This window comes from Nerophis ophidion, linkage group LG17, assembly GCF_033978795.1.
Source record: "Nerophis ophidion isolate RoL-2023_Sa linkage group LG17, RoL_Noph_v1.0, whole genome shotgun sequence".
Lineage (NCBI taxonomy): Eukaryota > Metazoa > Chordata > Actinopteri > Syngnathiformes > Syngnathidae > Nerophis > Nerophis ophidion.
The window spans coordinates 12,472,974-12,545,062 of NC_084627.1; the positions used below are offsets into that span (position 1 = coordinate 12,472,974).

A 72,089-nucleotide genomic window follows, 5' to 3' on the forward strand; every position below is an offset into this window, starting at 1 on the left:
GTAGTCACTGGTGACGTTGGACCAATCAAACAGAGCCAGGTGGTCACATGACCGTGATACGTAAAACCCGACTTAAACAAGTTGACAAACTTATTGGGGTGTTACCATTTAGTGGTCAATTGTACAGAATATGTACTGTACAATCTACTAATACAAGTTCCAATCAATCAATCAATCAAAAGTGTAAAGGAAAAAAGACACTTTATTTCAACCTCAAAAGCCTAAAGACTGATCGCACAGTTCCTGTCTTCACAATAAAAGCGCCGCTCCATCGCGCCTGCGCTAAAATAAAAGTCTCCGAAATCCAGCACTAACAAGCGAGCAAGCTACGGAGTTTGCCGCCAATATATTTCTTGTAGTGTATAAAAACGAATATGGAAGCTGGACAAATAAGATGCCAAAAGCCAAACGACTTTCATGTGGTATTAGACAGAAAAGAGGAACTTTTTTTCTCTTCCATTTTAAAACGTGGACGTCTGATTCCAATCAATGCAAGTCATCAGAATCAGGTAATACACCAACTTATATTCTTGTCTTCATGAACGATAGGAATCTATATGTTAAACATGCATGTATATTCATTAACACACCTTCAACATGTGAACAAAAACGGCAAAATAAATAAATATAAACTATATACTGTATAAATAAATGTATGTGTATATATATATGATATGTGTGTGTATAAATGATTTGTGTGTGTATGTATATATGAGGTAGATAACCCCGACTTGGTCATTTACTAACTAATTGATAAACGTAGAAAAACTTATTGGGGTGTTACCATTTAGTGGTCAATTGTACGGAATATGTACTGAACTGTGCAATCTACTAATAAAAGTTTCAATCAATCAATCAATAAATCAAATCAATGAATGCCTACTGAGGCTAAGGTGCTGTTAAGTTATTGTGGCTCAATGTGGCATTTTTTTTATTTTATTTTAATGTACTATTATTTAGGGCTTCACGGTGGCAGAGGGGTTAGTGCGTCTGCCTCACAATACGAAGGTCCTGCAGTCCTGGGTTCAAATCCAGGCTCGGGATCTTTCTGTGTGGAGTTTGCATGTTCTCCCCGTGACTGCGTGGGTTCCCTCCGGGTACTCCGGCTTCCTCCCACTTCCAAAAACATGCACCTGGGGATAGGTTGATTGGCAACACTAAATTGGCCCTAGTGTGTGAATGTGAGTGTGAATGTTGTCTGTCTATCTGTGTTGGCCCTGCGATGAGGTGGCGACTTGTCCAGGGTGTACCCCGCCTTCCGCCCGTTGTAGCTGAGATAGGCGCCAGCGCCCCCCGCGACCCCGAAAGGGAATAAGCGGTAGAAAATGGATGGATGGATGGATGTACTATTATTTAATATATATTATTGTTTTAGTTGCTTAAGATATATCCCTGGCTCTGAATTTGCTCATTTCTATTTTTATGTTTTTGTGCATTATTTGTTGCCGTAATCAGGTTACTCATCAGTTACTCAGTACTTGAGTAGTTTTTTCACAACATACTTTTTTACTTTTACTCGAGTAAATATTTGGGTGACTACTCCTTACTTTTACTTGAGTAATACATCTCTAAAGTAACTGTACTCTTACTTGAGTACAATTTCTGGCTACTCTACCCACCTCTGTATATTACTCATTGTTAAAATCAGCCCTTTGAGGGCAAATAAGTGCGATGTGGCCCTCAATGAAAACCAGTTGACACCCCTGGTCTACGGCAACACTAGTTTGTTCAATCCAACACTGATATGGAAACAGGAGTTCAGGACATTCGGAGCAAACAAAGCCATGCCTAACTTTAAGATTGTGTGCTGGTGCAGCGCGGACTCACCAGTGGAGGCGGAGAGCGTGGAGGAACGCCGACAAACCTTCCATGACCAGCAGGATGGACACGGTGAGTAGCGCAAAGACGCCAAACACGGGCACTAAACACACCACCCCGACTCTCGTGGTGACCTTGAAGCCGAGGCGCATCACCATGTCCCACAGCACCTCGGACAGCTCTGGACGGGATAAATCCACCAAATCCATGACAAATATCACAATTTTGCGCCTCGACGGATTAGGGCGGCACTTACGCGCGTGCGCCAAGCTGAGAGCCCAGAGTCGCAGGTACGACGCCGTGTTGGATATACAGCCCAGGCAGTACTCGATGGTGTGGATGGCCTGGTGCAGGAGCACGTCGGCAAAGTCAAACTGGACAACAAATACAACATTTTTTGTCAATTGAAACTCAGCATTGTTCTCTTTTAAGGTCAGAAATTGTAGTATGACACCCTTGTTCTACAGTATCTCCTCTGACCTTCTTCCCCGTTAATATTTTCACGGACAAATCAATTGAACGTCCTTGGCTAGCGTTATTTGCTTCCGTATGGTGCAGACTCGCGGTACTATACCTCTACTGCTTCTCCATTTCTTTCTTTAATTCTATGAATGTCAATCACTGTCCTGGACACTCACTTCCTTTTCTTCCAATAGTTGTAAAAACAAAGTGACGTGGAAATCTAGCTGGAAGCTAATGCTAATAAAACAAGGTGACTCGGTAAAAAATCTGGGTATTATTTTCGACCCAACTCTCTCCTTTGAGGCACACATTAAAAGCGTTACTAAAACGGCCTTCTTTCATCTCCGTAATATCGCTAAAATTCGCTCCATTTTGTCCACTAAAGACGCCGAGATCATTATCCATGCGTTTGTTACGTCTCGTCTCGATTACTGTAACGTATTATTTTCGGGTCTCCCCATGTCTAGCATTAAAAGATTACAGTTGGTACAAAATGCGGCTGCTAGACTTTTGACAAGAACAAGAAAGTTTGATCACATTACGCCTGTACTGGCTCACCTGCACTGGCTTCCTGTGCACTTAAGATGTGACTTTAAGGTTTTACTACTTACGTATAAAATACTACACGGTCTAGCTCCATCCTATCTTGCCGATTGTATTGTACCATATCAATCATCAATCAATCAATGTTTATTTATATAGCCCCAAATCACAAATGTCTCAAAGGACTGCACAAATCATTACGACTACAACATCCTCGGAAGAACCCACAAAAGGGCAAGGAAAACTCACACCCAGTGGGCAGGGAGAATTCACATCCAGTGGGACGCCAGTGACAATGCTGACTATGAGAAACCTTGGAGAGGACCTCAGATGTGGGCACCCCCCCGCCCCCTCTAGGGGACCGAAAGCAATGGATGTCGAGCGGGTCTAACATGATACTGTGGAAGCTCAATCCATAGTGGCTCCAACACAGCTGCGAGAGTTCAGTTCAAGCGGATCCAAGACAGCAGCGAGAGTCCCGTCCACAGGAAACCATCTCAAGCGGAGGCGGATCAGCAGCGTAGAGATGTCCCCAACCGATACAGGCGAGCGGTCCATCCTGGGTCTCGACTCTGGACAGCCAGTACTTCATCCATGGTCATCGGACCGGACCCCCTCCACAAGGGAGGGGGGACATAGGAGAAATAAAAGAAGCGGCAGATCAACTGGTCTAAAAAGGAGGTCTATTTAAAGGCAAGAGTATACAGATGAGTTTTAAGGTGAGACTTAAATGCTTCTACTGAGGTGGCATCTCGAACTGTTACCGGGAGGGCATTCCAGAGTACTGGAGCCCGAACGGAAAACGCTCTATAGCCCGCAGACTTTTTTTGGGCTCTGGGAATCACTAATAAGCCGGAGTCTTTTGAACGCAGATTTCTTGCCGGGACATAAGGTACAATACAATCAGCAAGATAGGATGGAGCTAGACCGTGTAGTATTTTATACGTAAGTAGTAAAACCTTAAAGTCACATCTTAAGTGCACAGGAAGCCAGTGCAGGTGAGCCAGTACAGGCGTAATGTGATCAAACTTTCTTGTTCTTGTCAAAAGTCTAGCAGCCGCATTTTGTACCAACTGTAATCTTTTAATGCTAGACATGGGGAGACCCGAAAATAATACGTTACAGTAATCGAGACGAGACGTAACAAACGCATGGATAATGATCTCGGTGTCTTTAGTGGACAAAATGGAGCGAATTTTAGCGATATTACGGAGATTTATATAGCGCTTTTCTCAAGAGACTCAAAGCGCTTTACATTGTGAAACCCAATATCGAAGTTACATTATTATTATTTTTTCTAAGCCAGTGTGGGTGGCACTGGGAGCAAGCGGGTAAAGTGCCTTGCCCAAGGACACAACGGCAGTAACTCGGATGGCGGAAGCGGGGATCGAACCTGCAACCCTGAAATTGCTGGCAGGGCCGCTCTACCAACTGAACTATACCGTGTTAATTCCACGACTATATAGATCGGTATCGATTGATATCGGAATCGGTAATTAAGAGTTGGACAATATCGGAATATCGGCAAAAAAGCCATTATCGGACATCTCTATTAAAAATGTTTTTTAACAAAAGTGCAAATGAATATACAGCGGCACCACTTTAGTCACGCTGCTGCTCACTGCTCCCCTCACCTCCCAGGGGGGGAACAAGGGGATGGGTCGAATGCAGAGGACAAATTTCACCACACGTTGTGTGTGTGTGTGTGTGTGTCCAATCCACTTTATTTATATAGCACATTTAAACAACAATAACGTTTCAAAAGTGCTGCACAGCCATGTTAAAAACAATATTAAAAAAAAAAAAAAAACAATATTATGCTCCACCAATGATTGAATAAAAACAAAAAATAAATAGATATAAAACCAATAAAAACAATATAAATACAAATATGATTAAAAACCATTTTAAAGGGTAAAATCAATTATCCATCCATCCATCCATTTTCTACCACTTATTCCCTTTCGGGGTCGCTGGCGCCTATCTCAGCTACAATCGGGCGGAAGGCGGGGTACACCCTGGACAAGTCGCCACCTCATCGCAGGGCCAACACAGATAGACAGACAACATTCACACTCACATTCACACACTAGGGACCATTTAGTGTTGCCAATCAACCTATCCCCAGGTGCATGTCTTTGGAAGTGGGAGGAAGCCGGAGTACCCGGAGGGAACCCACGCAGTCACGGGGAGAACATGCAAACTCCACACAGAAAGATCCCGAGCCTGGATTTGAACCCAGGACTGCAGGACCTTCGTATTGTGAGGCAGACGCACTAACCCCTCTGCCACCGTGAAGCCCTATTATACATCTAATTACAATTATTAAACTACATCTCTAATAAATAAACACATTCCTTGATTATTGTGTTAGAAATCAATTAAAACAGTAAAATCGAAATAAAAGTGTATAAAAAACACAGAGGACAACAGAGGACCACACAACTCACGTAGTGTTAAAAGCCAAAGAATAAAAGAGGGTCTTAAGACGAGACTTAAAACACTCCACTGTGGAAGCAGTTTGAACATGGAGGAGCAGAGTCTTCCAGACCTTAGGGCCGACCACAGAGAAGGCCCTGTCTCCCCTGGTCTTAAGTCTGGTCTTGGGCACCACGTGCTGGAGCTGGCTCTCGGACCTCAGAGCGCACGCAGGGATGTAAATTTGGATGAGGTCCGAGATATATTGAGGTGCCAGTCCATGTAAAGATTTAAAAACAAACAGCAATGTTTTAAAATCAATTCTAAAATGAACAGGGAGCCAGTGCAAACCCTGAAGAATTGGGGTTATATGCTGGCGTTTCCTGGCCCCTGTTAAAAGTCCTGCTGCCGCGTTCTGGACTAACTGCAACCGGGAGAGAGCTTTTTGGCTAATGCCAGCATAAAGTGCATTGCAGTAGTCCAGGCCACTTGAAATAAAAGCATGCACGACTTCTTCAAAAAGGTTAAAAGATAAAAACGGTTTAACCTTTACTAAAAGACGAAGGTGATAAAAACACGATTTTAAAACACCATTGACTTGTCTAGTTTAAAATCGCTGTCTATAGTGACGCCAAGGTGTGTGACAATCATTGGGAGTTTAACTTTATGTAAACCACAAGAAAGTCTTTTACATTTAAAAAAAAAGTTAAAAGTTAAAGTACCAATGATAGTCAAACACACACACTAGGTGTGGCAAAATTATTCTCTGCATTCAACCCATCACCCTTGATCACCCCCTGGGAGGTGAGGGGAGCAGTGAGCAGCAGCGACGACTGCGCCCAGGAATCATTATTGGTGATTTAACCCCCAATTCCAACCTTTGATTCTGAGTGCCAAGCAGGGAGGAAATGGCTCCCATTTCTATAGTCGGCCGGGGTTTGAACTCACGACCTACCCATCTCAGGGCGGACACTCTAACCCAGGGGTCGTGAACTTTTTTGGCTGAGAGAGCCATGAAAGCCAAATATTTCACAATGTATTTCCGTAAGAGCCATATAACATTTTTCAACACTGAATACAACTAAATGTGTGCAATTTTAAGTATGACCAACATTTGTAGAGTACAATAAGTCTCTTATTCTTTTTAACAACATTGTTATTATAAAAGTTAACCTATAATAAATATAATACTTCTTACCATTAATGCAACATCTTGAACAGGTGCGGTAGAAAACGGATGGTTGGATTAAAATGCATGAGAATGTTTTATAATTTGAACGTTATTTGTGATACTGTGATTACCAGCGGAATTATTCATTACTTATCGTGTTAAGCAATGCCAGCTAAGATTTATCTGAATCTGGCTCTAGAGCCATAGGTTCCCTACCCCTGGTTTAAGCATTGGACACCTTTTTACCTGCACCCTGCCTCCCGCTGTTTCCCACATCCTCAAAGCAATTCTCTACTGACTGCCACTTACTGATATGGAAGAGTATTACACGGTTACTCGGCATAGCTCGGTTGGTAGAGTGGCCGTGCTAGCAACCTGAGGGTTCCAGGTTCGAGTCCCGCTTCCGCCATCCTAGTCACTGCCGTTGTGTCCTTGGGCAAGACACTTTACACACCTGCCCCCAGTGCCGCCCACACTGGTTTGAATGTAACTTAGATATTGGGTGTCACTTTTTAAAGGGCTTTGAGTCACTAGAGAAAAGCGCTATATAAATATAATTATCTGAGAGCCATATGTAGTCATCAAAAGAGCCACATCTGTCTCTAGAGCCATAGGTTCCCTACCCCTGGTTTAAGCATTAGACACCTTTTTACCTGCACCCTGCCTCCCGCTGTTTCCCCCATCTTCAAAGCAATTAGCTACTGACTGCCACCTACTGATATGGAAGAGTATTACACGGTTACTCGGCATAGCTCGGTTGGTAGAGTGGCCGTGCTAGCAACCTGAGGGTTGCAGGTTCGAGTCCCGCTTCCGCCATCCTAGTCACTGCCGTTGTGTCCTTGGGCAAGACACTTTACACACCTGCCCCCAGTGCCGCCCACACTGGTTTGAATGTAACTTAGATATTGGGTGTCACTTTTTAAAGCGCTTTGAGTCACTAGAGAAAAGCGCTATATAAATATAATTATCTTAGAGCCATATGTAGTCATCAAAAGAGCCACATCTGGCTCTAGAGCCATAGGTTCCCTACCCCTGGTTTAAGCATTAGACACCTTTTTACCTGCACCTTGCCTCCCGCTGTTTCCCACATCTTCAAAGCAATGAGCTACTGACTGCCACCTACTGATATGGAAGAGTATTACACGGTTACTCGGCACAGCTCGGTTGGTAGAGTGGCCGTGCTAGCAACCTGAGGGTTCCAGGTTCGAGTCCCGCTTCCGCCATCCTAGTCACTGCCGTTGTGTCCTTGGGCAAGACACTTTACCCACCTGCCCCCAGTGCCGCCCACACTGCTTTAAATGTAACTTAGATATTGGGTGTCACTTTTTAAAGCGCTTTGAGTCACTAGAGAAAAGCGCTATATAAATATAATTATCTGAGAGCCATATGTAGTCATCAAAAGAGCCACATCTGTCTCTAGAGCCATAGGTTCCCTACCCCTGGTTTAAGCATTAGACACCTTTTTACCTGCACCCTGCCTCCCGCTGTTCCCCACATCCTCAAAGCAATTACCTACTGACTGCCACCTACTGATATGGAAGAGTATTACACGGTTACTCGGCACAGCTCGGTTGGTAGAGTGGCCGTCCTAGCAACCTGAGGGTTCCAGGTTCGAGTCCCGCTTCCGCCATCCTAGTCACTGCCGTTGTGTCCTTGGGCAAGACACTTTACCCACCTGCTCCCAGTGCCACCCACACTGGTTTAAATGTAACTTAGATATTGGGTTTCACTATGTAAAGCGCTTTGAGTCACTAGAGAAAAGCGCTATATAAATATAATTATCTGAGAGCCATATGTAGTCATCAAAAGAGCCATAAGTTCCCTACCACTAGGCCACTGAGTAAGTAAAGACCCCTTTCATGCACCCTATAATGAATACACCTGCTCATCATCAGTGTGCCTTATAATCCAGTCCAGAAAATACGGTACATTCCAATACAAACATTTTGTGGTGAAATAGGTCACCGCTGTTTCTCTGACCGTCTGAGCTTCCCTGCGCGTCGTCTCATCAAGCCCCTCCTCCTCGTCGTCCTCGTAGGCCGGCGCCGCTGAGCCGTCATCCTCGCTGGCGCGCCTGACTCTCTCGTAGCCCTGCAAGACCCACAATCACTGCTCTGTGGAACTCGGCACGGCGGGGCCGCAGCAACCGTACTTACTCTGCGTCTGCGCAGGCCTTTGCCTCCACGGTGCATCCAGTACAAGAAAAGAGGCTTGCCTAAGAGCAGGACGGGAGCGGACAGCAGCGCGATCACCAGTAGGAACATTTGGAGACCCGTCTGTGAAGGAAATACAGCAAAAAGAGCACTGAAATAAAATAGCATGTGCTTCACTTTCATCTGTTTATTTGTGGCGGCACGCCATGATTGTTACATTGTAGAGATATACAATCAATCAATCAATCAATCAATGTTTACTTATATAGCCCTAAATCACTAGTGTCTCAAAGGGCTGCACAAACCACCACGACATCCTCGGTAGGCCCACATAAGGGCAAGGAAAACTCACACCCAGTGGGACATCGGTGACAATAATGACTATGAGAACCTTGGAGAGGAGGAAAGCAATGGATGTCGAGCGGGTCTAACATGATACTGTGAAAGTTCAATCCACAATGGATCCAACACAGTCGCGAGAGTCCAGTCCAAAGCGGATCCAACACAGCAGCGAGAGTCCCGTTCACAGCGGAGCCAGCAGGAAACCATCCCAAGCGGAGGCGGATCAGCAGCGCAGAGATGTCCCCATCCGATACACAGGCGAGCAGTACATGGCCACCGGATCGGACCGGACCCCCTCCACAAGGGAGAGTGGGACATAGAAGAAAAAGAAAAGAAACGGCAGATCAACTGGTCTTAAAAGGGAGTCTATTTAAAGGCTAGAGTATACAAATGAGTTTTAAGGTGAGACTTAAATGCTTCTACTGATACAATAAAATCATGGGAATGTAGACTAAAAAGTCAGAATGCCATCCATCCATGTAGTCTACCGGGGCCACCAGGAGAGCACACATCATCATAAAGGACAGTACACCCCCCCCCAGCACAGTCTCAGCAGCCTCCTACAGACGATACAGGAGCCTGAAATCCAGGACTACAAGACTGACAAACAGTTTCTACCCACATGCCATCAGGCGTGTGAATGCTAACTTGTGAATGCTAGCTCTCCAGCCCCCCGTTTTTACTTTTGTCTTTTTGAACAAAAGACAGCTACCTTGACCACCCTCGAACTGTGAACCATCACTGTAGACACTTTTCACCTTTGATCACATCAATCAATCAATCAATGTTTATTTATATAGACCCGAATCACAAATGTCTCAAAGGACTGCACAAATCATTACGACTACAACATCCTCGGAAGAACCCACAAAAGGGCAAGGAAAACTCACACCCAGTGGGACGCCAGTGACAATGCTGACTATGAGAAACCTTGGAGAGGACCTCAGATGTGGGCAACCCCCCCCTCTCTAGGGGACCGAAAGCAATGGATGTCGAGCGGGTCTAACATGATACTGTGAAAGTTCAATCCATAGTGGCTCCAACACAGCCGCGAGAGTTCAGTTCAAGCGGATCCAAGACAGCAGCGAGAGTCCCGTCCACAGGAAACCATCTTAAGCGGATCAGCAGCGTAGAGACGTCCCCAACCGATACAGGCGAGCGGTCCATCCTGGGTCCTGACGAGCGGTCCATCCTGGGTTTCGACTCTGGACAGCCAGTACTTCATCCATGGTCATCGGACCGGACCCCCTCCACAAGGGAGGGGGGGACATAGGAGAAAGAAAAGAAGCGGCAGATCAACTGGTCTAAAAAGGAGGTCTATTTAAAGGCTAGAGTATACAGATGAGTTTTAAGGTGAGACTTAAATGCTTCTACTGAGGTGGCATCTCGAACTGTTACCGGGAGGGCATTCCAGAGTACTGGAGCCCGAACGGAAAACGCTCTATAGCCCGCAGACTTTTTTTGGGCTTTGGGAATCACTAATAAGCCGGAGTCTTTTGAACGCAGATTTCTTGCCGGGACATACGGTACAATACAATCAGCAAGATAGGCTGGAGCTAGACCGTGTAGTATTTTATACGTAAGTAGTAAAACCTTAAAGTCACATCTTAAGTGCACAGGAAGCCAGTGCAGGTGAGCCAGTACAGGCGTAATGTGATCAAACTTTCTTGTTCTTGTCAAAAGTCTAGCAGCCGCATTTTGTACCAACTGTAATCTTTTAATGCTAGACATGGGGAGACCCGAAAATAATACGTTACAGTAATCGAGACGAGACGTAACAAACGCATGGATAATGATCTCGGCGTCTTTAGTGGACAAAATGGAGCGAATTTTAGCGATATTACGGAGATGAAAGACACTTCAACTGCTGCTGCGACCCCGAGGTCACCTCCATATTTATTCTGTTGCTTGTCAATCAGAATGTGCAATAATGTTATGTTACTTACTGTGCCTTGTATATACATTCTTATTTTTTTATTTTATTTAATTTTTAGCTAAGTACCGTGTGACTTGTTAAAGGGTGGACTAACAAAATAACATTTTCTTTGTACTACACACTTTCTGTTTAAAAGCCGACTGAAACCTAGTACCAACTCCGTCACGTCCGTTGTGTCCTGAGCAAGACACTTCACCCTTGCTCCTGATGGATGCTGGTTGCTGCCTTGCATGGCAGCTCCCTCCATCAAGTGTGTGAATGTGTGTGTGAATGGGTAAATGTGGAAGTAGTGTCAAAGCGCTATACAAGTACAACCCATTTATTTATTTATTTAAATGAAATCTTCTTATTTAAACGGGGATAGCAGGTCCATTCTATGTGTCATACTTGATCATTTCGCAATACTTCCATATTTTTGTTGAAAGGATTTAGTAGAGAACATCCACGATAAAGTTCGCAACTGTCGGTGTTAAGAGAAAAGCCTAGCCTGTACCGGAAGTCGCAGACGATGACGTCGCAAGTTTGGGGGCTCCTCACATATTCCATCCATCCATCTTCTTCCGCTTATCCGAGGTCGGGTCGCGGGGGCAACAACCTAAGCAGGGAAACCCAGACTTCCCTTTCCCCAGCCACTTCGTCCAGCTCTTCCCGGGGGATCCCGAGGCGTTCCCAGGCCAGCCGGGAGACATAGTCTTCCCAACGTGTCCTGGGTCTTCCCCGTGGCCTCCTACCGGTTGGACGTGCCCTAAACACCTCCCTAGGGAGGCGTTCGGGTGGCATCCGGACCAGATGCCCGAACCACCTCATCTGGCTCCTCTCCATGTGAAGGAGCAGCGGCTTTACTTTGAGTTCCTCCCGGATGTGTACCTATGATGAAAATTACAGACCTCTGTCATCATTTTAAATGGGAGAACTTGCACAATCGGTGGCTGACTAAAATACTTTTTTGCCCCACTGTATTATTACTACTGACTTTGCCACAGATGGGAGTGTCTAGCCTCAATCAATCAATCAATCAATGTTTATTTATATAGCCCCAAATCACAAATGTCTCAAAGGACTGCACAAATCATTACGACTACAACATCCTCGGAAGAACCCACAAAAGGGGCAAGGAAAACTCACACCCAGTGGGCAGGGAGAATTCACATCCAGTGGGACGCCAGTGACAATGCTGACTATGAGAAACCTTGGAGAGGACCTCAGATGTGGGCAACCCCCCCCTCTCTAGGGGCCTCAGGTGCTCTGCAGCTAAGATGTGTCCATGGACCACGTTCTCCACAAAGGTGAAATCCACCAGGTTGGTGCCATCGCTAGAGAACATATAACATGAAACAAAACATAGGACAAATCTTCCATCCATCATCTTCCGCTTATCCGAGGTCGGGTCGCGGGGGCAACAGCCTAAGCAGGGAAGCCCAGACTTCCCTCTCCCCAGCCACTTCGTCTAGCTCTTCCCGGGGGATCCCGAGGCGTTCCCAGGCCAGCCGGGAGACATAGTCTTCCCAACGTGTCCTGGGTCTTCCCCGTGGCCTCCTACCGGTTGGACGTGCCCTAAACACCTCCCTAGGGAGGCGTTCGGGTGGCATCCTGACCAGATGCCCGAACCACCTCATCTGGCTCCTCTCAATGTGGAGGAGCAGCGGCTTTACTTTGAGTTCCTCCCGGATGTGTACCTATGATGAAAATTACAGACCTCTGTCATCATTTTAAATGGGAGAACTTGCACAATCGGTGGCTGACTAAAATACTTTTTTGCCCCACTGTATTATTACTACTGACTTTGCCACAGATGGGAGAGTCTGGCCTCAATCAATCAATCAATCAATGTTTATTTATATAGCCCCAAATCACAAATGTCTCAAAGGACTGCACAAATCATTACGACTACAACATCCTCGGAAGAACCCACAAAAGGGCAAGGAAAACTCACACCCAGTGGGCAGGGAGAATTCACATCCAGTGGGACGCCAGTGACAATGCTGACTATGAGAAACCTTGGAGAGGACCTCAGATGTGGGCAACCCCCCCCTCTCTAGGGGCCTCAGGTGCTCTGCAGCTAAGATGTGTCCATGGACCACGTTCTCCACAAAGGTGAAATCCACCAGGTTGGTGCCATCGCTAGAGAACATATAACATGAAACAAAACATAAGACAAATCTTCCATCCATCTTCTTCTGCTTGTCCGAGGTCGGGTCGCGGGGGCAGCAGCCTAAGCAGGGAAGCCCAGACTTCCCTCTCCCCAGCCACTTCGTCCAGCTCTTCCCGGGGGATCCCGAGGCGTTCCCAGGCCAGCCGGGAGACATAGTCTTCCCAACGTGTCCTGGGTCTTCCCTGTGGCCTCCTACCGGTTAGACGTGCCCTAAACACCTCCCTAGGGAGGCTTTCGGGTGGCATCCTGACCAGATGCCCGAACCACCTCATCTGGCTCCTCTTGATGTGGAGGAGCAGCGGCTTTACTTTGAGTTCCTCCCGGATGGCAGAGCTTCTCACCCTATCTCTAAGGGAGAGACCTGGAAACTCATTTGGGCCGCTTGTACCCGTGATCTTATCCTTTCGGTCATGACCCAAAGCTCATGACCATAGGTGAGGATGGGAACGTAGATCGACCGGTAAATTGAGAGCTTTGCCTTAACATATTCACATTGATTTTAATGGGGGCCTCCAACAAAAAGTGCTATTCGGACCCGAGAAAACGACAATTTCCCCATTAATTTGAGCGAGGATGAAAGATTCGTGTTTGAGGATATTGATAGCGACGGACTAGAAAGAAAAAAAAAAAACGCGATAGCATTGGGATGTATTGCGAGGTTTTTAAACACATTTACTAGGATAATTCTGGGAAATCCCTTATCTTTCTATTGTGTTGCTAGTGTTTTAGTGAGTTAAATAGTACCTGATAGTCGGAGGTGTGTGTCCACGGGTGTGTTGACACCAATGTCTCAGGGAAGTTGACGGCAGCTTCATGGACGACACAAGCGACTTTTTAACCACAATTTTCTCACCGAAACCTGCTGGTTGACATGTGGTCTGGATCCATGTCGGCTTGACCGCTCTGATCCATAGTAAATATTCACCTCCGGGAATTTTAAACAAGGAATCACCGTGTGTTTGTGTGGCTAAAGGCTAAAGCTTCCCAACTCCATCTTTCTACTGTGACTTCTGCAATATTAATTGAACAAATTGCAAAATATTCAGCAACACAGATGTCCAAAATACTGTGTAATTATGCCGTTAAAGCAGACGGCTTTTAGCTGTGTGTGTGTGCGTAGCGCTCATACTTCCTAAAAACGCGTGACGTCTTGCGTACGTGTCATCATTACGCAACGTTTTCAAGACAATACTCCCGGGAAATTTAAAATTGTAATTTAGTAAACTAAAAAGGCCGTATTGGCATGTGTTGCAATGTTAATATTTCATCATTGATATATAAACTATCAGACTGCGTGGTCGCTAGTAGTGGCTTTCAGTAGGCCTTTAACTGTGCATATAACAATAAACAATCTTGAATCTTAAACCCATCCATCTATTTTCTACTGCTTGTCCCTTTTGGGGTCGCTGGAGCCTATCTCAGCTGCTTTCGGGCGGAAGGCGGTGTACACCCTGGACAAGTCACCACCTCATCACAGCGAAAAGTCAGAATATAACAAAAAAAAAAACTACTAATGTTTTTATTAGAGATGTCCGATAATATCAGACTGCTGATATTATCGGCCGATAAATGCTTTAAAATGTAACATCAGAAATTATCGGTATCGGTTTCAAAAAGTAAAATGTATGACTTTAAATAGACTCCCTTTTTAGACCAGTTGATCTGCCGTTTCTTTTCTTTTTCTCCTATGTCCCACTCTCCCTTGTGGAGGGGGTCCGGTCCGATCCGGTGGCCATGTACTGCTTGCCTGTGTATCGGCTGGGGACATCTCTGTGCTGCTGATCCGCCTCCGCTTGGGATGCTTTCCTGCTGGCTCCGCTGTGAACGGGACTCTCGCTGCTGTGTTGGATCCGCTTTGGACTGGACTCTCGCGACTGTGTTGGATCCATTATGGATTGAACTTTCACAGTATCATGTTAGACCCGCTCGACATCCATTGCTTTCCTCCTCTCCAAGGTTCTCATAGTCATTATTGTCACCGACGTCCCACTGGGTGTGAGTTTTCCTTGCCCTTATGTGGGCCTACCGAGGATGTCGTAGTGGTTTGTGCAGCCCTTTGAGACACTAGTGATTTAGGGCTATATAAGTAAACATTGATTGATTGATTGATTGACTTCTTAAAACGGCGCTGTATGGAGTGGTACACGGACGTAGGGAGAAGTACAGAGCAGTTGCGTCTCCCAGTCATACTTGCCAACCCTCCCCGTTTTCCTGGAAGACTCCCGAATTTCAGTGCCCCTCCCGAAAATCTACCGGGGCAACCATTCTCCCGAATTTCCACCCAGACAACAATATTGGGGGCTTGCCTTTAAGGCACTGCATTTGCCTACCGGCCCAATCACATATCTATCTCAAACAGGCGGCCTGCGAGACGTTATTCTGCGGCCCCCACTTTAATATGAAAGTTTAATGTTAGTGTGGCCCACGAGTTTTATATGAATGGCGCTTGACAGCGTTGTGTGTGGAGCTGAAGGAATCTACCAATCACGGTGTGGTAACATTGACGTCACTTGCGTGATGCAAGCAGAGAAACGTTTTGCTGCTTTTTCCTCCATTCTTTGCTCTCTCTCTCATTGTGTGTGTGTGTGTGTGTGTGTGTGTGTCTCTCTCCTTCCCTCCCCCGGCGCCGCTGTAACAGTCCGGGCCGGGGAGACGAGGGCCCGGTAGCTTCCGAAGCACTCCGCCAAAGGACCGAGCGACAATACAAAACTGTGGTGCACTGGACCCCAGCGCTGATACTCCGACAGAGAGTCGCTGGGCGAATCGGACGTGTGACACATTAGTCGTGATGTTAGCCCGTTCGGGGCTAATTGTGCTATCGTAACTGTAAACTCTATAGCGTGCTCATAAGCACATTCTAGCAGCCGACATGGCGACACACAACCTTCACCGGGGCTACCGCGCATGATCGTCACTACGGTTGCATGCTGGGTAGTGTAGTTCTTATATTCCCTAGCTCATAACATCACAGATAGTATGTGTATACATTGTTGCTGATTGGAGAAGTCGAATTGTTATTGTTATTACCAATGACTAATTTATTTACTTAATTCTCATTTTGTTCATTTATATTTTGATTTTTGATTTTAAATAGAAACATTTAAAAATACTTTTTTAAGAAACCTTTTCTTGCGGCCCAGCCTCACCCAGACTCTGCATCCAGTGGACCCCAGGGAAATTGAGTTTGAGACACCTGATCAACAGCTTTTCACACACACACAAGTGAATGCAAGGCATACTTGGTCAACAGCCATACAGGTCACACTGAGGGTGGCCGTATAAACAACTTTAACACTGTTACAAATATGCACCACACTGTCAACCCACACCAAACAAGAATGACAAACACTTTTCAGGAGAACATCTGTACCGTAACACAACATAACAAATACTCAGAACCCCTTGCAGTACTAACTCTTCCGGGACACTACAATATATACCCCCCGCTGCCCCTCCCACCACCTCAACCTCCTCATGCTTTCTCAGGGAGAACATGTCCCAAATTCCAAGCTGCTGTTCTGAGGCATGTTTAAAAAAAATAATGCACTTTGTGACTTCAATAATAAATATGGCAGTGCCATGTTGGCATTTTTTTCCATAACTTGAGTTGATTTATTTTGGAAAACCTTGTTACATTGTTTAATGCATCCACTTTATATATCGGTATCGGTAATTGGGAGTTGTACAATATCGGAAAAAAAGCCATTATCGGACATCTCTATTAAATACCCCTTTTTGCTACCTCGTTCATCTGCATCCCTAAAACCACAACAGTCGTTTGACAACGCATAACAAATCCAACTGAGCTATTCCGCACGCTAACAGCCAAGGACTTAAACAAAGATAAAAAGACAGCACGCGGACGAAGCAGAAACAAGGAAATCACAAGGCCCTCAGCACATTCCGTCACGTATTGTGCGTACTGGGCCTGCTTTGCATAATATACGTGACCGCTCCTTTTAGAGGCGGCATAAGTCACGTTGACTGTGGTACTCCTGAATAAATAGAGGGACGCGGGAGCTCTACCTAAGAGCGTAGAGCGAGACTGTGACTAAGTGTGCAGCTCCATGCGTTCTCCTCATGAGCTAAATTGAACTCTGTCTCTGCATGATTCCTTGCTTCTTGTCTGTTTAATAAATGTCATCAGTGTTGGGACCTGACAATCCCTGATGAGAAAAAGGCTATAGAAGGTTAATAACCAGGCTGGCAATACCTGTCCCGGGTACAGGGGAGTGATGTCCTTGCCCTGCATGACGAACATGTTAATGAAGTGGATGAGGATGCTTGGAACGCTGCTGGAGTCGCGCACGCTGAAGGCCAGCCACTTGTAGAGGATCATGAAGACCAGGTAGCCAAAGAGACAGAGCAGGAAGAGCAGCTCGGGCAGAAAGAGCAGATAAACATCATATTTCTGTCGGAAGTGTCTGGGAGGGCAAACCAGAGGGCACGGATTAGCTAAGCAATTTGCAAAAATCCATCGATAAAGTTCTTCGCCGCATTCCCTCACAAGTGATTGAAAACGCTCAGAACCACGCCGAAGGTCATGTGGATGACGCCAACGACCACCGACATCTTCATCTTGTACGAGTTGAGGAAGGACAGCCGGTTGACCGCCATGCTCCAAATCTGCGGCAAAAACAAGAAAAAAACACTGAGAGTAATGCAAGACGCGGTTTGGACGGCGCCGCCTTTGACGGTTTTACTCACAGGATCGATGCCAAACGGGTACGGGCCCACAAACACGCCGCTCACGTTGGGGTCTAAGGTTAGCAACGCATTTGTTCGAAGCGTTTTGTTCCTAGGAAGGGACAACACAAGTTACGCCAATTTGATAACTTGCTGTGCTTAAGGGATAAACAACTTACACTGCAAAAAGTCAGTGTTCAAAAACAAGAAAAAGAAAAAAAAAATTAGGGGTATTTTATTTGAACTAGCGTATTTTCCACCGGGTCAAACTCGTCACGTCATGAGTGACACTTTACCTGTCATCATTTTCAAAATGGAAGAGGAGGCTGATTTCAATAATTTGAAATCGCGTAAAGGGAAGAAGATTAAGAGCTATTCAGTAGGATTTAAGGTCCAAGCCAGGGGTCGGGAACCTTTTTGGCTGAGAGAGCCAAGAAGCCAAATATTTTCAAATATATTTCCATAAGAGCCACATAATATTTTTTTTACACTGATCACAACTAATCACGTGCATTTTTAAGTAAAACCAACATTTGTAGAGTATAATAATTCTTATTCTCTGTAATAACATTTTTATTCTGAAGCTAACTGTGGAGGGGGGTGTGGCCTGCGGGCCTGCAGCGAAGCGGGGAGTGCCAGGACCGGCCTTGAAATCAGCGACAGGTGCGTAGATGGCCCACCTGGGCCTTGTTATCTAATCACCTGTCGCTATGTTATAAGCAGCAGCCAGGAGGAGAGACGGGGCTGGGGCTGGAGCCAGAGTGCGATCGAGAACGAAAGAGAAAAACACAATTGCTGGAAAGCAACTGAGAGACTTATTGAAAAATAAAACAATATTGTAACCCTGAAACAGGCTCTCATGTCGGTGCTTGGTGGTCTGAAGAACCCCCAGGAGGGCAAGCCCCACACTAATCAATAATAGATAAATAACTTTTTACCAACTTCTTGAACAGGTGCGGTAGAAAACGGATGGATGGATTAAAATGCACAAGAATATTTTTAACACTGTGATTACAAGTGGAATTATTTATTACTTAGCGTGTTAAGCAGTCTCAGCTCGGATTTATCTGAGAGCCAGATGCAGTCATCGAAAGAGTCACAGGTTCCCTACCTCTGGTCCAAGCTATCGAATATGCTAAAAAGAACAGTAAGCAGCTATATTTTATTAATATACCGTAGCTGCGTGTGTCAAATATGAGTCATTAAATGACTCCCGCCTCCTGGTGGTAGAGGGCGCTAGTGATCCTTCTTGCGACTACTCGGCTGCAGAAGAAGTGACAACAAGCAGCAAGAGTTAATTTTTTCCTCTCGCTTGCACTTTTAACATGGAGGATTACATATCTAAAATAAAACAGTTTTCTAAACTGGACTTTCATTCGAAGCAGGAGGTAATATAGGAAGATCTCCATCGAGACAGAGAGACTTTTAAAACTGAATAAAGATAAGGAAGACTTCTATAAACAAGTTATCGATGCTTTTGATCAGAAGGAGCTGCGCATGGACTTCACTTATAAGTAAAGGTAAGACCATACTAACGTTTTTTTTTATTAAATGTGCTTTTTATGATGGTATCCTTACATCACACTCAAATTTATAAACGCAGGCCTAAATTTACCGCATGCCTTTGGTAAACGCTGGAGTGAGAAGAGGTTTTAAATTAATTAGCCCCCCGGCGGCAATTCAAGGAAATTCAGTAAGCAAAATGATCTGCCGAAAGAATAAGAAAATTGGGCTTGTCAAGACTTTCCAAAACAAGTAAAATTCACTAACCTCAATTAACCCAAAATAGCTTAAAATAAGTATATTCTCACTAATAACAAATGCACTTTTCTTGGTAGAAAAAAAAAAGACTTTTTTTTGCTCAATGTGTAGAAAAATATTCTCAAATTAAGTAAATGTTGGTGCCATTATCTTGACATAATGATATGCGCTCGGCGTCATGATTTTTTTTTCATGCTTGAAATAAGAAATTATTACTTTGAAAAAGTAGTTTTATACTTGTGAGTGTTGATGACACAGCTTTGCAACAGTTGATATTCTAGTTTCAAGCATGTTTTACTCAATATAGGTCATCAAATCTCAGCAACAAGCTGTAATATCTTACTGAGACCATTTAGGACCAACACTCTTAAAACAAGTACAACTGCTTAGTGAGAAGAATGATCTTTTCAGACAGAAAATAAGCAAATATCACTCCTATTTGAGATATTTCATCTTACTTAGATTTCAGTTTTTGCAGTTTTATAGAATAATATTACTTTTTACACTGCAAAAACTGAAATATAAGATGAAATGTCTCGAATAAGGGTGATATTTTATATTTGATTTCAATACAGTACAGCACACATTAATAACATTTCTGTTAATATTTCAATTTTAGCCAGAGAGCTAATTTAGGTTAAAAATACATAAATCCCAGACAAATGTAGCTTACCACCAGGAACGATTTGTTCTCACTTGTCTGTGAAGCGCTTTAAGTGTTTAAGTAAAGCACAATATACAGTACAGGCCAAAAGTTTATCATCAATCAATCAATGTTTACTTATATAGCCCTAAATCACTAGTGTCTCAAAGGGCTGCACAAACCACCACGACATCCTCGGTAGGCCCACATAAGGGCAAGGAAAACTCACACCCAGTGGGACGTCGGTGACAATGATGACTATGAGAACCTTGGAGAGGAGGAAAGCAATGGATGTCGAGCGGGTCTAACATGATACTGTGAAAGTTCAATCCACAATGGATCCAACACAGTCGCGAGAGTCCAGTCCAAAGAGGATCCAAGACACAGCAGCGAGAGTCCCGTTCACAGCGGAGCCAGCAGGAAACCATCCCAAGCGGAGGCGGACCAGCAGCGCAGAGATGTCCCCAGCCGATACACAGGCGAGCAGTACATGGCCACCGGATCGGACCGGACCCCCTCCACACGGGAGAGTGGGACATAGAAGAAAAAGAAAAGAAACGGCAGATCAACTGGTCTAAAAAGGGAGTCTATTTAAAGGCTAGAGTATACAGATGAGTTTTAAGGTGAGACTTAAATGCTTCTACTGAGGTGGCATCTCGAACTGTTACCGGGAGGGCATTCCAGAGTACTGGAGCCCGAACGGAAAACGCTCTATAGCCCGCAGACTTTTTTTGGGCTTTGGGAATCACTAACAAGCCGGAGTCCTTTGAACGCAGATTTCTTGCCGGGACATATGGTACAATACAATCGGCAAGATAGGATGGAGCTAGACCGTGTAGTATTTTATACGTAAGTAGTAAAACCTTAAAGTCACATCTTAAGTGCACAGGAAGCCAGTGCAGGTGAGCCAGTACAGGCGTAATGTGATCAAACTTTCTTGTTCTTGTCAAAAGTCTAGCAGCCGCATTTTGTACCAACTGTAATCTTTTAATGCTAGACATGGGGAGACCCGAAAATAATACGTTACAGTAATCGAGGCGAGACGTAACAAACGCATGGATAATGATCTCAGCGTCTTTAGTTTAGACACACCTTCCCCTCATTCAATGCGTTTTCTTTATTTTCATGACTATTTACATTGCAGATTGTCACTGAAGGCATCAAAACTATGAATGGACACACGTGGAGTTTTGTACTTAACTGAACTTTATATTTTAGTTTCCTTCAAAATAGCCACCCTTTGTTCAGATTACTGCTTTGCACACTCTTGGCTAGGGATGCACCGATTAATCGGTAACCGAATATATTTGGCCGAAAAAAAGCCACATTGGGCCTTCGGTGGAATGAGTTAAAAACAAGGCCGAATAGTGGCGTGTGACGCAATTTTTTGACGCGGTGACGTTGGGATATGTTGTGTACCTGTATAAGTGTATGAGGTTACAAGCACACACTTAATTGAGATTTACTTGAGCCTTCTGTTTACATTATTAGCATATCTACTGTGGCTAAGCAGACTTTTGCCAAAAGGACAATAAGTCATTTGTTGTGGGTTTATCCACTTTAATGCACTTTATTTTTTTTTTTGGAATGCATTTTTTGTTTGAAGGCCTAATATAAATGAAAAACTTCGTGCTTTTTTTGAAAAGCAAAGGCTACTGGATTATTTAAAAAAATGTCAATATTCAATAAAAAATTACTTTATTTGAAAAACATGTCTAAATATTTATTCTAGGCTATTTATGCAATATATAGCTTATATTAGTGAATTGTGAAGTGAATTATATTTATATAGCGCTTTTCTCTAGTGTCTCAAAGCGCTTTACATAGTGAAACCCAATATCTAAGTTACATTTAAACCAGTGTGGGTGGCACTGGGAGCAGGTGGGTAAAGTGTCTTGCCCAAGGACACAACGGCATTGACTAGGATGGCGAATAATAATAAACCGTAATATATTACTTATATTGCTTCACGGTGGCAGAGGGGTTAGTGCGTCTGCCTCACAATACGAAGGTCCTGCAGTCCTGGGTTCAAATCCAGGCTCGGGATCTTTCTGTGTGGAGTTTGCATGTTCTCCCCGTGAATGCGTGGGTTCCCTCCGGGTACTCCGGCTTCCTCCCACCTCCAAAGACATGCACCTGGGGATAGGTTGATTGGCAACACTAAATTGGCCCTAGTGTGTGAATGTGAGTGTGAATGTTGTCTGTCTATCTGTGTTGGCCCTGTGATGAAGTGGCGATTTGTCCAGGGTGTACCCCGCCTTCCGCCCAATTGTAGCTGAGATAGGCGCCAGCGCCCCCCCGCGACCCCGAAAGGGAATAAGCGGTAGGAAATGGATGGATGGATGGATATATATGCAATATTAAAAAAAATTTGAAAAACTGCATTCATTATTCGGTATTCGGCCAAGCGTTTAAATTTTATCCGGTTTCGGCTTCGGCCACAAATTTTCATTTCGGTGCATCCCTACTCTTGGCATTCTGTCGATGAGCTTCAAGCACACCTGTGAAGTGAAAACCATTTCAGGCGACTACCTCTTGAAGCTCATCGAGAGAACGCCAAGAGTGTGCGAAAAAGTAATCAGCGCAAAGGGTGGCTATTTTGAAGGAACTAGAATATAAAACACGTTTTCAGTTATTTCACCTTTTTTGTTAAGTACATAAGTGACAATCTACAATGTAAATAGTCATGAAAATAAAGAAAACTCCTTGAACGAGAAGGTGTGTCTTTTTTTACTTTTCTGCACACTCTTGGCATTCTCTCGATGAGCGTCAAGAGGTAGTCACCTGAAGGGGTTTTAGCTCGGTTGGTGGAGCGGCCGTGCCAGAAACTTGAGGGTTGCAGGTTCGATTCCCGCTTCCGCCATACTAGTCACTGCCGTTGTGTCCTTGGGCAAGACACTTTACCCACCTGCTCCCAGTGCCACCCACACTGGTTTAAATGTAACTTTGATATTGGGTTTCACTATGTAAAGCGCTTTGAGTCACTAGAGAAAAAGCGCTATATAAATATAATTCACTTCACTTCACAGGTGTAATAGTTTTGATGCCTTCAGTGACAACCTATAAGGTAAATAGTCATGAAAATAAAGAAAACGCATTGAAACGAGGTGTGTCATAACTTTTGGCCTGTACTGTACAGTACTGTGAATGAAAAAACATATAATAAATTAAAAAAACAAAAGCTGTAAACAAAAAAAAACATGCATAGTAAATGAAAAAAACAATCCTCTAAATGCAAAAAACAGTGTAAACGAAAAAAATATATAATGAACGAAAACACTAGAGCAGTGGTCCCCAACCTTTTTGTAGCTGCGGACCGGTCAACGCTTGATAATTTGTCCCGCGGCCCGGCGGGGGGATTATTTTTTTATTTTTTTATTTAATTTATTTATTTTTTGTCATGAAAAAGGGAGTTTTTTGGGGTTGGTGCACTAATTGGAAGTGTGTCTTGTCTTTTTTTATGTTGAATTATTTAAAAAAAAAATTAAAAATACAAATAATAATACAAAATTATTCTGAGGACCGGTCAACGCTTGATAATTTGTCCCGCGGCCCGGCGGGGGGATTATTTTTTATTTTTTAAATTTATTTATTCATTTTTTGTCATGAAAAAGGGAGTTTTTTGGGGTTGGTGCACTAATTGGAAGTGTGTCTTGTCTTTTTTTATGTTGAATTATTTAAAAAAATAAATAAAAATACAAATAATAATACAAAATTATTCTGCGGACCGGTCAACGCTTGATAATTTGTCCCGCGGCCCGGCGGGGGGATTATTTTTTCTTTTTTTAATTAATTTATTCATTTTTTGTCATGAAAAAGGGAGTTTTTTGGGGTTGGTGCACTAATTGGAAGTGTGTCTTGTCTTTTTTTATGTTGAATTATTTAAAAAAAAATTAAAAAATACAAATAATAATACAAAATTATTCTGCGGACCGGTCAACGCTTGATCATTTGTCCCGCGGCCCGGCGGGGGGATTATTTTTTCTTTTTTTAATTAATTTATTCATTTTTTGTCATGAAAAAGGGAGTTTTTTGGGGTTGGTGCACTAATTGGAAGTGTGTCCTGTCTTTTTTTATGTTGAATTATTTAAAAAAAAAAAAAAAATACAAATAATAATACAAAATTATTCTGCGGACCGGTCAACGCTTGATAATTTGTCCCGCGGCCCGGCGGGGGGATTATTTTTTCTTTTTTTAATTAATTTATTCATTTTTTGTCATGAAAAAGGGAGTTTTTTGGGGTTGGTGCACTAAATGGAAGTGTGTTTTGTCTTTTTTTATGTTGAATTATTTAAAAAAAATTAAATAAATACAAATAATAATAAAAAAATTATTCTGCGGCCCGGTACCAATCGAGCCGCGGCCCGGTGGTTGGGGACCCCTGCACTAGAGTGTCCGTCCTGAGCCCTGTAGGTCCAGTCATGTCAAAGACTATAAAAATGGGACCCAGGTGTAAACTTTTGGCCTGTACTGTATATAGCGATTTACTAAACACAAAGCGCTTCACAGAGAAGTGAGAACAAATCCTTCATGGTGGTAAGCTACATTTGTCTGGGACTGGGGTAGGGAACCTATGGCTCTCGAGCCAGATGTGGCTCTTTTGATGACTGCATCTGGCTCTCAGATAAATCTTAGCTGACATTGCTTAACACGATAAGTAATGAATAATTCCGCTGGTAATCCCAGTTTTGATTGACTGATTGATACTCTTATTAGTAGATTGCACAGTACAGTACATATTCTGTACAATTGACCACTAAATGGTAACACCCGAATGAATACGTTTTTCAACTTGTTTAAGTCGGGGTCCACGTAAATCAATTCATGGTACGTGTTAAAAACAACGTTGAAAATATAAAACATTCTCATGCATTTTAATCCGTCCATTCGTTTTCTACCCCACCAGTTCAAGAAGTCGCATTAAGAAGTATTTTATTTATTATTGCTTAGCTTCAGAATAATAATGTTATTAAAAAGAATAAGAGACTTATTATACTCCAAAAATGTTGGTCTTACTTAAAAATGCACACATTTAGTTGTATTCAGTGTTAAAAAAAATATTATATGGCTCCCACAGAAATACATTTTAAAATATTTGGCTTTCATGGCTCTCTCCGCCAAAAAGGTTCCGGACCCCTGGTCTGGGAGCTATGTATTTTTTTTTAACCTAAATTAGCTCTCTGGCTAACATTGAAATATCAACAGAAATGTTATTAGTTTATGATCTACTATGGACAGAATTTCTAGGCGCAGTCAAGGCGTTGAGGGGTTCCGGTTTGGTGACCGCAGGATTAGGTCTCTGCTTTTTGCAGATGATGTGGTCCTGATGGCTTCATCTGACCGGGATCTTCCGATCTCGCTGGATCGGTTCCTAGCAGAGTGTGAAGCGACCGGAATGAGAATCAGCACCTCCAAGTCCGAGTCCATGGTTCTCGCCCGGAAAAGGGTGGAGTGCCATCTCCGGGTTGGGGAGGAGACCCTGCCCCAAGTGGAGGAGTTCAAGTACCTAGGAGTCTTGTTCACGAGTGGGGGAAGAGTGGATCGTGAGGTCGACAGGCGGATCGGTGCGGCGTCTTCAGTAATGCGGACGTTGTACCGATCCGTTGTAGTGAAGAAAGAGCTGAGCCGGAAGGCAAAGCTCTCAAGGCGTCTTCAGTAATGCGGACGTTGTACCGATCCGTTGTGGTGAAGAAGGAGCTGAGCCGGAAGGCAAAGCTCTCAATTTACCGGTCGATCTACGTTCCCATCCTCACCTATGGTCATGAGCTCTGGGTCATGACCGAAAGGATAAGATCACGGGTACAAGCGGCCGAAATGAGTTTCCAGGTCTCTCCCTTAGAGATAGGGTGAGAAGCTCTGCCATCCGGGAGGAACTCAAAGTAAAGCCGCTGCTCCTCCACATGGAGAGGAGCCAGATGAGGTGGTTCGGGCATCTGGTCCGGATGCCACCCGAACGCCTCCCTAGGGAGGTGTTTAGGGCACGTCCGACCGGTAGGAGGCCACGGGGAAGACCCAGGACACGTTGGGAAGACTATGTCTCCCGGCTGGCCTGGGAACGCCTCGGGATCCCCCGGGAAGAGCTAGACGAAGTGGCTGGGGAGAGGGAAGTCTGGGTTTCCCTGCTTAGGCTGTTGCCCCCGCGGCCCGACCTCGGATAAGCGGAAGATGATGGATGATGGATGGATGGGCGACTTCTTCAAAAAGGTTAAAAGATAAAAACGGTTTAACCTTTACTAAAAGACGAAGGTGATAAAAACACGATTTTAAAACGCCCCCGCGACCCGACCTCGGATAAGCGGAAGATGATGGATGGATGGATGTTTTATTAAAATCAAATATTAAATATTTTCGAAAAATAACATTTTATTTACTGTTATAAAAATATATTTTGAATGGAACTACAACATTTTTAAAGATTTTTCCTCTGCGATCAATAATGTTGAATAAAAATTAACATTCTGATGTGGGATCGGAACAAAGGATGTCATTGAGGCTTATGCAGCCCTTTGAGACACTTGTGATTTAGGGCTATAGAAATAAACATTGATTGATTGATTGATTGTTTGATTGAACATACAATACCAAAATTATAAGGCGCGTGTGTATTTAAATAGAGAAGTGAGGCCTTAATGTAGGGATTATAGGTGCAGTTTCACAGTACAATGCAGTGGTCCTGCAAGAAGTACTGCCATGTGTGCACGGGAGTGCAGAGAAGACAAGTAAACTAGTGATCAAAAACTGCAAAACCTTGTGAAGTTCCCACTTTTTACACGTACGTCCACTGCTGACTGGTGAACATGGCCTTGACGCTCCAGCCCGAGCCGAAAATGTTGAGCGACTTGGAGAAGCAGTCGTTGTAAATGAGGCCCGTGTAGATGGAGAAGAGCCCCATCGTGAGGATGATGTAACGCCCGCTGAAGAAGGTGGCCCATATCTGCGGAGAGACGCGTCATGTCTGTTAAAAAGGTGCCATATGTCATAATGTGGCCAGAAATGGTACTGCAATCACGGTCAAAGTCCCTCCCACTCTCCCTGATTGAGGCTGCCAGCTGGATGGACTGAACTACACCAAGGAACTTCAAACTTCCACTGCCTCTTACTAGGGGTTGAGGTGCTGGGACCATAGTAGCTGAATAGACAAGCCTTTTGTCAATAACAAATCTCTAACCAACACATTGTACACAGAAATGAGGCTGATTCTGATTTTCAGGAAGAAGTATGTCATGCCTTTGTACAATATCACAACTAATGGCAATCATATGGTTATTGTCATCCATCCATCTTCTTCCGCTTATCCGAGGTCGGGTTGCGGGGGCAACAGCCTAAGCAGGGAAACCCAGACTTCCCTCTCCCCAGCCACTTCATCTAGCTCTTCCCGGGGGATCCCGAGGCGTTCCCAGGCCAGCCGGGAGACATAGTCTTCCCAACGTGTCCTGGGTCTTCCCCGTGGCCTCCTACCGGTTGGACGTGCCCTAAACACCTCCCTAGGGAGGCGTTCGGGTGGCATCCTGACCAGATGCCCGAACCACCTCATCTGGCTCCTCTCGATGTGAAGGAGCAGCGGCTTTACTTTGAGTTCCTCCCGGATGGCAGAGCTTCTCACCCTATCTCTAAGGGAGAGACCCAAACTCATTTGGGCCGCTTGTACCCGTGATCTTATCCTTTCGGTCATGACCCAAAGCTCATGACCATAGGTGAGGATGGGAACGTAGATCGACCGGTAAATTGAGAGCTTTGCCTTCCGGCTCAGCTCCTTCTTCACCACAACAGATCGGTACAACGTCCGCATTACTGAAGACGCCGCACCGATCCGCCTGTCGATCTCACGATCCACTCTTCCCTCACTCGTGAACAAGACTCCTAGGTACTTGAACTCCTCCACTTGGGGCAGGTTCTCCTCCCCAACCCGGAGATGGCATTCCACCCTTTTCCGGGCAAGAACAATGGACTCGGACTTGGAGGTGCTGATTCTCATTCCGGTCGCTTCACACTCGGCTGCGAACCGATCCAGTGAGAGCTGAAGATCCTGGCCAGATGAAGCCATCAGGACCACATCATCTGCAAAAAGCAGAGACCTAATCCCATCCATCCATCCATTTTCTACCGCTTATTCCCTTTCGGGGTCGCGGGGGGCGCTGGCGCCTATCTCAGCTACAATCAGGCGGAAGGCGGGGTACACCCTGGACAAGTCGCCACCTCATCGCAGGGCCAACACAGATAGACAGACAACATTCACACTCACATTCACACACTAGGGCCAATTTAGTGTTGCCAATCAACCTATCCCCAGGTGCATGTTTTTGGAAGTGGACCTAATCCCGCAGTCACCAAACCGGATCCCCTCAACGCCTTGACTGCGCCTAGAAATTCTGTCCATAAAAGTTATGAACAGAATGGGTGACAAAGGACAGCCTTGGCGGAGTCCAACCCTCACTGGAAATGTGTTCGACTTACTGCCGGCAATGCGGACCAAGCTCTGGCACTGATCATACAGATTATTGTCAGTACTATCAGAAAACAAAGACTAAAACAAACTATAACCAATGCTAGCAATGGTTATAATGGTGAAAATAAGTAGAGCAGGGGTCACCAACGCGGTGCCCGTAAGGACCAGATGAGTCGCCCACAGGCCTGTTCTAAAAATAGCTCAAATAGCAGCACTTACCAGTGAGCTGCCTCTATTTTTTAAATTGTATTTATTTACTAGCAAGCTGGTCTCGCTTTGCTGGACATTTTTAATTCTAAGAGAGACAAAACTCAAATAGAATTTGAAAATCCAAGAAAATGTTTTAAAGACTTGGTCTTCACTTGTTTAAATAAATTCTTTTTTTTTTTTTTTTACTCTGCTTCTTACAACTTTCAGAAAGACAATTTTAGAGAAAAAATACAACCTTAAAAATGATTTTAGGATTTTTAAACACATATACCTTTTTACCTTTTAAATTCCTTCCTCTTCTTTCCTGACAATTTATATAAATGTTCAAGTATTTTTTTTTTTTATTGAAAAGAATAATAAATACATTTTAATTTAATTCTTCATTTTAGCTTCTGTTTTTTCGACGAAGAATATTTGTGAAATATTTCTTCAAACTTATTATGATTAAAATTAAAAAAAAATATTCTGGCAAATGCAGAAAATCTGTAGAATCTAATTTAAATCTTACTTCAAAGCCTTTTGAATTTCTTTTAAAATTTTTGTTCTGGAAAATGTAGAAGAAATAACGATTTGTCTTTGTTAGAAATATAGCTTGGTCCAATTTGTTATATATTCTAACAAAGTGCAGATTGGATTTTAACCTATTAAAAACATGTCATCAAAATTCTAAAATTTAACTTAATTAGGAAAAATTACTAATGACTTTTCGTAAATTATTTTTAAAATTTTTTCAAAAAGATTCGAATTAGCCAGTTTTTCACTTCTTTTTTTCGGTTGAATTTTGTATTTTAAAGAGTCGAAATTGAAGATATGGTTCAAAATTTAATTTTCATTTTTTTTCGGGTTTTCTCCTCTTTTAAACCCTTCAATTAGGTGTTTTTTTCATCATATATTCTCTATGAAAAACCGTCCGTAGAAGGAAAAAAAATCTACGACGGGATGACAGACAGAAATACCCTTTTTTTTTTTTTTTTTTTATATTTATCTGTTTCTATATATATTTATTGCGAGAAATCATTAAGGTGATCAGTGTTTCCACAAAGATAAATATCATTAATTATTAATAATAACATAGAGTTTAAGGTAAATTGAGCAAATTGGCTATTTCTGGCAATTTATTTAAGTGTGTATGAAACTAGTAGCCCTTCGCATTAATCAGTACCCAAGAAGTAGCTCTTGGTTTCAAAAAGGTTGGTGACCCCTGAAGTAGAGCATGCTTAGCAGCCTAATGTTCGCCTATAACTAAAGAGGGGACATTTTACCAAGGTACGCCTTATAGGCTACTGCAGGGGTAGGGAACCTACGGCTCTAGAGCCAGATGTGGCTCTTTTGATGACGTCATCTGGCTCTCAGATAAATCTTAGCTAATATTGCTTAACACAGGGGTGTCACATTTTAAGAATACAATTAAAAAAAAATTAAAAACATCAAAAGTGGTATAAAAGAGCAAACAGGTGAAATGTAACAAGAAATTGTTGCAATGTTTACTCTTATAACACAAAGCTGCCATGCAGGCTGTTTCTTTCTTTAAAAAATAATAATGAATCAAAATCAATGCCATTTTGAATTATTGACCTATTCAAGGCTTCGATTACGTCACATTAAATATTCCACTTTGAGATATTTTTTGGGGAAAATGTTGCATATTTTGTGTTTTACCATATAAAAAACTGAGCTGTTTTTTTTTTAAAGAAGAGCCCAAGACCAGACTTAAGACCAGGGGAGACAGGGCCTTCTCTGTGGTCGGCCCTAAGCTCTGGAACACTCTGCTCCTCCATGTTCAAACTGCTTCCACAGTGGAGTGTTTTAAGTCTCGTCTTAAGACCCACTTTTATTCTTTGGCTTTTAACACTACGTGAGTTGTGTGGTCCTCTGTCCTCTGTTGTCCTCTGTGTTTTTTATACACTTTGATTTCTATTTTACTGTTTTAATTGATTTTACCCTTTAAAATAGTTTTTAATCATATTTGTCTTTATATTGTTTTTATTGGTTTTATTTTTATTCATTTTTTGTTGTATTCAGTCATTGGTGGAGCATAATATTGTTTTTAACATGGCTGTGCAGCACTTTGGAAACGTTATTGTTGTTTAAATGTGCTATATAAATAAAGTGGATTGGATTGGATTAAAACAAACAACATAAACAACAATGAAACTTAAAATTGACGGATATATCTGAAGTTGATCGAGATTATTGTGCTAAAAGTAAACGGTAAATAAAATGTATAATTTATTTTTTAACACTTTAATAAGTAGGACACTTTCGGATCCCCAAATGTTTTGGTGTGATTTGTTTTTAAGTGTCATTGCTCAAAAAATAAAATGGATCAAAAACCAAAATCAAGGCTCCAATTATTATATATTCGCAAATATTCCACCTAAAAAAGTTATTGGGTGAAAATCTTGCATTTTGGTGTTTTTTCCATTTTTTTTTCTAATGTTGATCCAGAGATTTAAAACTTGCATAATAATTATAATTATAATACTGAATATCCATCCATCCATTTTCTACCGCTTATTCCCTTTTAGGGGTCGCTGGCGCCTATCTCAGCTACAATTGGGCGGAAGGCAGTGTACACCCTGGACAAGTCGCCACCTCATCACAGGGCCAACACAGATAGACAGACAACATTCACACTCACATTCACACACTAGGGCCAATTTAGTGTTGCCAATCAACCTATCCCCAGGTGCATGTCTTTGGAAGTGGGAGGAAGCCGGAGTACCCGGAGGGAACCCACGCATTCACGGGGAGAACATGCAAACTCCACACAGAAAGATCCCGAGCCTGGATTTGAACCCAGGACTGCAGGACCTTCGTATTGTGAGGCAGACGCACTAACCCCTCTGCCACCGTGAAGCCCATTTTTAATATTTTTTTGGACCAAAACCCTTTGGGGTCCCCGGGATCATAACTGACTGGAGGCCTAAATGTATATTTTTTACACATATATTGTATTGGTTTTTAAAATAAAAATGATGAAAATGGCCCCCGCTTGCTCTGATTTTTCATTGTGCGGCCCTCGGTGGAAAAAGTTTGGACGCCCCTGGCTCAACATGATAATTATGAATAATTCTGCTAGTAATCACAGTGCTAAAAATACCGCTCAAAATATAAAACCTTCTCATGCATTTTATCCATCGATCCGTTTTCTACCAGACTTGTTCAAGAAGTCGCATTGATGGTAAGAAGTATTTGATTTATTATTGGTTATCTTCAGAATAAGAATGTTATTAAAAAGAATAGGAGATTTATTATATCCTAAACATGTTGGTCTTACTTAAAAATGCACACATGTGGTTGTATTCAGTGTTAAAAAATATTATATGGCTCTCACGGAAATACATTTTAAAATATTTGGCTTTCATGGCTCTCTCAGGCCAAAAAGGTTCCCGACCCCTGGACTACTGCTTCAAACGTTTCAGATTGCCATACAGCTTGGTACATGTAGTCCAAAATATGCAAACACCAATGAGGAATTATTTTTTCATGTGATTTGGCTGTCTCTGTACCTTCCACATTGCCATGATGACAGCCGTGCTAATCCATCCATCCATCCATTTTCTACCGCTTATTCCCTTTCGGGGTCGCGGGGGGCGCTGGCGCCTATCTCAGCTACAATCGGGCGGAAGGCGGGGTACACCCTGGACAAGTCGCCACCTCATCGCAGGGCCAAGCCGTGCTAATGTTGGAACTCATTTCCTCAGCGTGTCAGCATATTGAGAAGGAAATAGGCAGTGACACCACCTATATCCGCAAGATATTGTGCCCTGTCAGTTGGAATAAACAGGCTAACAGGCATATACTTCCCCCGTTTGCCTATTGTGGTTTAGCTCGGTTGGTGGAGTGGCCGTGCCAGCAACTTGAGGGTTGCAGGTTCAATTCCCGCTTTCACCATCCCAGTCACTGCCGTTGTGTCCTTGGGCAAGACACTTTACCCACCTGCTCCCAGTGCCACCCACACTGGTTTGAATGTCACTTAGATATTGGGTTTCGCTATGTAAAGCGCTTTGAGTCACTAGAGAAAAAGCGCTATATAAATATAATTCACTTCACTTCACATATGTTGATGTGTCATTGACCGAGCGAGCATGCTAATAAGCATTACACGAGGAGCGAAGCACCATCACACTAAGCATCGGTTGTAGGAACATACTGGCTTTGTTAGACAAGATCATAGACTGTATTGGAAAATATCATTTATTAAGCAAATTTCCATTTCCATTTGTTACAAGTAATAAGAAAACTTAAAGGCCTACTGAAATGAGATGTTCTTATTTAAACGAGGATAGCAGGTCCATTCTATGTGTCATACTTGATCATTTCGCCATATTGCCATATTTTTGCTGAAAGGATTTAGTAGAGAACATCCACGATAAAGTTCGCAACTTTCGGTGTTAAGAGAAAAGCCCTGCCTCTACCGGAAGTAGCAGACGATGACGTCGCAAGTTTGGGGGCTCCTCACACATTCACATTGATTTTAATGGGGGCCTCCAACAAAAAGTGCTATTCGGACCGAGAAAACGACAATTTCCCCATTAATTTGAGCGAGGATGAAAGATTCGTGTTTGAGGATATTGATAGCGACGGACTAGAAAAAAAAAAAAAAAAAACGAGTTAAAAAAAAAAAAAACGCAAGACCCAGGATGGACCGCTCGCCTGTATCGGTTGGGGACATCTCTACGCTGCTGATCCGCCTCCGCTTGAGATGGTCTCCTGTGGACGGGACTCTCGCTGCTGTCTTGGATCCGCTTGAACTGAACTCTCGCGGCTGTGTTGGAGCCACTATGGATTGAACTTTCATGTTTCATGTTAGACCCGCTCGACATCCATTGCTTTCGGTCCCCTAGAGGGGGGGGGTTGCCCACATCTGAGGTCCTCTCCAAGGTTTCTCATAGTCAGCATTGTCACTGGCGTCCCACTGGATGTGAATTCTCCCTGCCCACTGGGTGTGAGTTTTCCTTGCCCTTTTGTGGGTTCTTCCGAGGATGTTGTAGTCGTAATGATTTGTGCAGTCCTTTGAGACATTTGTGATTTGGGGCTATATAAATAAACATTGATTGAATGATTGAAATGCATTGGGACGGATTCCGATGTTTTTAGACACATTTACTAGGATAATTCTGGGAAATCCCTTATCTTTCTATTGTGTTGCTAGTGTACCTGTTAATAGTACCTGATAGTCGGAGGGGTTTGTCCACGGGTGTGTTGACGCCAATGTCTCAGGGAAGTCGACGGCAGCTTCATGGACGACACAAGCTCAGCTTTTCTCCAGTAAGAAGCGACTTTTTAACCACAATTTTCTCACCGAAACCTGCTGGTTGACATGTGGTCTGGATTCATGTCGGCTTGACCACAATCTGATTCATAGTAAATTTTCACCTCCGGGAATTTTAAACAAGGAATCACCGTGTGTTTGTGTGGCTAAAGGCTAAAGATTCCCAACTCCATCTTTCTACTGTGACTTCTCCAATATTAATTGAACAAATTGCAAAAGATTCAGCAACACAGATGTCCAAAATACTGTGTAATTATGCGGTTAAAGCAGACGGCTTTTAGCTGTGTGTGTGTGCGTAGCGCTCATACTTCCTAAAAACGCGTGACGTCTTGCGTACGTGTCATCATTACACGACGTTTTCAAGACAACACTCCCGGGAAATTTAAAATTGTAATTTAGTAAACTAAAAAGGCCGTATTGGCATGTGTTGCAATGTTAATATTTCATCATTGATATATAAACTATCAGACTGCGTGGTCGGTAATAGTGGCTTTCAGTAGGCCTTTAACTTTAACCATATTTTTGCTGAAAGGATTTAGTAGAGAACATCGACGATAAAGTTCACAACTTTTGGTCGCTAATAAAAAAGCCTTGCCTGTACCGGAAGTAGCAGACGATGTGTGCGTGACGTCACGGGTTGTGGAGCTCCTCACATCTGAACATTGTTTATAATCATAGCCCCCAGCAGCAAGAGCGATTCGGACCGAGAAAGCGACGATTTCCCATTAATTGGAGTGAGGATGAAAGATTTGTGGATGAGGAAAGTTAGAGTGAAGCACTAGGAAAAAAAAAAAAAGAAAGAAAAGGCGACGGCTCCAGGCACGGCAGTGGGAGCGATTCGGATGTTATTAGACACATTTACTAGGATAATTCTGGAAAATCCCTTATCTGCTTATTGTGTTACTAGTGTTTTAGTGAGATTATAAAGTCATACCTGAAAGTCGGAGGGCTGCGGTGAACGCCAGTATCTCAGAGAAGCCAAGATCACAGCTGCCTTTTTGACAGCTGCAGGAGGAAGTCGCATAATCCACTCAAGTCTCCGGTAAGAGCCGACTTAATATCACAATTTCCCCATCCAAAAACTTGCTGATGACGTAGAGAAACATGTTCGCTTTACTGCTTTGTGTTAAAGCTTCACAACAAACAAAGAAACACCGGCTGTGTTTCGGTTGCTAAAGGCAGCTGCAATCCACCGCTTTCTACCAACAGCATTATTCTTTATAGTCTCCATTATTAATTGAACAAATTGCAAAAGATTCAGCAACACAGATGTCCAAAATACTGTGTAATTATGCCGTGAAAGGAGACGACTTTTAGCCGTGTGTGGTGCTGGGCTGAAATGTCCGCTCCAACCAATAATGTCACAAGCACGCATCAACATAAGCGTCATCATTCCGCGATGTTTTCAACAAAATACCTCGCAGGAAATTTAAAATTGCAATTTAGTAAACTAAACCGGCTGTATTGGCATGTGTTGCAACGTTAATATTTCATCATTGATATATAAACTATCAGACTGCGTGGTCGGTAGTAGTGGCTTTCAGTAGGCCTTTAAATGCCTGACTTACCTACCAAAGAGGATATTAGCAAGTTTAGCGTCAGATGAAAAAAATCTTCCTGCCGTCAATCGTCTCCATCTTCCAAAGGCATCCTCGATACAAATCTTTGTTTTGTTCCTGGCTTTGTCATGAATAAGTTGAGAATGGTAACGAGGCTTTTTAGATGTACGAAAGTCTGACATGTTAGTAACTTTACCAGTGGCAGTAGCCAAATGAAGAGGGCGGTAACTGGCAACCTGGATGTGACACACTCACGGACTTTCTAATTGGTCAAACGGTGAAGGGCAGAGTATTGAAATTAAAACGATAAGATTTCAGGGCTGTAAATATAATTTTGAAATGAGCATATCCTGGTTCACCGATTCTGTTCATAACTTTTATGGACAGAATTTCTAGGCGCCGTCAAGGCGTTGAGGGGTTCCGGTTTGGTGACCGCGGATTAGGTCTCTGCTTTTTGCAGATGATGTGGTCCTGGACCGGGATCTTCACCTCTCACTGGATCGGTTCACAGCCGAGTGTGAAGCGACCGGAATGAGAATCAGCACCTCCAAGTCCGAGTCCATGGTTCTCGCCCGGAAAAGGGTGGAATGCCATCTCCGGGTTGGGGAGGAGACCCTGCCCCAAGTGGAGGAGTTCAAGTACCTAGGAGTCGACAGGCGGATCGGTGCGGCGTCTTCAGTAATGCGGACGTTGTACCGATCCGTTGTGGTGAAGAAGGAGCTGAGCCAGAAGGCAAAGCTCTCAATTTAGAGGTCGATCTACGTTCCCATCCTCACCTATGGTCATGAGCTTTGGGTCATGACCGAAAGGATAAGATCACGGGTACAAGCGGCCGAAATGAGTTTCCTCCGCCGTGTGGCGGGCTCTCCCTTAGAAGGGTGAGAAGCTCTGTCATCCGGGAGGAACTCAAAGTAAAGCCGCTGCTCCTCCACATGGAGAGGAGCCAGATGAGGTGGTTCGGGCATCTGGTCAGGATGCCACCCGAACGCCTCTCTGGGGAGGTGTTTAGGGCACGTCCAACCGGTAGGAGGCCACGGGGAAGACCCAGGACACGTTGGGAAGACTATGTCTCCCGGCTGGCCTGGGAACGCCTCGGGATCCCCCGGGAAGAGCTAGACGAAGTGGCTGGGGAGAGGGAAGTCTGGGTTTCCCTGCTTAGGCTGTTGCCCCCGCGACCCGACCTCGGATAAGCGGAAGAAGATGGATGGCATATCCTGGCTGAATTACTGCTATTAGTTATTGAGGAAGAAGATGATTTATTAATGCCTTTTGACATATCAGGGCCATTAAATGATGACTTGACATGGAATTATTACATATGGCACCTTTGAGGCATAGAAGGACACGCTCACCTCGTTATTGGAGCGTCTCCTCGTCTGCTTCTTTTCCGTCAGCACCATCCAGAGCGCCAAGCAGCTCATGACCACGCCGTGGCCCAGGTCCCCGAACATGACGGCGAACAGGAAGGGGAAGGTGATGATGGTGTAGGGTGCTGCAATTAAACAAAATACAAATGGCAAAAAAAAAGGGTGTTTCTTTCTGATTTGGGTTCACGTGGTTGCCAGGTGTGTGGCCTACAAGAGTCAGTGTCTCTTTTAATTAGAGGAAATGTGGATCTGATAAGAACTCACCATGTGGATCCGATTCTCGGCGGGAGGATTTGATTAAAAATGTATTTGGGGACGGTGTGGCGAGGCCGGGAGAGTGGCCGTGCCACCAACCGGAGGGTTCCTGGTTCGATCCCCACCTTCTACCAACCTCGTCACGTCCGTTGTGTCCTTGAGCAAGACACATCACCCTTGCTCCTGATGGGTGGTGGTTAGGGCCTTGCATCAGTGTGTGAATGGGTGAATGTGGAAATAGTGTCAAAGCGCTTTGAGTGCCTTGAAGGTCGAAAAGCGCTCTACAAGTACAACCCATTTACCATATTCTCAATTCAAGACGATTCTCACAATATATTTTTTGAGAAAAAATAACCTGACTTTCGCCAGATTTTAATAAATTAAAAAAACAAGCTGTAAACAAAAAAAAACATGCACATTAAATGAAAAAAAAAACATCCTCTAAATGAAAAAAACAATGCAAACGAAACGAAAAATATATATAATGAACCAGAGATGGGTAGGTCGCGAGTTCAAACCCCGGCCGAGGTTATACCAAAGACTATAAAAATGGGAGCCATTTCCTCCCTGCTTGGCACTCAGCATCAAGGGTTGGAATTGGGGGTTGAATCACCGAAAATGAATCCTGGGCGCGGCCACCGCTGCTGCTCACTGCTCCCCTCACCTCCCAGGGGGTGAACAAGGGTCATGGGTCAGATGCAGGGAATAATTTCGCCACACCTAGTGTGTGTGAGACAATCATGGGTACTTTAACTTTAACATATAGAAAAAAATATATCAATCAATCAATGTTCATTTATATAGCCCTAAATCACTAGTGTCTCAAAGGGCTGCACAAACCACAACACAAACCATTATGACATCCTTGGTAGGCCCACATAAGAGGAAGGAAAACTCACAACCAGTGTTACGTCGGTGACAATGAGGACTATGAGAACCTTGGAGAGGACCACATATGTGGGCAACCCCCCCTCTCTAGGGGACCGAAAGCAATGGCTGTCGAGCGTGTCTAACATGATACTGTGAAAAGGTCAGTCCATAGTGGATTACACACAGCCGCGAGAGTCCAGTCCAAAGCGGATCCAACACAGCAGCGAGAGTCATACTTCAAATATATGGATTTCACTTAAAGCGGGTATTTTTTGGGGAAGACTTTGGTTCATAAATGTGAGGCGACCTGGTATTGTCAGGTGTACAACTACCACCTACGATCGGAGAGTCGGCGGTACCTGTTAGAATAATGATGTGTAAATTATCACACAACTTTAGTATACTTCAAGTCACGTTGCTGTAGTTATTAGCTGTTGTGCTCAAGTTGTGCTCAAGCTGTACTTTTTCTATCTGTGCAAGGACAAAACTTCTTGTCTGAGGGGTGGCCTCAGCCGCAGATGTTATCTTTGATTTAGCCCGCTAACAGCCAAGGACTTCAAGAACCTCAACGAAGATAAGACGACAGCACGCAGACGAAGCAGAGACAAGGCGAAATCACAAGGCCCCAGCACATTCCGTCACGTATTGTGCGTACTGGAGCTGCTTTGCATATGTGTGACCACTCCTTTTATAGTATTAGCTTTCACTGCTATGCTGATGACACCCAACTCTACATGCCCCTAAAGCTGACCAACACGCCGGACTGTAGTCAGTTGGAAGCGTGTCTTAATGAAATTAAACAATGGATGTCTGCTAACTTTTTGCAACTTAACGCCAAAAAAACGGAAATGCTGATTATCGGTCCTGCTAGACACCGACCTCTATTTAATAATACAACTTTAACATTTGACAACCAAATAATAAAACAAGGTGACTCGGTAAAAAATCTGGGTATTATCTTCGACCCAACTCTCTCCTTTGAGTCACACATTAAAAGCGTTACTAAAACGGCCTTCTTTCATCTCCGTAATATCGCTAAAATTCGCTCCATTCTGTCCACTAAAGACGCTGAGATCATTATCCATGCGTTTGTTACGTCTCGCCTCGATTACTGAAACGTATTATTTTCGGGTCTCCCCATGTCTAGCATTAAAAGATTACAGTTGGTACAAAATGCGGCTGCTAGACTTTTGACAAGAACAAGAAAGTTTGATCACATTACGCCTGTACTGGCTCACCTGCACTGGCTTCCTGTGCACTTAAGATGTGACTTTAAGGTTTTACTACTTACGTATAAAATACTACACGGTCTAGCTCCATCCTATCTTGCTGATTGTATTGTACCGTATGTCCCGGCAAGAAATCTGCGTTCAAAGGACTCCGGCTTATTAGTGATTCCTAGAGCCCAAAAAAAGTCTGCGGCCTATAGAGCGTTTTCCGTTCGGGCTCCAGTACTCTGGAATGCCCTCCCGGTAACAGTTCGAGATGCTACCTCAGTAGAAGCATTTAAGTCTCACCTTAAAACTCATCTGTATACTCTAGCCTTTAAATAGACCTTATTTTTAGACCAGTTGATCTGCCGCTTCTTTTCTTTCTCCTATGTCCCCCCCTCCCTTGTGGAGGGAGTCCGGTCCGATGACCATGGATGAAATACTGGCTGTCCAGAGTCGAGACCCAGGATGGACCGCTCGTCGGGATCCAGGATGGACCGCTCGCCTGTATCGGTTGGGGACATCTCTACGCTGCTGATCCGCCTCCGCTTGAGATGGTTTCCTGTGGACGGGACTACGCTGCTGTCTTGGATCCGCTTTGAACTGAACTCTCGCGGCTGTGTTGGAGCCACTATGGATTGAACTTTCACAGTATCATGTTAGACCCGCTCCACATCCATTGCTTTCGGTCCCCTAGAGGGGGGGGTTGCCCACATCTGAGGTCCTCTCCAAGGTTTCTCATAGTCAGCATTGTCACTGGCGTCCCACTGGATGTGAATTCTCCCTGCCAACTGGGTGTGAGTTTTCCTTGCCCTTTTGTGGGTTCTTCCGAGGATGTTGAAGTCGTAATGATTTGTGCAGTCCTTTGAGACATTTGTGATTTGGGGCTATATAGATCAAAATTGATTGATTGATTGATTATAGGGGGCCTCAGTGATGTTGACTGGGGAACACCTGAATAAAATAGAGGGGCGCGGGAGCTGTACCTTAGAACAGTGGTCCCCAACCACCGGGCCGTGGCCCGATTGGTACCAGGCCGCAGAATATTTTTTTATAAAAAAAAAAAAAAATAAATAATTTTTTTTTTTTTTAAATAAATGATAAATGGGTTGTACTTGTATAGCGATTTTCTACCCTCAAGGTACTCAAAGCGCTTTGACACTACTTCCACATTTTACCCATTCACACACACATTCACACACTGATGGAGGGAGCTGCCATGCAAGGCGCTAACCAGCACCCACCAGGAGCAAGGGTGAAGTGTCTTGCTCAGGACACAACGGACGTGGCAAGGTTGGTACTAGGTGGGGATTGAACCAGGAACCCTCGGGTTGCGCACGGCAACTCTTCCACTGCGCCAAGCTGGCCTTAAATCAACATAAAAAACACAATATACACTTACCACAAAAAACTCCCTTTTTCATGACAAAATGTCCCTTTTTCATGACAAAAAAGAAAACAAAAAAAAAAGGACACCCCCCCTGGGCCGCGGGACAAATTATTAAGCGTTGACCGGTCCGCGGATACAAAAAGGTTGGAGACCACTGCCTTAGAACATAGGGTGAGATTGTGACTAAGTCTGCAGCTCCATGCGTTCTCCTCATGAGCTAAATTGAACTCTGTCTCTGCATGATTCCTTGCTTCCTGTCTGTTTAATAGATGTCATCAGTGTTTGAACCTGACAGTACCTTTAAATATTTGAGCGTGGCGCTTACCTGGGCTCACCTCTCGATAATCCCCCACCCCGTACGCCTCCACGATGCTCTGGAAGCCCGATGTGAACTTGTTGGTCCGGACCAGCGTGGGAGGCGTGTCGGCACTGGGGATGCGGTTTACAAACGAAGGAACGGTGGCATCGCCTTTTCTCTGCCAGTAGAGGGAAAAGGAGCGTAAGGACGCGGAGGCAAAAGGACAACAACCAGCCTCTTCCTACCGAGCCTTCCTCCAGCGCCGCCCGCAGGTTGGCCAGGTCACTGACGGGACACCACACCTCGGCGATCAAACACTTGTTGGTGACGTCGAAGCTGCAGAGGTTGAGGATGTGATAGATGGCCTTCATCTTTTTCACCTGCACCACCCAGCCGTTCGCCGACTCCGACGCCTTCTGCAGGACCTGCTTCAGGTAGTCGTCGGTACGATGGAGAACCTGCGGGGAACCCACAGCGGTCACCGCCCGCTCCACCAGGGCCTTCACAGAGCAGTCCTACGTTGTTGAGGTCTTGGATGCGCGTCCTCAAGCTGTCCAGCATGTCCGCCCGCTCCTCGTCGTTCTCCGGGTGAGGATAAAGGTGGCAGTGGTAGCTGAGGACCGCCACAGCGTGAGAGGAAGTTAAAAAAGGACCCCCGCGGCGAGGGAGGACTTACCAATCGCAGATTTTCTGGACTTTCTGTCCGATCTGGTCTCCCCAGAATGAGATGAGGAAGACCACGTTCTTGCTGATCTCACCCTGCAACAACAACACACACACACACACACACACACACACACACACACACACACACACACACACACGGTCCCAGTGTTTAGCCACTCATGAAGAAGCGGCGTTTCCCAAAGGTCCCAAACAGTGGCATGTTTACATAAAAATGCTAAAACTTGAATAAATGTACCCATTAAACCATACTTGCCAAACTTGAGACCTCCGATTCCGGGAGAGGTGGGGGGCGTGGTTAAGAGGGGAGGAGTATATTTACAGCTGGATTCACCAAGTCAAGTATTCCATATATATATATATATATATAAAATACTTGACTTTCAGTGAATTCTAGCTATATATCTATATATAATTTATTTTATATATATATTTCAGTTTTCATTTATTTACACATACACACACACATAACACTCATCTACTCATTGTTGAGTTAAGGGTTGAATTGTCCATCCTTGTTCAATTCTCCGTCACTATTTTTTCTAACCATATGCATGTACAGTAGATGGCAGTATTGTCCTGTTTAAGAGTGTCACAACATTGCTATTTACGGCAGACAAACTGCTTTACGGTAGACGAAAACGTGACTGCTGTTGTTGTGTGTTGTTACCGCGCTGGGAGGACGTTGATGAAACTGCCGAACAATAAACCCACATAAGAAACCAAGAACTCGACCTCGATCATTCTAGAGTTATAACGTCATTGGGCAGACACGCTGTTTATATTGTGGGAAAGCGGACATGAAAACAGGCTGTCCTCACTCAGGTCTGCATGGAGCTGGAGGGGGCGTGGCCTCCAGCTCCGCCTGAATTTCGGGAGAAAATTTGTCCCGGGAGGTTTTCGGGAGAGGCGCTGAATTTAGGGAGTCTACCGGAAAATCCGGTTGGCAAGTATGCATTAAACTGGCCCATTTTTTTTTTATTCGTGGGGCGGTATAGCTTGGTTGGTAGAGCGGCCGTGCCAGCAACTTGAGGGTTGCAGGTTCGATCCATCCTAGTCACTGCCGTTGTGTCCTTGGGCAAGACACTTCACCCACCTGCTCCCAGTGTCACCCACAGTGGTTTAAACGTAACTTAGATAGTGGGTTTCACTATGTAAAGCGCTTTGAGTCACTAGAGAAAAAGCGCTATATAAATATCATTCACTTCACATAGTCGCCATGGTAACACAAAATGTATATGGCCTGCTTGCATTGCAGTAAGCCCATTATAATCCATCCATCCATTTTCTACCGCTTATTCCCTTTTGGGGTCGCGGGGGGCGCTGGCGCCTATCTCAGCTACAATCGGGCGGAAGGCGGCGTACACCCTGGACAAGTCGCCACCTCATCGCAGGGCCAACACAGATAGACAGACAACATTCACACTAGGGCCAATTTAGTGTTGCCAATCAACCTATCCCCAGGTGCATGTCTTTGGAAGTGGGAGGAAGCCGGAGTACCCGGAGGGAACCCACGCATTCACGGGGAGAACATGCAAACTCCACACAGAAAGATCCCGAGCCTGGGATTGAACCCAGGACTGCAGGACCTTCCTATTGTGAGGCAGACGCACTAACCCCTCTGCCACCGTGAAGCCCTAGTATATTCCTATATTTTTTTATAGGATTATAATGTAAAAAAAATAAAAAGAATAATACATTATAATCCCGTATTTTCAATATCTAAAAAAAAAAAAAAAGAGCATCTTAAAGCGTTTCTCCCTGTCACTCACGCCAACAACAAGCAGTCAATCAATCAATCAATCAATGTTTACTTATATAGCCCTAAATCACTAGTGTCTCAAAGGGCTGCACAAACCACCACGACATCCTCGGTAAGCCCACATAAGGGCAAGGAAAACTCACACCCAGTGGGACGTCGGTGACAATGATGACTATGAGAACCTTGGAGAGGAGGAAAGCAATGGATGTCGAGCGGGTCTAACATGATACTGTGAAAGTTCAATCCACAATGGATCCAACACAGTCGCGAGAGTCCAGTCCAAAGCGGATCCAACACAGCAGCGAGAGTCCCGTTCATAGCGGAGCCAGCAGGAAACCATCCCAAGCGGAGCCGGACCAGCAGCGCAGAGATGTCCCCAGCCGATACACAGGCGAGCAGTACATGGCCACCGGATCGGACCGGACCCCCTCCACACGGGAGAGTGGGACATAGAAGAAAAAGAAAAGAAACGGCAGATCAACTGGTCTAAAAAGGAGGTCTATTTAAAGGCTAGAGTATACAGATGAGTTTTAAGGTGAGACTTAAATGTTTCTACTGAGGTAGCATCTCGAACTGTTACCGGGAGGGCATTCCAGAGTACTGGAGCCCGAACGAAAAATGCTCTATAGCCCGCAGACTTTTTTTGGGCTTTGGGAATCACTAATAAGCCGGAGTCCTTTGAACGCAGATTTCTTGCCGGGACATATGGTACAATACAATCGGCAAGATAGGATGGAGCTAGACCGTGTAGTATTTTATATGTAAGTAGTAAAACCTTAAAGTCACATCTTAAGTGCACAGGAAGCCAGTGCAGGTGAGCCAGTACAGGTGTAATGTGATCAAACTTTCTTGTTCTTGTCAAAAGTCTAGCAGCCGCATTTTGTACCAACTGTAATCTTTTAATGCTAGACATGGGGAGACCCGAAAATAATACGTTACAGTAATCGAGGCGAGACGTAACAAACGCATGGATAATGATCTCAGCGTCTTTAGTGGACAGAATGGAGCGAATTTTAGCGATATTACGGAGATGAAAGAAGGCCGTTTTAGTAACGCTTTTAATGTGTGCCTCAAAGGAGAGAGTTGGGTCGAAGATAATACCCAGATTCTTTACCGTGTCGCCTTGTATAATTGTTTGGTTGTCGAATGTTAGAGTTGTATTATTAAATAGAGTTCGGTGTCTAAGCAAGGCAAGTGCATTCCTTCATCTCACCGTGTCGAGGTCGGCGAGGTTCTCCTCCACCTGGGCGTAGCTGAGGATGGTGTAGCCCTTGCACACCCGCCACAACATGCGCTCAAACGCCTCCACTTTCACGCGCTGGATGAGTCCGGAGATGAACCTACACAAGGCAGCAGTTGATGAGGTTAAAAGACGGAGGCTTGGAGTGCGCAGGTGAGCACCGCTCACCCAAGCTTGGCTCCAAGTCTCTGCATGCCGGTGCAGCCTGACACCGAGTCTGTCTCCATGGTGGGGAACTCCTCATACTGGGGACCCAAGGCCTCATGCTGATAATGGAAAGGGACAACATGTCATTCCTGACAGCTTTTCTTTACCTTTATACCCACCAATGTTTATTTACTAGCAAGGGTGTCAAAACTTCTAATTATATGTATATCATTTTTACATTATCTTTACAAAACATATGTATTTTATTACATTTCATCTTTTTTCTCTTTACTTTGTGCCCTTTTTGCAAAAAATTCTCAAATGTTGCTGATAAAAACTAACCCTTCTCTGCAATGTGAATGATTATTTTTAAATTATTTATTTAATATAAATAGCAATTAATAAATCATTTATTCTTGACTGTCTTGTTTGTAGGGTTTCCATATTTCTAACACAATAATCAAGGAATGTGTTTATTTATTAGAGATGTAGTTTAATAATTGTAATTAGATGTATACTATTTTTATATTAATTGATAATATATATATTTTTTATTTTCTAATTATGGGATCGACATTTTAGATTTTTAATCTTTATTTTGTGCCTTTTTTTTTGCAAATGTACTCTCTCAAATTGTTTTTTTTTAATGATATTTAATAAGTGGCTGGGGAGAGGGAAGTCTGGGTTTCCCTGCTTGGGCTGTTGCCCCCGCGACCCGACCTCGGATAAGTGGAAGATGATGGATGAATGGATATTTAATAAATTAAAAAAACAAGTCTTTTTCTACAAGGTGAATGGCTAAATCTTAAAATAACATCATTTATTTATTTCAAATACAATCTATTGCGTATTTATTTATCTTTTAAACAAAATAACCTAATAAATGTGTTTATTTATTAGCAGGGGCGTCAAAATGTATAGTTTATTATTTGTTATTATTTGTATATTAATTGAGTGATTATACTTACTAAATCTATATTTATTTTCTGTATAAGTATCAACATGTTCTGTATAAGTATCAACATGTTCTGTATAAGTATCAACATTTTCTGTATAAGTATCAACATTTTCTGTATAAGTATCAACATTTTCTGTATAAGTATCAACATGTTCTGTATAAGTATCAACATTTTCTGTATAAGTATCAACATGTTCTGTATAAGTATCAACATGTTCTGTATAAGTATCAACATGTTCTGTATAAGTATCAACATTTTCTGTATAAGTATCAACATTTCCTCTTTTCTTTGTGGCTTTTTGCCAAAAAAAAAAAAAATACATCTCAAATTTAGCATTTTTGTTATATTTTATGAATAAAAAACAAACCGTTTAGTAAAGGGGTAACTGACTCTATTTTTTTTTAAATGTATTTGATATAAACAGCTATTTATCAATAATTTATTCCTGGTTGTGTTGTTGGAAGGGCTGACACATTTCTACAAAAATAAACAATCTGGGGAAAATGTTAAAGATGAAATGATCTTACATAAAAAACAAACATTTAAAACATCTCATTTAAATGATAATATAAAATAAATATTAAGTATTAAGTATTTTAAAACCTGGAGTTACTTTAGAAACGCTTCTGTTTCCAAACAATTTTCTATTTATGAAATATCAATAATCTGTCCCAGAGTCAAACTGTCCTCTATTAACGATATGATTAGTTGTCATTTAAGTGTAAAAAGAAGTTAACCACTGTTCAAATTAAGACATAAACGCAACAACAACAAAAAAGTCGTTTATAAAATGCCCTCCGTTATTTTAGCTAAATTTAGAGCATGGGTGTCAAACTCTGGCTCGCGGGCCAAATTTGGCCCACCGTGTAATTTAATGTGGCCCTTGAGGCAATATCAAATTAACATTAGAGCTGGCCCCCCGGTATTATAACACCGCATTCACCACTAATACTCATACTTACCAACCCTCCCGATTTTCCCGGGAGACTTCTGAATTTCAGTGCCCTTGCCGAAAATCCCCCGAAGCAAGCATTCTCCCGAATTTCTCTCGATTTCCACCCAAACAACATCATTGTGGACGTGCCTTAAAGGCACTGCATTCGACGTCCTCTACAACCTGTCATCTCGTCCACTTTTTTCCATACAAACATTGTGCCGGCCCAGTCACATACTATATGCGGACTTTACACACAAACAAGTAAATGCAAGGCATACTTGGTCAACCGCCATACAGGTCACACTGAGGGTGGCCGTATAAACAACTTTAGCACTGTTACAACTATGCGCCACACTGTGAACCCATACCAAACAAGAACGACAACCACATTTAGGGAGAACATCCGCACTGTAACACAACATAAACACAACAGAACAAATACCCAGAACCCCTTGCAGCACTAACACTTCCGGGATGCTACAATAGACACCCCCCGCTACCACCAAACCCCGCCAAGTTAATGCTGATATTTACATCAGAAAGCTGCAAATAGGAAAGAGGCATTCAATTTTTTTTATTTAAATTTCATTTAATATACCATTGATATTTTTAAATTATTATTATTATTATTATTTGAAAATCGATTTTGCATGTCACTATAAAGTTATATAAGCCTTGCTCGTTCAATATTCAATGCAAAACTTGTTTGGGTCCCTATTAAAAGGTTAATTTGTTCAACCTTGGCCCGCTGCTTTGTTCAGTTTAAAATTTTGGCCCACTCTGTATTTGAGTTTGACACCCCTGATTTAGAGGGCCTATTTTAGACCAAATGCTCCATTTAAATGCAAATAAACACTCTAGTTTAAAACCATTCCATTAACATTTGCGGCTGTAGGCGACCTCCCCGTGTGCTTGTTAAAAAGACACACTCACCCTGGAGCGGCTGTGTATGAAGGTGCGCGTGATCTTCAGCATGTGCGTGTACTCGATGAGCTCCAGCAGGTTCCTCTGCAGCTTGTCTTTGTTCCTGGCCACCTCGCTCAGCTCCATCTCCAGCCTCTGGAGCTGCTCCTGAGCAGGAGAACACAGCGTCACCGATGCTCTCCTGATCTTTGCGTGCTGGTCCGGCGTCCACGCTCACCATGATCTCCAGCACTTGTCTGGGCGGAGGAGCCAGTGGACTCTCGTCCTCCTCGGGTACGGCGATGTGAGCCTTCTGGATCTCCCTCAGGAGGTAACCTACGGCCGCACAAGTCAATTTGGTGCCTCGGCTGTGTTCTCAAGTGCACCCCACACCTTACCCAGCATCCTCTCCATCTCCTCGCATCTCTTGATCTCGCTGACAAAGCGGCGCTGGAAGGAGCTGACGCTTGGATTGAGCTGAAAGGTCAGGAGGGTGGCGGGTTATCAATCAAGGTCTGATCGCAAAACTGAGGCGACTAATGAGGCAATTCCTGGAGAAATTACGCGTGAATGCTGAAGTTGAACTGAAATGCTGACAGAATGTGGTACGGATGTAAGAAGAGTTTGAATTTCCAGGAAAACCGGAATTTGGTTTGGAACGTGGGATAGTGTTGGTTGGATGAGTGGAATGTGTTGATGTTGGAAGGGTTTGAATAAGTGAAAAATGTGGGAAAAGTGTAACTTGGAAAAATATCCCATTCATTTCAATGGGAACTTCCTGGAAATTTGGGAATTTTGGGGAAAGCGGGATTTTTTAGGGGCATGAATGTCCTGAATGAGCTGAATTGGTTGGTGTTGGAATTGTTTAAATCGGTCAAAAAATGCTGAAGTAGTGACAGTTTTTCAATTGAAAAATGGTATTATGGAATTTTGGGGAAAATGGGAATTTTTCAAGTTCTTAAACCAACTTGTTTTTTGTCTTGACTAAGAGGAATGTTTTGACAGTGGAACTTTTGAAATGGGTTGGAAAATGTGAAAGGATTCAATGCACTAAAAAAGGCTGGAAATAAGGTTAGAGAAAGACAGGAATTCCTGCAAATTTGTTGAATGTCGAAAAAATGGTAGTTTGAATGTGCAGGATGAGTTGAATGTGTTGATTTTAAAATGGTTTGAATAGGTTGAAAAATGTGGGAATTAGGCAACTTGGAAAAATATCCCATTCATTTCAATGGGAACTTTCTGGAATTTTGGGAATTTGGGGAAAAGCGGGATTTTTTAGGGGCATGAATGTCCTGACAAAGTTGAATTGGTTGGTGTTGGAATTGTTTAAATCGGTCAAGAAATGTTGAAGTAGTGACAGTTTTTTAATTGAAAAAAGGTATTACGGAATCTCGGGAAAACCGGGAATTTTTCAACTTCTTAAACCAATTTGTTTTTCTGTTTTAACTAAGAGGAATGTTTTGACAGTCGAACGGTTGAAAACTGCGAAAGGATTCATTGCACTAAAAAAGGTGGGAATTAAGGATAGAAAAAGACAGGAATTCTTGGAAATGTGTTGAACGTGGAAAAATGGTAGTTTGAATGTACAGGATGAGTTGAATGTGTTGATGTTGGAATGGTTTGAATAGGTTGAAAAATGTGGGAATTGTGCAACTTGGAAAAATGTCCCATCTATTTCAATGGGAACTTCCTGGAAATTTGGGGAAAAACGTGATTTTTTAAAAAGGATTAGGAACATGAGTCCGAATGAGCTGAATTGGTTGGTGTTGGAATTGTTTAGTTTTTTAATTAAAATTTTTTATTACGGAATTTGGGGAAAACCGGGAATTTTTCAAGTTCTTAAACCAACTTGTTTTTTTATCCTGACTAAGAGGAATGTTTTGACAGTGGAACGGTTGAAAAATGTGTTGAACCTGGAAAAATGGTAGTTTAAATGTACAGGATCAGTGGAATGGGTTGAAGGTGGGATGGTTTGAATCGGTTAAAAAAATGTGGGAATTTTGTCAAAATTTGAACAATGGATGATTCATTTTAAATGGAAATAATGTCTCTGAAAACTGGGAATTCTAGGAATTCAGGGAATCCCCCAAAAAAAAATTGTCACACAATTCTTGAACAGGCTGAATATTTTGATGTTGGAACGGTTTGAATTGGATGAAAAATGTAGGAGTTGTGGAAATTTGAAAAATGTCTCATTCAATTAAATAGGAATTTCCAGAAAATTTGGGAATTTCGGAAAATGCGGGAACTTTTGGGAAAATGGTTAAAAAAAACAATCCTTGAATGTTCGGAATGAGTTGAAATGGTTGGTGTTGGAATTTTTCAAATCAGTCAAGGAATGTTCAAGTAGTAACATCTTTAATTCAGAAATGGTATTACGGAATTCCTGGAATTTCAGGAAAACTAGGAACTTTTCAAGTTCATAAAACAACTTCATTTTTTTTCCTGACCTAGAGGAATGTACTGATGGTGGAAAAGGTGGAAACGGGTTGAAAAATGTAAAACAAAATTAATCACTCTAAAAAAGGTGGGAAAAGAGAGGAATTCCTGGAAATGTGTTGAACGTGGAAATATGGTCAATTGAATGTCCGGGATGAGTTGAATGTGTTGAAGGTGGGATGGTTTGAATAGGTTGAAAATGTGGGAACTTGGAAAAAATGTCCCGTTCATTTCAATGGGAACTTCCTGGAAATTTGGGAACATTTTGGTATTATGGAATTTCTGGAAAACCGGGAATTTTTCAAATTCTTAAACCGATTTGTTTTTTTGCCCTGATTAATAGGGATGTTTGACGGTGGAACGGTTGAAGTAGGTTGAAAAATGTGAAAGGAGTCATCGCACTAAAAAAAGGTTGAAAATAAGGTTAATAAAAAACAGAAATTCCTGGAAATTTGTTGAATGTGGAAAAATGGTACTTTGAATATCCAGGGTGATTTGAATGTGTTGATGTTGGAATGGTTTGAATAGGTTAAAAATGTGTGAATTTTGTTGAAATTTGAACAATGGTTGATCAATTTTCAATGGGGAAAATGTCTCTGAAGGTTAAAAATGTGTGAATTTTGTCGAAATTTGAACAATGGTTGATTAATTTTCAATGGGGAAAATGTCTCTGAAAACTAGGAATTCCGGGAATTTTAAAAAATAAATTGTCACACAATTCCAGAACAGGCTGAATATTTTGAAGTTGGAACGGTTTGAATTGGATGAAAAATGTAGGAGTTGTGGAACTTTTGAAAAATGTCCCATTCATTTGATTAGAAATTTCCAGAAAATTTGGGAATTTTGGAAAAAGCGGGAATTTTTTGGAAGACGGTTCAAACAAAAAACAACCTTTGAACAATCTGAATGATTCAAAATGGTGGAGGAATTTTGACGTAGTAATCTACTAATCATATCCTGTACAGCATCAATAACATTCTCCGTCTAAAATCAGCAGATGCCCCATGGGACACATGGTAGTGATCGCCAGAAAATTTGGGAATTCTGGAAAAAGCGGGAATTTTTGGGGAAAATGGTAAAAAAATAAAAATAAAAAAAAACTTTGAAAGTTCTGAATGAGTTGAAATGGTTGGTGTTGGACTGTGATGAAGTGGGGACTTGTCCAGGGTGTAATCCGCCTTCCGCCCGAATGCAGCTGAGATAGGCTCCAGCACCCCCCGCAACCCATAAAGGGACAAGCGGAATGTTGACGTAGTAATCTACTAATCATATCCATCAATAACATTCTCCGTCTAAAATCAGCAGATGCCCCATGGGACACATGGTGGTGATCTACAGCAATGCACGTTCAGGTGACTTTAGAAAAGTAGGATTTTTGAAACACCTCTCGTATTGTGCAAGTGTACATACACACACATACATACATACATACATACATACATATATGTATATATATATATATACACAAACATACATACATAGATACATATACATATATATATATATATATATATATATATATATATATATATATATATATATATATATATATATATACACATACATACATATATATACACACACACACACATATATATATACACAAATATATACATATATATCTATATACACATATATATACATACATATACACATATATATATACATACATACATACATATATAAATATATATATACATACACACACACATTTCCAGAAAATTTGGGAATTTTGGAAAAGGCGTGAATTTTTTGGATTACGGTTAAAAAAAAACAACAACCCCTGATTGTTCTGAATTAGTTGAAATGGTTGGTGTTGGAATTTTTCAAAATCAGTGGAGGAATGTTGACATACCGTATTTCCTTGAATAGCCGCCGGGCATGTAAAATGCGGCATGCCTACTTTTACCGCCGGGTCAAATTTGCAACGTCAAGAGTGACGCTTCCGCAGCAGATAATTTCAAAATGGCGGAGGAGTTTTTTTTGCTTTTAATGTGTGTAAACCAGGGGTATTTTTCCACAGACTTACAGATCACACTAATGGTTGTGATATAAAACAACTTCAACACTTCCACTAATACGCGCCACACTCCGCAAACCCACATTAAACGATGACAAACACACTTCTGGAGAACATCGGCCCTGCAACACACCACAAACGCAACACTTACCCAGAATGCAATGCATCCACGACTCCTGGCTACACCGTCCATTGGTTGAGGTGGGCGGGGTTGGGGGCGCGTGTAAAATATAACCAAGAGTCACGGATGCACAGCATTGTGGGTAATCCCTATGCTGCGTTTATAATGTGCCACAGAGCCAATGCTCTCCAGAAATGTGCTTGGTGTGGGTTCACAGAGTGTGGCGCATATTAGTAAGAGCTTTAAAGTTGTTTATATCACAAACATCAGTGTAAAAGGTATGGCTGTTGACCAAATATGCATTGCAATCTCGTACAAGAAGCAGCGAAATGCATGCGTCCAGCCGGCACGCAGACAGCATGGTGTAAAAGTGGGCGCGATGACATGCTGTAGAGGAGTGGTCCCCAACCACCGGGCCGCAGAATCATTTTTTATTTTTATATCACACTCAATTTTTTACTGCATGCCATTGGTAAATGCAGGGGTGAGAAGAGGTTTTAAAATTATTGGCGCCTGCTTACTTTTACCGCATGCTTTGAAGAAGCGCAGGAGTGAGAAGAGGTTTTAAATTAATTAGCGCCCCGGCGGCTGTTTAAGGAAGTACGGTAGTAATCTACTAATCATATCCTGTACAGCAGGGGTCGGGAACCTTTTTGGCTGCGAGAGACATTTAAGCCAAATATATATTAAAATGTATTTCTGTGAGAGCCATAGAATATTTTTTAACACTGAATACAACTAAATGTCTGCATTTTTAAGTAAAACTAATATCTTTAGAGTAAAATATGTCACAAACTCGCATGGCAGCAGTAGTGGCGACCCAAAGATGCAGGAACCAGGAGAGCGAAGAGCAGGTAAGATGCTTTTAATATCATCAAGATCATGAAGCTTTCTTGCATGTACAGTTCCAAACAATAGTCAATCTTCGAGCCCTGAGGAGCGCGTGAGACAAGCATAAATAGAAGCTTGCTGATTGGCAGCGGTTTGGACCGGCTGCCAATCAACAGCAGGTGAGGGAAAAAAACACAGCGCCTAGTGAGACAAGCAGGAAATGGAAACAAAATAAGAGCACTAATGGGAAGTAAATACAAAACAAAGAAGCACAAACAGAAGTTAAGTGACAGATCTTCACCTAATAAGTCTGCTAATCTTTTTAATAACATTGTTATTCGGAAGCTCACTGATGATAAATAAAATGCTTACCATTAATGCGACTTCTTGAACAGGTGCGGTAGAAAACAGATGGATGGATGGATTAAAATGTATGAGAATGTTTTATATTTTGAACGTTGTTTTTAACATTGTGATTACCAGCGGAAATATTCATTACTTATCGTGTTAAGCAATGTCAGCTAAGATTTATCTGAGAGCCAGATGCAGTCATCAAAAGAGCCACAGGTTCCCTACTCCTGCTGTACAGTATCAATAACATTCTCTGTCTAAAATCAGCAGATGCCCCATGGGACACATGGTGGTGATCTACAGCAATGCACGTTCAGGTGTCTTTAGAAAAAGTAGGATTTTTGAAACACCTCTCGTATTGTGCAAGTGTACATACATATATACATATATGTATATATATATATACACATTTACAGAAAATGTGGGAATTTTGGAAAAAGCGTGAATTTTTTGAATTACGGTTAAATAAAACAACAACCCTTGAATGTTCTGAATTAGTTGAAATGGTTGGTGTTGAAATTTTTCATAATCAGTGGAGGAATTTTGACGTAGTAATCTACTAATCATATCCTGCACAGCATGAATAACATTCTCCGTCTAAAATCAGCAGATGCCCCATGGGACACATGGTGGTGATCTACAGCAATGCACGTTCAGGTGTCTTTAGAAAAAGTAGGATTTTTGAAACACCTCTCGCATTGTGCAAGTGTACATACATATATATATATATATATATATATATATATATATATATATATACACACATTTACAGAAAATGTTGGAATTTTGGAAAAAGCTTGAATTTTTTGAATTACGGTTAAATAAAACAACAACCCTTGAATGTGCTGAATTAGTTGAAATGGTTGGTGTTGAAATTTTTCAAAATCAGTGGAGGAATTTTGACGTAGTAATCTACTAATCATATCCTGCACAGCATCAATAACATTCTCCGTCTAAAATCAGCAGATGCCCCATGGGACACATGGTGGTGATCTACAGCAATGCACGTTCAGGTGTCTTTAGAAAAAGTAGGATTTTGGAAACACCTCTCGTATTGTGCAAGTGTACGTACTTATACATATATATTTATATACTAGTAAGTGGTAGTTTTTCGGACTAAACATGTGTACTTACGTCTCGGAACTCGACCAAGCCCAGTTCTCCCAGTTGGCTGACGCAGTCATACTCGGAGCCGGACTGCAGGAACAACTGGGCCAAACACATCTCCTCGCTCCGGAACACCATTTTGGAATCTTCACTCTCCTCCTCTTTATTCCACCTAGTCAATCCGCCTGGGGGGGTTAATTCCGACTACAAGGTTCTGGCACTATTCCGCCCTCCATGGTGCTTTTATCTCGTCTCTTCTAGAAGATTCTATGAGGTCGTGGAGGTTGAGAAAAGCCCCAATAAGCCTTGATTGTGCATCTTCTCCCGCCTTCAAACACCTGCCATGACGCCGTCTCGCACGCAGCGGCGACAACAAACCACGGCGATGAAAACAAACAAAAACAAAAAGGAGAAATAATCCCAATTGTTGGTGGAGTTAAGGTTTAAACGGTTGTTCAAAATCACGTCACGGGCGAGAAATAAGAGTGGGCCTTTCTCTCCCGTCCGCCAATTGACACAGATTGAGGCTAGCAGGGGGTTGCCAGATGTGCTGAATTACCCTCGGACAAGAGGTATCTTTAACAGCAACAAAACTTACTTAAAGCTGGACTTTACAGTCGCTCGGCAAATATAAAGTCTTATTATCGACCAAACGGTGTTTCTTGTATTAAAATATTTTTTGATGAATCATAATATCATTTAGCGATTTAGGGGGTTGTTTTGGACACCTGGCAACCGTCTCTAAACGCAGCTTTACCTTTTTCTCCCCTTTGTGTGACACAGCCTTTGTCTAAATCAGTGGTTCTCAAATGGGGGTACGCGTACCCCTGGGGGTACTTGAAGGCAGTGGTCCCCAACCACGGGGATTGCTACCGGGCCGCAGAATTTTTTTATATATAAAAAAAAAAAAGTTTTTTAAATTAAATCAACATAAAGAACACAATATACACTTACAAATAGTGCACCAACCACAAAAAAATCCCTTTTTCATGACAAAGAAGAAAAAGAAAAAAAAAAGACAACCCCCTCCCCCCCGGGCCGCAGGACAAATTATTAAGCGTAGACCGGTCCGCGGGTACAAAAAGGTTGAGGACCACTGCTTTAAGGTATGCCAAGGGGTACGTGAGATTTTGTTTTAAATATTCTAAAAATAGCAACAATTCAAAAATCTTTCATAAATCCTTTATAAATCCCCAAATTTTTCGGATTAAAAACTATGGCAACATTTCTGGAAAATAAAGATTTTTTTCCCACGTGAATAATTTAATTTCCCCAAAATTTTCGGATTAAAAACTATGGCAACATTTCTGGAAAATAAAGATTTTTTTCCCATGTGAATAATTTAATTTCCCCAAAATTTGGGGATTAAAAATAGGGCAATATTTCTGGAAAATAAAGACATTTTTCCACGGAAATAATTTAATTTCTCCAAATTGTGGGATTAAAAAATAGGGAAACATTAAGGTTTTAAAATATAAGCAAAATTTTGGCCTTTCTACCAGCGTTCCCCTCAATTCCTGTCAACGTTTGCGATTGAAAATAATGCAACATTTCTGGAAAATAAAGATTTTTTTCCCACGTAAATAATTTAATTTCCCCAAAACTTTGGGATTGAAAAATAGGGCAACATTTCTGGAAAATAAGGATTTTTTTCCCACGTGAATAATTTAATTTCCCCAAAATTTGGGATTAAAAATAGGGCAACATTTCTGGAAAATAAGACATTTTTTCCACGTAAATAATTTAATTTCTCCAAATTGTGGGATTAAAAAATAGGGAAACATAAGGTTTTGAAATATAAGCAAAATTTTAGCCTTTTGTACCAGCGTTCTCCTCAATTCCTGTCAATGTTTGCGATTGAAAATAATGCAACATTTCTGGAAAATAAAGACATTTTTCCACGTAAATAATTTAATTTCCCCAAAACTTTGGGATTGAAAAATAGGGCAACATTCCTGTAAAATAAGGAATTTTTTTCCCTTGTAAATAATTTAATTTCCCCAAAATTTTCGGATTAAAAACTATGGCAACATTTCTGGAAAATAAAGATTTTTTTCCCACGTGAATAATTTAATTTCCCCAAAATTTGGGGATTAAAAATAGGGCAACATTTCTGGAAAATAAGACATTTTCTCCACGTAAATAATTTAATTTCTCCAAATTGTGGGATTAAAAAATAGGGAAACATAAGGTTTTGAAATATAAGCAACATTTTAGCCTTTTGTACCAGCGTTCCCCTCAATTCCTGTCAATGTTTGCGATTGAAAATAATGCAACATTTCTGGAAAATAAATATTTTTTTCCCACGTAAATAATTTAATTTCCCCAAAACTTTGGGATTGAAAAATAGGGCAACATTCCTGTAAAATAAGGAACTTTTTCCCTTGTAAATAATTTAATTTCCCCAAAATTTTGGGATTAAAAACTATGGCAACATTTCTGGAAAATAAAGATTTTTTTCCCACATAAATAATTTAATTTCCCCCAAATTTTGGGATTAAAAATAGGGCAACATTTCTGGAAAATAAGACATTTTTCCACGTAAATAATTTAATTTTTCCATATTGTGGGATTAAAAAATAGGGAAACATAAGGTTTTGAAATATAAGCAAAATTCTGGCCTTTTGTACCAGCGTTCCCCTCAATTCCTGTCAATGTTTGCGATTGAAAATAATGCAACATTTCTGGAAAATAAATATTTTTTTCCCACGTAAATAATTTAATTTCCCCAAAACTTTGGGATTGAAAAATAGGGCAACATTCCTGTAAAATAAGGAACTTTTTCCCTTGTAAATAATTTAATTTCCCCAAAATTTTGGGATTAAAAACTATGGCAACATTTCTGGAAAATAAAGATTTTTTTCCCACATAAATAATTTAATTTCCCCCAAATTTTGGGATTAAAAATAGGGCAACATTTCTGGAAAATAAGACATTTTTCCACGTAAATAATTTAATTTTTCCATATTGTGGGATTAAAAAATAGGGAAACATAAGGTTTTGAAATATAAGCAAAATTCTGGCCTTTTGTACCAGCGTTCCCCTCAATTCCTGTCAATGTTTGCGATTGAAAATAATGCAACATTTCTGGAAAATAAATATTTTTTCCCACATAAATAATTTAATTTCCCCAAAATTTGGGGATTAAAAAATAGGGCAACATTCCTGTAAAATAAGGAATGTTTTCCCTTGTAAATAATTTAATTTCCTCAAAATTTTCGGATTAAAAACTATGGCAACATTTCTGGAAAATAAAGATTTTTTTCCCACATAAATAATTTAATTTCCCCAAAATTTTGGGATTAAAAATAGGGCAACATTTCTGCAAAATAAGAAATTTTTCCACGTAAATAATTTAATTTCTCCAAATTGTGGGATTAAAAAATAGGGAAACATAAGGTTTTGAAATATAAGCAAAATTTTAGCTTTTCTACCAGCGTTCCCCTCAATTCCTGTCAATGTTTGCGATTGAAAATAATGCAACATTTCTGGAAAATAAAGACTTTTTCCCACGTAAATAATTTAATTTCCCCAAAACTTCGGGATTGAAAAATAGGGCAACATTCCTGTAAAATAAGGAATTGTTTTCCCTTGTAAATAATTTAATTTCCCCAAAATTTTCGGATTAAAAACTATGGCAACGTTTCTGGAAAATAAAGATTTTTTTCCCACGTGAATAATTTAACTTCCCCAAAATTTGGGGATTAAAAATAGGGCAACATTTCTGGAAAATAAGAAATTTTTCCACGTGAATAATTTAATTTCCCCCAAATTTTCGGATTAAAAACTATGGCAACATTTCTGGAAAATAAAGATTTTTTTCCCACGTGAATAATTTAATTTCCCCAAAATTTGGGGATTAAAAATAGGGCAACATTTCTGGAAAATAAGAAATTTTTCCACGTGAATAATTTAATTTCCCCAAAATTTTCGGATTAAAAACTATGGCAACATTTCTGGGAAATAAAAGATTTTTTTCCCACGTGAATAATTTAATTTCCCCAAAATTTGGGGATTAAAAATAGGGCAACATTTCTGGAAAATAAGACATTTTTTCCACGTAAATAATTTAATTTCTCCAAATTGTGGGATTAAAAAATAGAGAAACATAAGGTTTTGAAATATAAGCAAAATTTCAGCCTTTCTACCAGCGTCCCCCTCAATTCTTGTCAATGTTTGCGATTGAAAATAATGCAACATTTCTGGAAAATAAATATTTTTTTCCCACGTAAATAATTTAATTTCCCCAAAACTTTGGGATTGAAAAATAGGGCAACATTCCTGTAAAATAAGGATTTTTTTCCCTTGTAAATAATTTAATTTCCCCAAAATTTTCGGATTAAAAACTATGGCAACATTTCTGGAAAATAAAGATTTTTTTCCCACGTGAATAATTTAATTTCCCCAAAATTTGGGGATTAAAAATAGGGCAACATTTCTGGAAAATAAGACATTTTTTCCACGTAAATAATTCAATTTCTCCAAATTGTGGGATTAAAAAATAGGGAAACATAAGGTTTTGAAATATAAGCAAAATTTTAGCCTTTTGTACCAGCGTTCCCCTCAATTCCTGTCAATGTTTGCGATTCAAAATAATGCAACATTTCTGGAAAATAAAGATTTTTTCCCACGTAAATAATTTAATTTCCCCAAAACTTTGGGATTGAAAAATAGGGCAACATTTCTGGAAAATAAAGATTTTTTTCCCATGTGAATAATTTAATTTCCCCCAAAATTTTGGGATTAAAAATAGGGCAACATTTCTGCAAAATAAGAAATTTTTCCACGTAAATAATTTAATTTCTCCAAATTGTGGGATTAAAAAATAGGGAAACATAAGGTTTTGAAATATAAGCAAAATTTTAGCCTTTCTACCAGCGTTCCCCACAATTCCTGTCAACGTTTGCGATTGAAAATAATGCAACATTTCTGGAAAATAAAGATTTTTTCCCACGTAAATAATTTAATTTCCCCAAAACTTTGGGATTGAAAAATAGGGCAACATTCCTGTAAAAGAAGGAATTTTTTTCCCTTGTAAATAATTTAATTTCCCCAAAATTTTCGGATTAAAAACTATGGCAACATTTCTGGAAAATAAGACATTTTCTCCACGTAAATAATTTAATTTCTCCAAATTGTGGGATTAAAAAATAGGGAAACATAAGGTTTTGAAATATAAGCAACATTTTAGCCTTTTGTACCAGCGTTCCCCTCAATTCCTGTCAATGTTTGCGATTGAAAATAATGCAACATTTCTGGAAAATAAATATTTTTTTCCCACGTAAATAATTTAATTTCCCCAAAACTTTGGGATTGAAAAATAGGGCAACATTCCTGTAAAATAAGGAACTTTTTCCCTTGTAAATAATTTAATTTCCCCAAAATTTTGGGATTAAAAACTATGGCAACATTTCTGGAAAATAAAGATTTTTTTCCCACGTGAATAATTTAATTTCCCCCAAATTTTGGGATTAAAAATAGGGCAACATTTCTGGAAAATAAGACATTTTTCCACGTAAATAATTTAATTTCTCCATATTGTGGGATTAAAAAATAGGGAAACATAAGGTTTTGAAATATAAGCAAAATTTTGGCCTTTTGTACCAGCGTTCCCCTCAATTCTTGTCAATGTTTGCGATTGAAAATAATGCAACATTTCTGGAAAATAGATATTTTTTCCCACATAAATAATTTAATTTCCCCAAAATTTGGGGATTAAAAAATAGGGCAACATTCCTGTAAAATAAGGAATGTTTTCCCTTGTAAATAATTTAATTTCCTCAAAATTTTCGGATTAAAAACTATGGCAACATTTCTGGAAAATAAAGATTTTTTTCCCACATAAATAATTTAATTTCCCCCAAATTTTGGGATTAAAAATAGGGCAACATTTCTGGAAAATAAGACATTTTTCCACGTAAATAATTTAATTTTTCCATATTGTGGGATTAAAAAATAGGGAAACATAAGGTTTTGAAATATAAGCAAAATTCTGGCCTTTTGTACCAGCGTTCCCCTCAATTCCTGTCAATGTTTGCGATTGAAAATAATGCAACATTTCTGGAAAATAAATATTTTTTCCCACATAAATAATTTAATTTCCCCAAAATTTGGGGATTAAAAAATAGGGCAACATTCCTGTAAAATAAGGAATGTTTTCCCCTGTAAATAATTTAATTTCCTCAAAATTTTCGGATTAAAAACTATGGCAACATTTCTGGAAAATAAAGATTTTTTTCCCACATAAATAATTTAATTTCCCCAAAATTTTGGGATTAAAAATAGGGCAACATTTCTGCAAAATAAGAAATTTTTCCACGTAAATAATTTAATTTCTCAAAATTGTGGGATTAAAAAATAGGGAAACATAAGGTTTTGAAATATAAGCAAAATTTTAGCTTTTCTACCAGCGTTCCCCTCAATTCCTGTCAATGTTTGCGATTGAAAATAATGCAACATTTCTGGAAAATAAAGACTTTTTCCCACGTAAATAATTTAATTTCCCCAAAACTTTGGGATTGAAAAATAGGGCAACATTCCTGTAAAAGAAGGAATTGTTTTCCCTTGTAAATAATTTAATTTCCCCAAAATTTTCGGATTAAAAACTATGGCAACATTTCTGGAAAATAAGACATTTTCTCCACGTAAATAATTTAATTTCTCCAAATTGTGGGATTAAAAAATAGGGAAACATAAGGTTTTGAAATATAAGCAACATTTTAGCCTTTTGTACCAGCGTTCCCCTCAATTCCTGTCAATGTTTGCGATTGAAAATAATGCAACATTTCTGGAAAATAAATATTTTTTTCCCACGTAAATAATTTAATTTCCCCAAAACTTTGGGATTGAAAAATAGGGCAACATTCCTGTAAAATAAGGAACTTTTTCCCTTGTAAATAATTTAATTTCCCCAAAATTTTGGGATTAAAAACTATGGCAACATTTCTGGAAAATAAAGATTTTTTTCCCACATAAATAATTTAATTTCCCCCAAATTTTGGGATTAAAAATAGGGCAACATTTCTGGAAAATAAGACATTTTTCCACGTAAATAATTTAATTTTTCCATATTGTGGGATTAAAAAATAGGGAAACATAAGGTTTTGAAATATAAGCAAAATTCTGGCCTTTTGTACCAGCGTTCCCCTCAATTCCTGTCAATGTTTGCGATTGAAAATAATGCAACATTTCTGGAAAATAAATATTTTTTCCCACATAAATAATTTAATTTCCCCAAAATTTGGGGATTAAAAAATAGGGCAACATTCCTGTAAAATAAGGAATTGTTTTCCCTTGTAAATAATTTAATTTCCCCAAAATTTTCGGATTAAAAACTATGGCAACGTTTCTGGAAAATAAAGATTTTTTTCCCACGTGAATAATTTAACTTCCCCAAAATTTGGGGATTAAAAATAGGGCAACATTTCTGGAAAATAAGAAATTTTTCCACGTGAATAATTTAATTTCCCCCAAATTTTCGGATTAAAAACTATGGCAACATTTCTGGAAAATAAAGATTTTTTTCCCACGTGAATAATTTAATTTCCCCAAAATTTGGGGATTAAAAATAGGGCAACATTTCTGGAAAATAAGAAATTTTTCCACGTGAATAATTTAATTTCCCCAAAATTTTCGGATTAAAAACTATGGCAACATTTCTGGGAAATAAAAGATTTTTTTCCCACGTGAATAATTTAATTTCCCCAAAATTTGGGGATTAAAAATAGGGCAACATTTCTGGAAAATAAGACATTTTTTCCACGTAAATAATTTAATTTCTCCAAATTGTGGGATTAAAAAATAGAGAAACATAAGGTTTTGAAATATAAGCAAAATTTCAGCCTTTCTACCAGCGTCCCCCTCAATTCCTGTCAATGTTTGCGATTGAAAATAATGCAACATTTCTGGAAAATAAATATTTTTTTCCCACGTAAATAATTTAATTTCCCCAAAACTTTGGGATTGAAAAATAGGGCAACATTCCTGTAAAATAAGGATTTTTTTCCCTTGTAAATAATTTAATTTCCCCAAAATTTTCGGATTAAAAACTATGGCAACATTTCTGGAAAATAAAGATTTTTTTCCCACGTGAATAATTTAATTTCCCCAAAATTTGGGGATTAAAAATAGGGCAACATTTCTGGAAAATAAGACATTTTTTCCACGTAAATAATTCAATTTCTCCAAATTGTGGGATTAAAAAATAGGGAAACATAAGGTTTTGAAATATAAGCAAAATTTTAGCCTTTTGTACCAGCGTTCCCCTCAATTCCTGTCAACGTTTGCGATTCAAAATAATGCAACATTTCTGGAAAATAAAGATTTTTTCCCACGTAAATAATTTAATTTCCCCAAAACTTTGGGATTGAAAAATAGGGCAACATTTCTGGAAAATAAAGATTTTTTTCCCATGTGAATAATTTAATTTCCCCCAAAATTTTGGGATTAAAAATAGGGCAACATTTCTGCAAAATAAGAAATTTTTCCACGTAAATAATTTAATTTCTCCAAATTGTGGGATTAAAAAATAGGGAAACATAAGGTTTTGAAATATAAGCAAAATTTTAGCCTTTCTACCAGCGTTCCCCACAATTCCTGTCAACGTTTGCGATTGAAAATAATGCAACATTTCTGGAAAATAAAGATTTTTTCCCACGTAAATAATTTAATTTCCCCAAAACTTTGGGATTGAAAAATAGGGCAACATTCCTGTAAAATAAGGAATTTTTTTCCCTTGTAAATAATTTAATTTCCCCAAAATTTTCGGATTAAAAACTATGGCAACATTTCTGGAAAATAAAGATTTTTTTCCCACGTGAATAATTTAATTTCCCCAAAATTTGGGGATTAAAAATAGGGCAACATTTCTGGAAAAGAAGACATTTTTTCCACGTAAATAATTTAATTTCTCCAAATTGTGGGATTAAAAAATAGGGAAACATAAGGTTTTGAAATATAAGCAACATTTTAGCCTTTTGTACCAGCATTCCCCTCAATTCCTGTCAATGTTTGCGATTGAAAATAATGCAACATTTCTGGAAAATAAAGATTTTTTTCCCACGTAAATAATTTAATTTCCCCAAAACTTTGGGATTGAAAAATAGGGCAACATTTCTGGAAAATAAAGATTTTTTTCCCATGTGAATAATTTAATTTCCCCCAAAATTTTGGGATTAAAAATAGGGCAACATTTCTGCAAAATAAGAAATTTTTCCACGTAAATAATTTAATTTCTCCAAATTGTGGGATTAAAAAATAGGGAAACATAAGGTTTTGAAATATAAGCAAAATTTTAGCCTTTCTACCAGCGTTCCCCACAATTCCTGTCAACGTTTGCGATTGAAAATAATGCAACATTTCTGGAAAATAAAGATTTTTTCCCACGTAAATAATTTAATTTCCCCAAAACTTTGGGATTGAAAAATAGGGCAACATTCCTGTAAAATAAGGAACTTTTTCCCTTGTAAATAATTTAATTTCCCCAAAATTTTGGGATTAAAAACTATGGCAACATTTCTGGAAAATAAAGATTTTTTTCCCACGTGAATAATTTAATTTCCCCCAAATTTTGGGATTAAAAATAGGGCAACATTTCTGGAAAATAAGACATTTTTCCACGTAAATAATTTAATTTCTCCATATTGTGGGATTAAAAAATAGGGAAACATAAGGTTTTGAAATATAAGCAAAATTTTGGCCTTTTGTACCAGCGTTCCCCTCAATTCCTGTCAATGTTTGCGATTGAAAATAATGCAACATTTCTGGAAAATAAATATTTTTTCCCACATAAATAATTTAATTTCCCCAAAATTTGGGGATTAAAAAATAGGGCAACATTCCTGTAAAATAAGGAATGTTTTCCCTTGTAAATAATTTAATTTCCTCAAAATTTTCGGATTAAAAACTATGGCAACATTTCTGGAAAATAAAGATTTTTTTCCCACATAAATAATTTAATTTCCCCAAAATTTTGGGATTAAAAATAGGGCAACATTTCTGCAAAATAAGAAATTTTTCCACGTAAATAATTTAATTTATCCAAATTGTGGGATTAAAAAATAGGGAAACATAAGGTTTTGAAATATAAGCAAAATTTTAGCCTTTTGTACCAGCATTCCCCTCAATTCCTGTCAACGTTTGCGATTGAAAATAATGCAACATTTCTGGAAAATAAAGATTTTTTTCCCACGTGAATAATTTAATTTCCCCAAAATTTTCGGATTAAAAACTATGGCAACATTTCTGGAAAATAAAGATTTTTTTCCCATGTGAATAATTTAATTTCCCCAAAATTTGGGGATTAAAAATAGGGCAATATTTCTGGAAAATAAAGACATTTTTCCACGGAAATAATTTAATTTCTCCAAATTGTGGGATTAAAAAATAGGGAAACATTAAGGTTTTAAAATATAAGCAAAATTTTGGCCTTTCTACCAGCGTTCCCCTCAATTCCTGTCAACGTTTGCGATTGAAAATAATGCAACATTTCTGGAAAATAAAGATTTTTTTCCCACGTAAATAATTTAATTTCCCCAAAACTTTGGGATTGAAAAATAGGGCAACATTTCTGGAAAATAAGGATTTTTTTCCCACGTGAATAATTTAATTTCCCCAAAATTTGGGATTAAAAATAGGGCAACATTTCTGGAAAATAAGACATTTTCTCCACGTAAATAATTTAATTTATCCAAATTGTGGGATTAAAAAATAGGGAAACATAAGGTTTTGAAATATAAGCAAAATTTTAGCCTTTTGTACCAGCATTCCCCTCAATTCCTGTCAACGTTTGCGATTGAAAATAATGCAACATTTCTGGAAAATAAAGATTTTTTCCCACGTAAATAATTTAATTTCCCCAAAACTTTGGGATTGAAAAATAGGGCAACATTCCTGTAAAATAAGGAATTTTTTTGCCTTGTAAATAATTTAATTCCCCCAAAATTTTCGGATTAAAAACTATGGCAATATTTCTGGAAAATAAAGATTTTTTTCCCATATGAATAATTTAATTTCCCTAAAATTTGGGGATTAAAAATAGGGCAACATTTCTGGAAAATAAGAAATTTTTCCACGTGAATAATTTAATTTCTCCAAATTGTGGGATTAAAAAATAGGGAAACATAAGGTTTTAAAATATAGGCAAAATTTTAGCCTTTCTGCTAGCGTTCTCCTCAATTCCTGTCAATGTTTGCGATTGAAAATAATGCAACATTTCTGGAAAATAAAGATTTTTTCCCACGTAAATAATTTAATTTCCCCAAAACTTTGGGATTGAAAAATAAGGCAACATTTCTGGAAAATAAAGATTTTTTTCCCACGTGAATAATTTAACTTCCCCAAAATTTGGGGATTAAAAATAGGGCAACATTTCTGGAAAATAAGACATTTTTTCCACGTAAATTTAATTTCTCCAAATTGTGGGATTAAAAAATAGGGAAACATAAGGTTTTGAAATATAAGCAAAATTTTAGCCTTTTCTACCAGCGTTCCCCTCAATTCCTGTCAATGTTTGCGATTGAAAATAATGCAACATTTCTGGAAAATAAAGATTTTTTTCCCACGTAAATAATTTAATTTCCCCAAAACTTTGGGATTGAAAAATAGGGCAACATTCCTGTAAAACAAGGAATTTTTTCCCTTGTAAATAATTTAATTTCCCCAAAATTTTCGGATTAAAAACTATGGCAACATTTCTGGAAAATAAAGATTTTTTTCCCACATAAATAATTTAATTTCCCCCAAATTTTGGGATTAAAAATAGGGCAACATTTCTGGAAAATAAGACATTTTTCCACGTAAATAATTTAATTTCTCCATATTGTGGGATTAAAAAATAGGGAAACATAAGGTTTTGAAATATAAGCAAAATTTTGGCCTTTTGTACCAGCGTTCCCCTCAATTCCTGTCAATGTTTGCGATTGAAAATAATGCAACATTTCTGGAAAATAAAGATTTTTTCCCACATAAATAATTTAATTTCCCCAAAATTTGGGGATTAAAAATAGGGCAATATTTCTGGAAAATAAAGACATTTTTCCACGGAAATAATTTAATTTCTCCAAATTGTGGGATTAAAAAATAGGGAAACATTAAGGTTTTAAAATATAAGCAAAATTTTGGCCTTTCTACCAGCGTTCCCCTCAATTCCTGTCAACGTTTGCGATTGAAAATAGGGCAACATTTCTGGAAAATAAAGATTTTTTCCCACGTAAATAATTTAATTTCCCCAAAATTTTGGGATTGAAAATAGGGCAACATTTCTGGAAAATAAAGATTTTTTTTCCCATGTGAATAATTTAATTTCCCCAAAATTTGGGTATTAAAAATAGGGCAACATTTCTGGAAAATAAGAAATTTTTCCACGTGAATAATTTAATTTCCCCAAAATTTTCGGATTAAAAACTATGGCAACATTTCTGGAAAATAAAGTTTTTTTTCCCATGTGAATAATTTAATTTCCCCAAAATTTGGGGATTAAAAATAGGGCAACATTTCTGGAAAATAAGACATTTTTTCCACGTAAATAATTTAATTTATCCAAATTGTGGGATTAAAAAATAGGGAAACATAAGGTTTTGAAATATAAGCAAAATTTTAGCCTTTTGTACCAGCATTCCCCTCAATTCCTGTCAACGTTTGCGATTGAAAATAATGCAACATTTCTGGAAAATAAAGATTTTTTCCCACGTAAATAATTTAATTTCCCCAAATCTTTGGGATTGAAAAATAGGGCTACATTTCAGGAAAATAAATATTTTTTTCCCACGTGAATAATTTAATTTCCCCGAAATTTGGGATTAAAAATAGGGCAACATTTCTGCAAAATAAGACATTTTTCCACGTAAATAATTAAATTTTTCCATATTGTGGGATTAAAAAATAGGGAAACATAAGGTTTTGAAATATAAGCAACATTTTGGCCTTTTGTACCAGCATTCCCCTCAATTCCTGTCAATGTTTGCGATTGAAAATAATGCAACATTTCTGGAAAATAAAGATTTTTCCCCACGTAAATAATTTAATTTCCCCAAAACTTTGGGATTGAAAAATAGGGCAACATTCCTGTAAAATAAGGAATTTTTTTCCCTTGTAAATAATTTAATTTCCCCCAAATTTTCGGATTAAAAATAGGGCAACATTTCTGGAAAATAAGACATTTTTTCCACGTAAATAATTTAATTTCTCCAAATTGTGGGATTAAAAAATAGGGAAACATAAGGTTTTGAAATATAAGCAACATTTTGGCCTTTCTACCAGCGTTCCCCTCAATTCCTGTCAACGTTTGCGATTGAAAATAATGCAACATTTCTGGAAAATAAGGATTCTTTTTCTCTCAAAAATGAGGGGTTCTCCCTTAAAGAAAATAACCTCTAAAATGAGGGATTTTTTCCCCCCAACAAAATAAGGGACACCCCCAAAAGACATTTATCCCTCAAAAAAATAAGTTATATTTTTGCCCCAAAACATGGGAATTAATACCTCCTAAAATAAGGAATTTCTCCCATCAAAAATAATGGAATTAATTTCCTAAACATAAGGGACGTTTTCGACCCCCAAATTAGGGGAATTTTCTCCCTCAAAAAGAACACAAAAGAATTAAAAAAAATGTTGAAATAAAGAATCTCCCCTTTCCCATAAAATAACAGCATTTTCTTCCCATAATTAAGGGAAATCCCAGTCGCCCCCAAAAAGCAAGACCCCCAACTGTGTGTTGTATAAATTGCAGCCCTGCTGTGGTTGCACTGAAGAAGAAGATTTTGAGGAAACTAAACGGAGGGTTTTCAGTAAGTCAGTCTTCCACTTTGACAAGAAGTCCAAACCAAAAAAAAAGAGTGAAATGTGTGTGAGAAGATGAGAATGCTGATTTAATATTGGATATCACAGACGTGAGGACAGAGCAGTGGAACACACACACACTCATAAATACAAGAGCTAAACGACAATAATTTAGAATAAAAATAAAAAATCCTTGAAGATTTTAATGTGATGGTAGTTTGAAGGTGTGTGGGAGTGATATTATATTTAAGATATAGAAGAGTTCAGTGGTGTACCTAACCAGGTGACCTCAGGTCCTCAGAGTCTGGGCCAGCCTGTTGAGTTCCTGCGACAGAGCGGTCACCGTGTCCAAGATCCTGCGCTTGTCCTTCTCCTGCAGCCTGGCCTCACACCTCTGGGCGAACTTATCGGGATGCCACAGCGTCTGCTGCTTCCGCAGCGCCTTGCGGAAGGCCGCCGCGTCCTTGCGGTCCACGCCGTGCAGCATCACGTCCGCCATCTCCTGAACCGTGCCGCGCGGTGCCGGCCAGGGGATGTCGGCGTAGCACAGCAGCTCGGCGCCGCCGTCGTCGTCGTCGTCAGGCGCGCCGGCTTTGAAGGTGGCGGCGCACATTTGATCGTAGCGGCGCTTCTTGCCCAGACGGGTCTCTTCCTCTTTGCGTGCGGCGCGGTCCAAGTACTCCTGGTGTTCCTTCTGGAGACGCTGGTGCAGCTCCTGGTAGTTCTCCTCTTTTTCTCCCTCGCTCTTCTTCTTTTTCTTCTTCCGGCCAGAAGAGGCCGCTATTCTCTGAGCTTCCGCGTTCTTCTTGGAGAAATATTCTGTTCTGATGCGGTCCGCCCAGTCGCCGTAGTCCTCCTCCTCCTCGTCCACAGCCAGGTAGTCGTCCGCTGTCACACCAGCACAAACAACTACAATTTAACACATAGATGGCTAAAAAAATAAATACAATTCTTTTTTTTTTTTTACCGTCATAAACCCCAAAGTTCTCACAGAACTCGTCCTCACATTCGCCAAACAGTTTTTCCATCCAGTCTCGTTCTGGGTCAGCCTTTGGTGGCCCGCTGGTGCTTGCTGGTGTCTCCTGCCACAAATCAACTCGTGCATTCACATAAGAACTGAAACAGCCCTTTGAGACACTGGTGATTTAGGGCTATGTAAGTAAACATTGATTGATTTATTGATTGAAATATAGATCAAGAAGAAATTTTCACATGCAAGCCTCCTTTTTTATTTTTTCCCAAGATGGCGCTGCTGTAGTGGCTGCTGTTGGCAGGAGCTCTGTGCTCTTGTGTCATCCTTTTGTCTTATTATACTTTTTTGCCTTTTGGTCCGGGACCCTTTGGGACTGTGTGACAAGGGGTGGCACTTTCGTGACCTCTGTGGTGATTTTTTTGTGGACTTCTGGATCTGCCTCTCGGGAGCCTTTTGGCCATGGAGACCAGCTGGTGGGTGTCTGCCACACCAGAGTCGGTTTGGAGGGACTGGAGGAGATGCGGATGAGGGGACAGGACTGCGGAGCTAGCACTGAGCGCCGGGACGGAGAGGCTTCGCGGTGTCTTGGCTGGGTGAGCAGGTGTCGGACACCTCAGTTCTCTTGGACGTATCCTCGCTCATCCATGCGGACTGGACACTGGCCGAAAGTGGAGTTGGCTGTCTTGGTTGCTTTGTTGGGTCTGCTCTTGTCTCTGGCCATCTTCCCTCCACCCCAGCGGACGATGGCGTGGAACACCGCAGAGGCCACCACAGTGGATATGTTTCATTTACTTTTTATTCATAGCTGTATGTAGAAGTGTCTGGTTGTATCTGCTGCTTTAATGTCCTCTGTGTTCTTTGATGTTTCCCTCTTACACACATGTAAGAGGGATGTGTACTATGGCTATGACTTGTTGTTTTTTCCCCTTGGCCTCAGTCTGCACCCCCTCTCCAGGGCCCAGGCTAAGACCGATTGTTTTATTTTATTTTAATCTTCTATTTTTTTCTCCCCCCCTTGTTTACCTGTATCTCATCTTTTTTTTGTAAGGGGCGCTGGAAGCCGGCAGACCCGTCAGCGATCCTGTTCTGTCTCCCTTTAATGTTTGTCTGACCTTGAATGGGATTGTGCTGAAAATTGTAATTTTCCTGAAGGAACTCTCCTGACAGAATAAATAAAGTACTATCTAATCTAATCTAATCTAATCTATTCATAGCTGTATGTAGAAGTGTCTGGTTGTATCTGATGCTTTAATGTCTTTAATGTCCTCTGTGTTCTTTGATGTTTGCCTCTTACACACATGTAAGAGGGATGTGTTCTATGGCTATGACTTGTTTTTTTCCCTTGGCCTCAGTCTGCACCCCCTCTCCAGGGCCCAGGCTAAGACCGATTTTTTCATTTTATTTTAATCTTGTATTTTTCTCCCCCCCCTCACCCCCTACCCCCCCGTTTACCTGTATCTCATCTTTTTTGTAAGGGGCGCTGGAAGCCGGCAGACCCGTCACCAATCCTGTTCTGTCTCCCTGTAATGTTTGTCTGATCTTGAATGGGATTGTGCTGAAAATTTTAAATTTTCCTGAAGGAACTCTCCTGACGGAATAAATAAAGTACTATCTAATCTAATCCATTGCTACAAATTCTGTCAAAACCTTCACCCCTACTGTGTTAACAAATGCTATCAAACACTGCTTGAAATTTCTCACACAATTGGGCGATATATGAAATATAATCAACATATCACATGCATTTCTCAATCTTTCTTGTCTCTCCTTCTCACAGAGACGTAAAACAAGCGCACCTTCTTACATATGTCACGCGTACAGCGTCATACGCCCTCGCCCGGCAGAGAGGTAGCGGCATGGGTAACGTTAGCTGTGATGCTAGCGGAGTGGCGCGAGTGGTAATAGGAGAGAGAGAAGGTGCCAATCTGGTAACAAATGAAGGAAGAATTATTTCCCGAGAAAAACAGCAGGGGGTCCATCGTCTGGCGGTGGTTTGGCTTCAAGCGGGAAGATGTTGAACAGACAACCGTTATTTGTCAAGTATGCGAAAAAAGCCCATCCATCCATCCATTTTCTACCGCTTATTCCCTTTCGGGGTCGCTGGCGCCTATCTCAGCTACAATCGGGCGGAAGGCAGGGTACACCCTGGACAAGTCGCCACCTCATCGCAGGGCCAACACAGATAGACCGACAACATTCACACTCACATTCACACACTAGGGCCAATTTAGTGTTGCCAATCAACCTATCCCCAGGTGCATGTCTTTGGAAGTGGGAGGAAGCCGGAGTACCCGGAGGGAACCCACGCATTCACGGGGAGAACATGCAAACTCCACACAGAAAGATCCCGAGCCTGGATTTGAACCCAGGACTGCAGGAACTTCGTATTGTGAGGCAGACGCACTAACCCCTCTTCCACCGTGAAGCCCTGCGGCAAAAGCGTTGCTACAAAAGTAGCAGCACTACTTTGTCAACCGCTAGAGCAGGGATGTCAAACGTATGGCACGAGGGCCGGATCAGGCCCACGAACAGGTTTTATCCGGCCCGCGGTATGTTCAGTATAAAAATTAACCTACATTTTTTGAATGAAAGAAACAGTTGTTCTAAATGTGTCCACTGGATGTCGCAATAGCAATTATTTGTATCTTTATAGACGATGCTACATACGTACAAAATAAACCACATAATGTTAGTACATCAGTCGAGGAAAATAATCAAACTACATACATTTGTAATTTGATTTTGATCAAATTTTTTTGTATCTTCATAGATTGAAAATTAACACCAATTTATTCAGAAAATATAAATAACAACAAATAAAGATAGAATACTATCAACCGCAACACATAAGTGTAAAAAAGAAAAACAAA

The 72,089-nt window shown here is 40.8% G+C and overlaps 2 protein-coding genes across 2 annotated transcripts in view; both read right to left on the minus strand.

Annotated features, from left to right (window-relative positions):
- Nucleotides 1-1,823: 1,823 nt before the first annotated feature.
- On the minus strand, nt 1,824-54,978 carry LOC133536108 (V-type proton ATPase 116 kDa subunit a 2-like). Its single transcript, XM_061876316.1, has 19 exons — nt 54,498-54,978; nt 48,000-48,078; nt 47,840-47,937; nt 47,632-47,769; nt 44,824-44,921; nt 44,629-44,755; nt 41,646-41,728; nt 41,489-41,582; nt 41,215-41,427; nt 40,997-41,147; nt 36,931-37,070; nt 26,862-27,019; nt 17,703-17,793; nt 17,503-17,621; nt 17,209-17,419; nt 8,569-8,688; nt 8,393-8,503; nt 2,075-2,192; nt 1,824-1,999 (listed from the first exon to the last, which is right to left on the minus strand). The coding sequence occupies exons 1-19, from the start codon at nt 54,606-54,608 to the stop codon at nt 1,824-1,826; spliced, it is 2,436 nt and encodes an 811-aa protein (XP_061732300.1). The 5' UTR covers nt 54,609-54,978.
- A 13,336-nt stretch (nt 54,979-68,314) lies between these two features.
- The window catches only part of LOC133536109 (NF-kappa-B inhibitor-like protein 1), a 9,641-nt gene continuing 5,866 nt past the window's right edge, over nt 68,315-72,089 (minus strand). The window contains exons 3-4 of the mRNA XM_061876317.1: nt 69,214-69,328; nt 68,315-69,134 (exon numbers count right to left, since the gene is read on the minus strand). Coding sequence (XP_061732301.1) covers nt 68,536-69,134; nt 69,214-69,328 — 714 coding nt within the window. The 3' untranslated portion in view covers nt 68,315-68,535. The remainder of the gene's footprint in view (nt 69,135-69,213; nt 69,329-72,089) is intronic.

Excerpts from the sequence above, each read along its gene's own strand:
- LOC133536108 (XM_061876316.1), bottom strand. The coding sequence starts at position 54,608 with ATGGTGTTCCGGAGCGAGGAGATGTGTTTGGCCCAGTTGTTCCTGCAG. Across the intron at positions 41,729-44,628 it reads ACCTCGCCGACCTCGACACG|GGTGAGATCAGCAAGAACGT; the intron begins GTGAGATGAAGG and ends TTGTTGTTGCAG. Across the intron at positions 8,689-17,208 it reads CTCCCCTGTACCCGGGACAG|ACGGGTCTCCAAATGTTCCT; the intron begins GTATTGCCAGCC and ends TTTCCTTCACAG.